We start from the raw sequence: 71,501 nt of genomic DNA, 5'->3' as shown, positions 1-71,501 counted from the left end.
AGGTGCTACTCATGACGCTCTCTGTAGTGACTGTTTTATGAGATGTTACACAAAGGACTTCCATGGTGTGAGGAAAAAACACCAGGGCAACCCAGACCACATGACCAGCCCTGGACAGAAGTAGCGGCCCCAGCTGGAAGATGTGGTATTTTATTAAACCAAAGCTTATGTGTGCTTAGATACTTGGTGGGATTCTTGCTTTTGGCTAAGATGCAATGAGTGAAAGCAGTCACTTGGCCAGAAGCATGTGACTGGATCAGCACTTCTGCTGGAATAAAAGGAAGAGAACACAAAGCACTGGACTCTGGGCCACAGAACACAGGACCTGAGAGGTGGATGGCTCCCACTGCTCTGCTTCCTGCTCAGGAGTTCCAAGGCCGTGGTAGGCCCCAGTGAGCCCACGAGATGAGGGCCCTGAGGGGAGAGGTGTGATCAGAGACCTGGAGATGAGCAAGGAGATCTCCAGGGGCCCTGAGTACTGGTCAGGGTCTGGCCTTGTGGTGAGCAAACTACCCAGCCCAGGGAAAACTGTCCAGAAGATGCAGGCAGCAGCCCTGGGAAAGCGGCTTCCCACCAGCCGGATGATAAGCCACGGCAGGGTATTGAGAAGGCCTGGCCGCAGGGGTGGAGAATCGGCCCCAATACAACACTGCTCTGGCCAAGCCACACAAATCCTGGAAGCCAGACTCAGAAAGACCAGCTTGCAAAATACTTTAACTGTGTCCAGAACAAAGGTCAAGAATATTTATAGGAATATAAAAATATCCAGCACACCAGTTAGAATTCATGTCTGCCATCCAATTGAAAATGACCAGATGTGAAAGGAAGAAAAGAAAACACTTGGTGGGGAAAACACCAGTCAGTCAACCCAGCTCAGAATTGACTGGAAGACAGGGCAGGCAGGCAGGGACAGTGAAATGGCCACCACAACTAAGCCCCACATGTCCCAGGTCGAGCAGAGATATATAGCAGATACAGGAAGGTGCACACTGAATGCAGAGAGGAAATGTGGGGTATCAGCAAAGGAGATGCTGTGGAAGACCAGGGCCCGGAAGAAAGGGGCAACAGGAGCAGCCAGGTGGACTCAGGCACCGACTATATCAAAAGTCAAGACACCTCCACCAGGGGGTCCGCTCCAGGGCCTGGGGAAGAGACGAGCATTCTGTACAAATGCCCAGAAGGCAGAGGGGAGAGAACATTTAACAGCTGAGGCCAGCATTACTCTGACACCAAAACCAGACAAAGATACAACAAGAAAATAACACATAGTATCCCTGTGAATAGAGACACAAACATTAACAAGAAGGTAGCAAAGTGAACCTTACATCATGTAAAAAAAAGAACACATCAAGACTAAGCGTGCAACCCAATTAGACAAGAATGGCTGTATATTTGGAAAAAGTTAACTAACGTAATTAGTAAATTAAGAAACAGAAATTCTACCATCCCTCAACAGATGTGGGAAAAACTTTCAGGAAACTAGGAAGAGAAGGAACCCCGTCATCTGGGAGCATGGCCCTTACAGGCACCAGGGGCAAGTTCCCCAGACCAAGAGCAAGACCAGGAGGCTGCCCCTCCCATGCCACTCGCCCGCCTCTGCAGGTTCCACCAGGGCAGTGAGGCAAGGGGAGGAGACAACAGGGACACAGAAGAGAAAAGAAAGCAAAACTGGCTCACTCAGGCCACACAAGTATGTGCACACAACAAAGGTTCAGAAAGTCCAGCAGAAGTACACTAGGCCAGCAAAGCAGCAAGACCAAATACAAACCCCAAAGGTATTTCTATATCACAGAGAATCAGAAGCCAACATTAAGAATGCTATTTGTAACACCATCAAAACTGTGAGATGATTAGGGACAAATTTCACAAAAGACGAAAGTCCTGCACTGAATCTAGGAACTTCTGAGAGAAATGAAAAAACACCTTATGAATACACAAAATGCTATCCCTATGATTGACAGTTAAGATGCCAATTCTCTTAAGATGCCACACTGATCTATAGATTACATGTTACCTCAATCAAAATCTTAGCAAACGTTTTGGTGAAAAGTTGAAAATATATAACTAAAATTCACAAAATGCAAAGACCCACAACAGCCAGTTGCATCTTGCCCAGTCTTCATGCCCACTCCCTGACAGACAAAGGCTTCTGACAAGGCACCAAAGGCAACTCAGGGGACAAGGACAAGCTTTCTACAGGCAGCGCCAGTCAAGAGCAGACACCTGCAGAACATGCCACATTTGGCTTTAGCCTCACAATACACACAAAAATTCATGCAACACAGACCGTGAGCCCAAACATCAACCCAAACACTGAAGTGTCCACAGGAGAAATCTCTATGGTCTTAGAGTAGGGCAGAGTATCCTTGGATCTAAGAGCCCAACCCAGACGAGAACAAGCTGGCATGATGGACTTCAAACGCGACAACCACTGCTCTTTTAGGGGATAAGCTAAGGGGATTGTGGGCAAGCCTCAGGCTGGGAGGAAGCTTGTGCAAGGCTGCTGTGGAACTTGTATTCTGAGAATGCTGAACCCACACTTGCAATAACAAAGAAACAACCCAGCAAAACATGACCAAGAGATCTAAAGGGACACTTTATCAAGATGATGCGTGGAATGGCAAAAAACAAAACAAAACAAAAAACTCAACAACAAAAAAACAAAAACTCCACACACACAAACACGCACACACAAAGAAGTTTAGCATCAGTAGGGAAATGCAAATCAGAAGCACAGTGAAAGGCTACTGCACCTCCGAGAAAAGCTAAGATCAAAGACAGACAGGTGTGCACCTGGAACTCCACAGGCTGCTGGGGAGAGAATTGCACAGCCACCTGAAAAGCAGGTTTATTAGAGACATAGTCTTCCGTGTTGGCCACACACAGGGAGAGAAAGCCGATCAGTTGCTAAGTTGCTACCAGTCGAGCTAAGTGCTCCAGGCTGGCCTCCAACTTGTGATCCTCCTGCCTCAGCCTCCCAAGCTGCTACGATTGCCACAGATTGGTGCCACCCTGCTCAGCTGGACCTTGTATTAACTGCAGCCTGTCAACATGAGGGCAGGTGTGGCATTTTCCATTGCTGGCAGCATGTTGCTACTCAAAACAACTTGGATTTTGGAAAACTTCAGATTTTTGGATTAGGAATGCTCAACCTATACTTTTCTTTTTGTGGTGGGACAGGTGATTAAAATGTTCTTTTTTGTACTTTCCACAATTTTTATAACGCCCTCACTTGTAGCTCAGACAAAAATGTTAAATTCAAGCCTTTCACAGAAATAACTACATGATCTACTGTCACGTAAAAAGTAAACATCGGGTTACCTGACCCTGATTTAGTCATGACGTCAGAAAAACGTGCGAGTGGAGTATCCAAACGGCAACATGTGCTTCTGCTCATTTTTTTCCCACTTAGAAATGGAACATCACTACTTTAAAAGTAACAAAACCAGTCTGCAAACCTTACTTCCAAGAATCAGGGCAAAACGCCAGGGAGCGGCTCGGAAGGCGCCCGGGCAGCCGCCAACCCGCGCGGCGCAGCGCCGGCCGCAGGGACGCGCTGCAGGACGCGGGGCGCCGCGGGCAACGCGAGCCTCCCGCCGGCGGCCGGAAGGCGCGGTACGGGTCCCCGCGCGGCCAAGACACCTGCGGCTGCGAGCGCGGCCGGCCGGCCGCCCTGCCCCACCGCCGGCGTCGGCGGCCCGTGGCACTCACCTGGTACAGCTCCTCCAGGTTGTACCTGATGGACGTGCTGCCCTGGATGGCCCTGACCGCCTCGTGCAGCTTCCGCCACGTGTCCTGGGTGTAGTTGTCCGGCAGCCGCGGCCTGTCTGTGGAAGAGGCGGGTCAGCGGGCGGCGGGCCGGGGGCCGCGGGGCCGGGCCGGCCGGGCGCCCCGCCGCCCTCGCCCGCCGCGCACCCACCTCGGAAGTTCTTGATGACCAGCATCCTGGAGTCGCCCGAGGCCCCCGGCTTGGCGGGGCCGCAGGCCAGCGCCGCCGACTTGGTGAGGCCGTTGGTGCGGCTCACGAGCGCCGAGACGCTGCCCTTCCGCGGGCCCTCGTCCGCCATGGCTGGGCCAGACGCCGCCCCGCCCCGTGCGCGCCGGCTCCTCCTCCGCCCCGGCGCTCAGTCCGTGCGCGTCGGCTCCTCCTCCGCCCCGGCGCCCCGGCCGTGCGCGCCCGACGCGTGCGCCGCGGCCCCCGCCACCTGCGCCCGCGCCGCCCGGGCCCAACCGCCACCGCGCCCGCCCCTGCTCGGGCGCGCGTACCTCCCCATTGAGGGCTCGGCCGCGCGGGACGCCGCCACACCAAGGGCCGGGCGCGCGGGGAGCGTGTTCCCAAATGGGCTGGGGACTTCCCACATCGTCTCGCGGAACGCGCGGGGACACCCCAGGCCGAGGGCTCCCGTGCGGACTGGGACCTCCCCGTGAGCCGGGAACGCGGGCACACGTTCCTGGCGGCCTGCCTTCCCTCCTGGCTCGCAGTCCTAAGGGCTCCGGCGCGCGCTAGCTCTCCGCGGTCGCGGAGTCGGGCGGAGCCAACGGCAGCTGCGTGCGGCCTACCACGCCCCGCGGGCCAGGCGCTCGAGTCCCAGGCGCCCCGCCGGTCCGCCCCGCGCCGCCCCTCCGGAACCAACGTGCGCGGCGTCTGGGCGCAGGGGCCGAGACTGGTTTTTATTCTGGAGGAGCAGGGAAGCCACGGAAAGTTTTAAGTTAAGGAGTGGCATAAACTGACATATTTTGGAAGGATCAGGATGGCTGCTGTGTTAAGAAGAAACTTCTTCCCCTCTGGCCCCTGCAGTGCTGGGGACAGAACCCAGAGCTTCACACATGCCAGGTAAGTGTTCTACCACTGAGCTACACCCTGAACCCCTAGGGAACTTTAGTTGTGCAACATAGGAACAAGGGGGATGAGTAAGGAGGCTATTAGAACAATCACATGAGATGACTGAGGCCTGGACGTGGAGTAGCTGAACTTTCACACGCAAGTCTTCCCGCTTCCAAGTTCCCCCTTACTCGCTGGGCACAAGCACATCACCTTTCTCCCCATTCTCTGGAGCTTCCCCGCTTGCTCTTAAAAGAAATTTAGTGTAGTTCATTGATGTAAAATCCAGCGTACAAGAAAATAAACTATACACAGTCACGGGGAGAGGAAAGATAAGGTGATCAGTCATAGCAGGTGGACAGCAAATACCAGAACTGCTTAGGCAATATTCAACATACTCTTTTAAACCACAGGAAGATTATGAACTATTCCAGCTTGGAATTCTAAGTATTCAAAAATCCAATGGCAAACAATAGCTAATGATATGGGGAAAAAAGTAGGTAACTAACGAACATCCAACACGATATGGTCTCAAATATGTTATACAAAAAAATACAGATAGGGGCTGGGGTTGTGGCTCAGTGGTAGAGCACTTGCCTAGTATGTGTGAGGCACTGGGTTCAATTCTCGGCACCATGTACCAATAAATACAATAAAGGTCCTTAGACAACCAAATACAAAAAGAAAAAAAAAATGTTTTTAAATACACATCAAAAGAGTCTGGAAAAGCAGTAAGCCCAAGTTACCACAGGGCTGTAATTTTATTTTTCTGTATTTACTGAAGACTATTTCCTTCAATTTTTTATTAGTATAATTCTAGTCAAGGTTTAGGAGAGTAATCAACAGTCAGCTATACCGCGTCTGCAACTTAACACTGAACAGAAAACACCCCTATTTTCAAAAGTACTCTGGGACTAGGGACAGCTCAGTTGGTAGAGTGTTTGCTTTGCATGCACACGGTCCTTGGTTCAATCCCCAACACCACAAAAAATAAATAAATAAAAAGGTACTTTGGGCATTCACATAGATTTTAATTTCTTCCTGCCTCCTTTGCCTGAAGTCCAAATCTTGCATTTTAAATATTTTTAATTCATGATAGACAATTAATACTTAAGTTTGTTGTAGTGAATTATTACAATTTTTGTTCCCTCATCCATTTTTTTAAAATTTTGTGTAGTTGTAGATGGACAACATGCCTTTATTTTATTTATTTTTATGAGGTGCTAAGGGTTGAACCTAGTGCCTCACATATGTGAGGCAAGCGCTCTGCCACTGAGCTACAGCCCCAGCCTCATTTTTAACACAGATGTAACTTTCTCTTACCGAAAAGAAGGGCTTAGTCCCCTGGACTAGTTCTCCACTTCCTTCCAGTTCCTCAATACAGACGACCCTGATCATATGCCTTATACAAGCACCACCGGTAACCAACTCGTTAATGGACAGCATCTACTTGACTCACCCTAGTGACTCCAACCCACTTGGATCCCACTGAGGGCGTCTCTGTTCCTCTCTCACACAAACATCCCGAGGGGTCACACAAGTCGCAGCCGCAACAGTAAAGCCATAGGCGCCCCACACCGGTCTCAGACCTTCAACTTCTGCACATACGGGGTTGAAACACACAAAGTTACACAGTCCCAACCACAGTCACCAGTTCTGCACATTCTCATGCGCAGTGTAGCTCGGTCAGGAAGTCACTGTCACACATCCATTCTGGGAACCCAGAGTCATCACCACACAAGGTCACAATCACGCACCACGAAGACACACAGTAACCATCATAATCTCTGCCTCTCCTTCTCTTCAGCTCGCTGCAAACACAAAAGGACCGGAGCCACACTCCTCACTCTAGGCTCTCCTTACTTCCGATCTGGTACAAACTGGCCAAGTTCACTGGATTCCAAAAGCCTTTCAGCAGCTGACACTTAAGCCAACTGTCCCGCCAAACCATAAAGAGGAACCTGAAATCCCGCAGCACGTGGGGTCGACCTTCGGGGTCTCAGGGAAATGTAGTCCAGAGCCCTACCGCAGGCCCTCCTAGTCCTCTCAGGACGAAAGCGGGGCTTGCTCCCATTTACCGCGTCTCCGCAGAGCCCGGTGACAAGCGGATCAGAGGTGGAGCGCGCCCGGCACTACGGTGCTACTCATCCCAGGCAGCTGCATTGCCATAGGACGACCCCAGGACGACGTAACGCCGGTTCAGGACGCAAGTAGCTTCGAAACTCAGGACCTATGGGAAATGTCGTCCCAGGCCGAAGACACAGCCAGCGCCAAGGGAATGATCCCTCTGCGCTTGGAGACCCGGCTTGGCCCATGTAGTCACTGACTGCGCCCAAGAGACGTCTGGCGGGCTGGGGATATAGTTGAGTAGTAGAGTGTTTGTCGTGCATGCACAAGGCCGGGGTTCATCCCCCACCACCACACACACCCCAAAAATAGTGGTTGTAAGACACTTCTGGAGTTGCTGGCTCGCCCTCACACTGCAGAAGGGATGAGGTCCAAGCCCAGACCTCTCTTCGCACAGCGCAGAGGGTGAGGGTGAAGCCCTGATCGACCTACGAAGCGATGGGGAAGAGCCCAGATTTTGGGGTGCTTGTGTGCACAAGCGAACCCCCAGGCAGGGCTGAGAAGAGTCCAAAGATAGTGAGTTGTTGATCCCATTTGTGACTGGGTGTGAATGTGGGCATTGGGATTGCATCTTTTCAAATCTTCAAACCTCATGTCAGGCATTTGTAAATTGATAATAAAAGGGCACCTTTCTAAAGCATCAATTTTATTTGAAGGTTGACCGTGGGAGGACGTAACTAATTTTATATTAAAATACGTATATTTATTATGAATTAAGGCGGGCGCGGTAGTGCGTGTCTCTCAGCCTACTTACTCGGGAGATTCAGGCAGGAGGATTCCAACTCAAGGCTTGGCTGGGCAATTTTGCACAGACCTACTCTGAAAGCAAATCTTAAAACAGGGAAAGGGATGTAGCTCCGTGGTAGATCACCTGTGGGTTTATCCTCAACACGACCACCAAAAAAGAAAAAAAAAAAAAAAAAAAGTCATCTGATAAACATCATAAACTGAATTTTATGTTAAAATAGGTGTATTTATGGATTGGAATGCAAAAGGAACATGCCTTTTAAAGCAAGAAATAACATTTCAGACTAAGTTATTGTCATGAGATGCTGCTTTTGTCCAAGTAGGGCTAGGGTTGTGGCTCAGTGGTAGTGCGCTCACCTAGTGTGCATGAGGCGCTGGGTTTGATCCTTCGCACCACATAAAAAATAAAATAAAGCTATTGTGTCCACCCACGATTTTTAAAATTCAAGTACAGGCACATACTCTTCTCTGTATATTCGCTAAATTACTAAATGATGTAGGTTTAAATCTACCACCTTATTATTTGTTTTCTGTACCACTGAGCTACATCTCCAGTCCTTTTTAGTTTTTATTTTGATACAGAGTCTCATTAAGTTGCTTAGGGTCTGGCCAAGTTGCTGAGGCCTGACTGAACTTGCCATCCTCCTGCCTCAGCCGCCCTAGTAGCAGGGATTACAGGCCTGAGCCACCACTGCAGGCTTCACCTGTTCATAATTCTGGCATGTTCAAAGTACATTCTTTTTGTACAATGTTCTTCAACTTGGGCTCATACATTTTGGGAGAAATATCACATAAATGATGTTCTTTAGCCTCTCAGGAGATACATATCAACGTGTTCCATTACTAGTGATGTTAATTTTTCTTAGTTAAAATAAGGCCTCTATGAGACCTCTCCACTATGAAGTTAATGAATGAGTATGTTAAGGTTTTCAGTAAATAAGAGCCTGAGAAATGATGTTTGTAGACTCTGAGTCCTAGCATTACAGAATTCCAGCATAAAGTAAGTTCTAGAGGGATTGAAAGATGATAAATACATAACCAGCACCTGATCATTTCGAGAATTTCCTTCAGCTCTTCCTTTTCTTGGGTCATTGGTTTCCTGTAGCTTTTTTCCCCTTTGTTTAGTCCCTGATTTTTTTGAGAGGGTGGGGGTGGGGGTGTGTGAATCCTTCTCTATCACCTTAAGATAGGTTTTAGGGAGTGGGAAAGTGACTCAGTGATAGAGCACCTGCCTAGCATGCATCAGGCCCTGGGTTGAACTCCTAACATCACAAAAAACAAATGCAATAGATAGGTTAATTTGAGGTAAAATTTAGGGACATTTACAATTGTAAAAATGTCTTTATTCTAACTCTTTTGGGTGACTAAAATTCTAGATTTAGAATTTGAGTTTAAATAGTGTTCCATTAGAATTTTAAGAGAATTCTATGTTATTGTCTTCAAGCTTGCCTTGTTTTCTTAAAATGCCATGACAGTTTAATATTTTCTTTTCTTTCTCCACGGAAGCATATAGGATCATCTCTTCATACCTGTTCATTAAACGTGACAGAGGTGTGTATTGGTGTGAGTCTTTTTAATCACTTTTGTACAGGGCACTCAGTGGATCTCTTTATTTTGAAGACTCATGAATTGTATTTCTCTTGAAATCTCATATTTGTCCACTGAATTTTCTCCCATTCACTTTTCTCACTTTTTTTTTTCTGGAACTCTTCAGCTGGATGTTAACATTCCTCATTTTATCTGCTAGTTTCCTCATCTTTTATCGCTTTTTTTCCATTGTTTTTTATATATGCCTTTTTTCCCCCAGATAGGCTCTTGCTAAATTGCCTGGGTTGTTCTCTAACTCGTGATCCGCCTGCCTGAGTCTCCCAGGTAGCTCATAATGCAGGCACGCACACCAAGCCAGGCCTTAACTTTTAAAGTCAGCCAGATAGCAGCATGCCCTATAGTCCCAGCTATGGAGGAGGCTGAGGTAGGAGGATGCTTGAGCCCAAGAATTCAAGACCAGCCAGGACAACAGCAGGACCCTGTGCCTCCAAAAATATTTTCTTAAAGAGGTATCTTATTGTTCATTTCCAAAAGAGTTTTTATGATACCTGTTGCTTCCTTGACATAATACTCAGGTCTGTGCTACTGTTGAGTGTTTTGTTTTGGTTCTTAATGTCTGTCTTTACCTTATATCCATATCTTTATAGGTTCTAAACTGTCTTTCATATTATAGTTTCCCCTAAATATTTGTGGATTAGTAGCCTTATGTTTATTTTATTCATGATGCACTAAAAAGGTGATTAATCTATGTATATAATATATTTATATATGTATATGGCCAGAAATAGAACCAGATGTTCTTTGCAGTATGAGTTTTTTGAGGGGGTGGGAAGTTGGGACCAGGGATTGAACTCAGGGGCACTCCACCACTGAGACACATTCCCAGCCCTACTTTGAATTGTACTGACACACGGGGTCTCACTGAGTTGCTTAGCCCCTCACTTTTGCTGAGGATGGCTTTGAACTCAGAATCCTCCTGCCTCAGCCCTCCCGAGCCACTAGGATTACATGTCTGCTCCACTCAGACTGGCTGCAGTATGATTTCTTGAAGCCAGAAATGCCTATCATTAAGGAAAATTCTCTCATTAAGGGTGAATAAAATTTCTTATATGCTGGAACAATTTGCTGCAACAAATGACATCTACATTAATAGAGGAAGGTCTTAAAACCATGATCTTGAACAAAAATAAATCAAGGAGAAGATGATGCATATAATGTAATGATGTATTTAATTTGAATAAAAAAACAACATTAATGTATACTAAGTTAGGAATATGGGTATGTATGTAAATGTATAAAAAGTAGGAAAAGTTGGACAAATTCATGGTGGGTGCTTGCGTATATGAATGAGGATGAATGGGATGAAATAGACGATGGCTGGAGGAGATTTTGGTTCCACATCTAAATGTCCACATGTTATTTCAAAACTACAAAGAATCATAAAATATTAGGGTACTTCCCGACAGTGGCAATACATGTGCTTACATGGTAGGGTTAGCTTGCCATAGCTTTAACAAAAAAGGTAGATTTACATTATATTTTAAAACAATGTAACAGTTGTCTCCATTTCCAGACACTGAGATTTTTTTTCCTAGTTAGAAAATACATCTGAAAGCTTGGAATGGAACCACCATTTGACCCAGCTATCCCACTCCTTGGCCTTTACCCAAAGGACTTAAAATCAGCATACTACAGAGATACAGCCACATCAATGTTCATAGCTGCTCAATCCACCATAGCCAGATTGTGGAACCAACCTAGATGCCCTTCAGTTGATGAATGGATAAAGAAACTGTGGCATATATATACAATGGAATATGAGTCCGCCATAAAAAACGATAAAATTATGCCATTTGCAGGCAAATGGATGAAATGGGAGAATATCATGCTAAGTGAGATAAGCCAATCTCAAAAATCTAAAGGACGAATGATCTCGCTGATAAGCAGATGATGACATATAATGGGGGGTGGGAGGAGTTAGCATTAGGGTTAGGGTTAGGTTTAGGGTTAGGGTTACGGAGGGGGCAAGAATGGAGGAAGGAAGAACTGTATAGAGGGAAAAGAGGGGTGGGAGAGGTGGAGGGAAGGGAAAAAAAAGAATGAATCAAACAACATTACCCTATGTAAATTTATGATTACACAAATGGTATGCCTTGACTCCATGTACAAACAAACAACATGTATCTCATTTGTTTACAATAAAAAAAATGAAAGATCACAAAAAATAAATAAATAAATATAAACCAAAATATTATCAAATAAAAATAATAGCAATGGCAAAAAAAAAAGAAAAAAGAAAATACATCTGAAAACTTCTATCTGCTTACTATGAAAAAATTATTTAAGTTATTAAAAATGAAATGGCAATATAATAATACAGTTTTAATTTGCTGTTTTGGCATGAACTGGTAATAGTATGCAAGATCTAATTTCTCATCATTTCTAGCATTGTTTACCACTGATTAGTTGGTCGTACATTTGTAATTATCCTGTCACTAAATAATGATACAAGCAGCATTTTTGTGGAGAGAAATCAATTAGAGATAATGACTTTAGGTATTAGTTTCCTGGTTTCCTCATATTAATTTCTATACTAAAGTCTTTAGAGACTTAGGTTTTTATTGCAGTGTTTTAAATAAACTCTACTTTCTAGGTCTTCTGTTAAACCTCTGAGTAACATGCAAACCCATTCATCCTAGCTTCAATCTTACCTTGCAGGGTTCCCCCACCATAATTCTGACTGGTAAGATTTTCTGAACTAACATGTGTCTCAGAATCATTCCTCTCTCTCTCATAGATTATTTATATACCAACGGGATATAATTCCTCTTCACTGTGACCTGCTGGTCCTTCATAGGCACAGCAGTTATTTCACAGCTCTGGAAAACTCCTGAGGCACAGAGATGATGATACCAACAGTTGCAAGTTGAAGTTTACTCCTGCCTGGCTTTGCTCTCCTTTAAAGCTCTTATGAACAGTAAGTTGATAGGCTATTGCCTAGGTTTACATTCTAGTCAGAGAAAAAGAGTTAAAGAACTAAAAGAGGAAAAATGGGGTGATTTCTTATTGTGATAAATAATATGAAAGATAAGGAGTTGATAAAAGTAAGTGGGGTTGGGTGAATACCCGAGGCATAATTGTTAGGGAAGGGATGAGAGTAACATTAGAGCTGGGAGGGTAAGGACCAGCAGGGCGGAAGAGTTACCAGAAGGGGTTGTAACACTAAAGACCTTGAATAACCAGACGTGGACTGTGTCATGAACAGGAGCCTAGTGTGACTGCAGCTCAGCCAGTGAAGGGGAAATGGGTTTGGATTTAGGATGCAGAGTAGACATTTCCCAAATCATATAAGGTTTACAGGCCACATAGGCAAAAGATTTGGGATCTATGTTTCTGTACCATGGAAACCTACTGATGGGTCTAACACCACAAATTTCAAATTGTGGAAAGTAGATTGGGTAGAGCATGAGTGAAATCAAATAAACCAGGTGGGCTATGTAGTAATCAAAGATAGGAATGACAGTCTTTACACTAGAAACAGCAGGCATACAGGATAAGGCAAAATGGACAGGTTTGACACACATTTTGGGGTAAAAGAGGACTTGCTAATGTGGGGGATGAGAAAAAAGTAAGTATCAATCATGACCCAATGGAATTTTGGCTTGAGCTACTGAGTACTTGGTTTTCTCATTTAGAAGCATTTGGGAAGAGGTGTGAAATCAAGAACTGTTTTGGACATGTTAACTTTGTGATTCTCTGATAGGGAAGTAGAAATGTGAAGGACACAGTTCTGTATGATTCTAGAAATGAATCTAAGAGATGAGACATTGGCAAACACTCATTTCTGCCATTTTAGACCACATTTTGGGTTAAAGTTGAGTTGGTTTTGATGCCCACATTTCACCCATTTCACATTTTCAGATTTCTATTTACATTCTTCCTTACACTTAAATCACTAACAGACTCAGCTTTGCATTTAATTGGATCAAATACCCTTGTCTCCACTTCAAAAGAAAAGAAAATCTGAAATTCAGTTATCATTTTCCATTTCCAATGAATGCAAATGATCTGAGTAATTTTTATACCCAATTTCAGGGGTTAGTGAAATTTTCATGTAAAGCGAGTGATATGAATTGGGCCAAGGACGCAGATTTCAGTCTGTGTCTTTCACTTTGCAAGAAAGCAAGGCACTGGGCACAAGCTGTGGACTGAAATACACCTCTATCTGGGAAGAAGAAAGGACTTGAGAAAAAAACGTGTATGCATGTCGTGGTGATGTTACAAAGAAAACAAAAAATATTCATTGCCCTGAAGAGCTGCCATTTCTGTAAAAAGGAAGGATATGAAAAGAGGTAGTAAAAGGAGGCATGGAGACATGTGGGCCATTCAAGGTGATAAAAAATATAGAAAGTGAACAATTCGATGGTTATTGGTGTGTTTATACATATATGCGACCGTTCAAGTCAATTGAATAATGTGTTAGCTGTTCCCCACCCTCCACACATTGCATGTCTCCAGATTTAAATAAAGAGTGATCCAGGGCTGCATGCTGGTGCACACCTGTGATCCCGGCAGTGTGGGAGGCTGAGGCAGTAGGATGTCGAGTTCAAAGCCAGCCTCAGAAACTTATCAAGGCCCTAAGCAACTCAGTGACATCCTATCTCTAAATCAAATACAAAAAAGGTCTAGGGATGTCGTTCTCTGGTCTCTATAAATTACCCTATTGTGATTTTCATATGTATGGAATCATTCATATGCAGACTCACGACTGGCTTCTTTCATTTCTCAGAATGTTTTTAAGGTTCATCCATGTGTTCATTCCTTCCTAAGGCTGAATAATATTCTGCATATAGACAGGCCACCTTGTTTACCCATTCTCCAGTGATGGCAGGTTCCAAGATTTAGCTATTATAAAAGATGTAGCTATGAATTTCATGTACGAGTTTTTGATTAAGTATTCTGTAACTTTCAGAGTATAATTTATTTTTTAAATTTTATTCCTAAGTACTTTCTTCTTTTTGATGAATGGAACTGCCCTCTTCATTTCAATTTGAAATTGTTTAATGCACGTGTACAAATGTACAACTGATATATATCATTTTGTTTTTTTGTTTTTTTTTTTTTTGGTGATGGAGATTGAACCCATGGCCCTGTGCATGAGAGGCAAGCACTCTACCAACTGACATATATATACCCAGCCCTGATCCTAACTTTTTTGTGAATTTTTTTTTTGTGAGTTTTGTTTTGTTTTGTTTTGTTTTGTTTTGGTGTTGATTCTTTTAAACTTTCTACATAGATAATTATAAAAGCTGCAAATAGAAATCATTTTACAGCTATTCAAACCTGGAAAACTTTGTTAACATACCTGCCTGAATGCCCTTGGGGAAGAAACCCCAGAGCATTGAGTGGAAGTGGCAAAATTAGACATCCTTGTCTTCTTCCTGCTCTTAGGGAGAAAAGGGCCAGTCTTTGATCATTAAGTAAGATGTTAGCTGTGGCTTTTTCCTACATGCTCTATGTCATGTTCAAGAAATTCCATTTTGTTCCTGGGTTTTTGAATGTTTTCATTGTGAAAGATTATTGACTTTTGTTCAAAAGTCCATTTTCTCCATTGAGATGATCATGTGATTTCTTTTATATTTTATTTACATGATGCATTACATTAATTGACTTTGGGATGTTGAGCCAACCTGTGTTCCTGGGATATGTTCAAATTGTATCATGTAGAACTCATTTCATATGTTATGGGGTTTGGGTTGCTAGTACTTTGTGGAGGATTTTTGCACCCTTATTCTTGTAAGATATACTTTGATGGGCCCTGGTATCTAGGTAGTATTGACCTATAAAATAAGCAGAGAGCTTGGCTGTATTCGTCAATTGCAGCAGAGAGACACTGGGTAAGTCACAGCTGAGAGCAGTTCGCCTGAACCTGCTTAGGCCTGGCAATGCAGAGGCCTGGCAATTCAAAGGGACCAATTTACAAAGAAATAATCTCAATTTGAGCAGAAAAAAAAATGTACCTTTGCCCAGGGAAAGCCAATTTCACAGGAAACTACCAGTGACATTATTCCAAGAAACTCTTCTATATGCTGAATAAATAAATAAATAAGAAACACTGTGTCTGAAGATGCTTCAAGTTTTGAAAACTGTGCCAAATTCTCATATGTACAAAGAAGACTCACTGAAAGACACCAGAGAAGAGAATAATTGTCACATGATTCCAACAGGAATAAAAAATTATTTGCAATTTGTCCAGTGCTCTAAAGTCAGACCCCCTGCACAAGTACATGATTGCAGGAAAAGGGACAAAGTGATGAATACACTAGAGATGGGAGTTAGTAGAGTTCAAAAATGAAAGAAAAATGAGCAAAACCACTTTAGAAAGAAGAATCAACTACAAGAAGCACAAAATACAACAAATACCACAGAAAGTATAGTGTGGAAAAAGAGAATATGGAACTTAGTGAATAGAACAAACTGGAAAAAACTGATGGAAATTATTGGAAGAAAAAAGGAAAGTGAGAGGTGATCCAATATACAAAAAGCAGAGCCCCTAAAGCTGAAATCCAACTTCAGATAAAATACCTAAAACTGTTTTAACATCTAAGAATGAGTCCTAGCAATAAAGCATAAATAATTATAATGAAAAGACAACATATTGTAGGAAGAAATCATCCCAATCATCAGGACCAAAAGACTGCCTAATAAACGTGAGACTAAAATCCATGAAGAATCAAGGTAAAAACACCTAATCACCTTCAAGAAAAAGGAAATTCAGTTGCCAGTAAGCTTCTGCACTGCTAAATTCAGTGTCCCAAATAGTGAGGTAACTCTTCTAATATAAAGACACATAGACGTAAACAGTAAAAACCATAGGGGAAAGAGTATAAATAATAAATGAGATTTTTTAAAGGTGATTTGTTTGCAAGAAGAGAGTGCAAGTATAAGCCATGGACTAGGAGTATCTGCATACACATAGTTGACAAAGGACTCACATTCAGATTACATAAAGTACTCCTAAGTACCAACAATAAAAAGAGAAGCTCAAAAAAAAAAAAAAAAAAAAAAAAAAGAAAGAGAGAAAGAAAGAAAGAAAGAAAGAAAAAGAAAAAAGAAAAACAGGCTAAAAACACCAAAGATGTCCAAATGCTCATTAGACATCACTTCACTTAAGTCATACATCTCTAATTGCACTGGTTGCTTCATTGCATTATGGTAGACAGACTTCCCTGGACACATGATAAACTCTAATAAAATTTACCTGGGGAGGAATACATACAAGGCAAATAAACAAAAGAAAGCAGGGGTCATGACCTTGAAGATGCTCAACACCATAACCTACAGTTCACAATGAACATGTAGCAATAATGAGCAGATGCCTATTAACAAAGCTGCAGCTTTCCCACCAGAGCTGTGGTAGAGACCTTGCCTGGCCTGCACAAGGCCCTAGGTTAGACACAGATACCCAACAGCACCGAAACAAACAACAAAAACAAATTGAAAAAGCTGCAACTCGGGCTGGGCTGTAGCTCAGTGGCACAGCGCTTGCCTCGCATGTGTGAGGCACAGGGTTCCATCCTTAGCACCACCTAAATATTTTTTTTTTTAAGAAAGGCATTCTGTTCATCTACAACTGCAGAAAAAAATAAATAAAAATTCAAAAAAACTGCCACTCTCCTAAAGCAGACGTTATAGGTTATGTAAGAAAAATTCACGCTCCACATGCGAGTTAGTAAAATTAACAAAACAATAAAGCACAGGCCTATAATCCCAGTGATTGTGGAGGCTGAGGCAGGAGGATTATTGCAAGTTTGCTGCTAGCCTGGGCAACTTAGTAAGAATCTTCCTGAAAAAAAAAGAAAGAATCCCGTGGGACACTTCCAGGGCCATTCTCCTGGTTTTCTAAATTGATAGTATGGTGGGAAACCATGGAGGAAGAATCAACTAGAGCTATTTGGGGGCAATGGGTGGTGGTTTCACTCTAGGTGGGTGGAGTCCTGTCAAGCAGAAGCCATACAGATATTCTTGGGAGCCATGGAGAAGGGCTGCCTGAATAAGCAGAAGGCAAGCAGCCTCAGAAGGACACCCTGAAGCGGTGGGAACAATGGTGTGGCCGGTGTGGGAAAAGCTGCAGCAGCGTCCAGAGGAGCGTTAGGCTGACAGCAGCAGTGCGGGTGGGGGTGGGGCGGCCTTCCTCTGCCCACCCTGCTTGGCCCGCGGTCCTTCCTCCGTCACGCGTTCCAGCCCCACGTCACAGGGGCTCAACTCAACGGTGCACACTTTGTCTCCAAGGAGCTGGTGTGTTGGCCGAGCTCCTCTGGTCGACGGACTCGCTTCGGATCCAAGTACACCAGGTGCCCAGAATGGGCACCTGCTCTAGCAAACGGGGGCGCGGGCCTCGCCGCCTGGCGTGTGCCCATCAGGCGCCCATCCGCCTCTGCCTCGAAGCTCCCTCTCGTCACAGGGAGCACCCTGCAGCTCCTGTCCCGACTGCCTGCAGGAACGTCCAGCAAGACCCCGGACGTCGGGCGCCTCCCACAGCTGGCTGCTTGAGAGGCCCAGTCCTGCAGGCAGTGGGCGCCACCATGGGGATCCTGCCGCCGCAGGCCTGGGGGGCCTCCGGCCCAAAACCAGCGCTAACATCTCGGTCTGTGCGGATCTTGGGCCCCTTCACAACCCTAAGGATCCCTCCTCCAGCTCGGAGCAGACCTGTCCTCCCGCCTTCACGTGGTCAGCCAGTCCACCAGGCTGAGGAGCCCATGACACCGGCTCCGGGCCCTGGAGCTCCTTCGGAAGAAGTAGAGCCCAGGGCCCAGGAACATCTGGAGGAAGGCGTGGAGGAGGAGCAGGAGGAGGAGGAGGGGGACGTGGAAGAGGAGGAGGACGAGGACGACGAGGAGGAGGAGGTCGACAAGGAGGACGAAGAGGAGGAGGAGGACGAGGAGGAGGAGGAGGACGAGGAGGACGAGGAGGAGGAGGTCCAGGGAGAGAGTGGTGAGCCACGAGGGAGGCCTGAGGAGCTGGATACGGGGCCCCTGAGCCAAGGGGCAGCAAGAGCAGCAAAGTCTGCGGAGGCTCAGGGAAATCTCAGTGCCCTGGAGCCCAGCCCTGGGCCCCTGGAGACCAACAGCAATCCAGACAGGGCCCAGGTGTCTCCACAGCACTCGTCTGGTGGGAGCCCTGCCACCTGCTGCTCCCAGCGCCCTGCTCAGGGCGTCCAGGTTACAGCCGAGGCCCAGGCAGCAGTGCGGCCCGAGCCACACCAGGGCTGCTGCTCACTGCCAGAGGAAGGGAGCAAGGGGAGGCGAGATGAACATCACCGGACAATCTCTCCAGGCCCTCGGGCCTCCATCAAGGGGCTTCAGAGCGAAACATCTTCCTGGGCTCCACCCCATTGCTCTCCCTCACAAGGGGCTGCTACCTGGAGGCCCAGGAAGAGAAAATTGCCCATGGTGACGGCCCTGCCACTCTTGGTGCCCTGGCCTGAGGAAGAGCTGCCCCCACCTGCCAAACGGCCACGTCTGTGCTTCCAGGAGGACTCAGGCAGCCTGAGGAGGGAAGCTCAGGCTGCAAGGAGGACAAGGGGGGAGGGTGCCCAGGCCTTGGCAGGTAGAAGGGGGGCTCTGAAGGGCCCCCGCACCACTCAGTCGCTCCACTCCTTCTTCCGAGTGGAAGTGCCTGCCCGCAAGGCACACTCAGTCAGCCCGCCCAGTCACCCCTCCCAGATGCCCCATATTCTTTCCAGCCACCAGATCCAATTCCAGCTTGCTGAACCCCTGAACCCATCTGTCCCTCTACCTTCCCCCGTGCCAAAGAAAGATGAGGGGGAAAGCCCCAGTTCAATTCCTCTGCCTCTTCCCACTCACACTCCTGCTTGGAGCAAAGTGGGAAGCAATGTGGGAGTTAACCCCAATGACTGTCACCAACCTACACACCTGCCAAGACCTGTGGAACCTCCCAATTCCCACCTCCCCACACCTCTTATCCAGGTCCCTTTCCCCTCCAACCCGACCATCTCCCCCATCCCCATGTGTATTGATTCTCCTCCTCCCACTCCTCCTCCCGCTCCTCCTCCCCCTCCTCCTCCTCTTCATCCTCCTCCCCTTCCTCCTCCTCTTCCTCCTCCTCACCCTCCTTCTCCTCCATTTCATCCACCTCTTCTTTCACATCTTTATCCTCCTCCTGCTCCTGCTCTACCTCCTCCTACCCGCTGCAGATCCATCTCCCCCATCCCCATGTGCATTGATTCCCCTTCTCCTCCTCCTCTTCCTCCTCCGCCTCCTCCTGCCCCTGTTCCTCCTCCTCCCCCACCTCCTCCTCCTCCTCTCTCTCCTCCTCCTCCTCCTCCATTTCATCCACCTCTTCCTTCTCTTTATGCTCCTCCTCCTCCTGCTCTTCCTCCTCCTAATGCCCCTTCTCACTGGGCTGCTCTTGCTCCTCCTCCTTTTCCTCCTCTTTATCCTCCTCCTCTCCCTCCTCCTTCTCCTCCTCTCCCTCCTCCTCCGCCTCCTCTTCTTTATCCTCCTCCTCCTGCTCTTCCTCCTCCTAATGCCCCTTCTCCTTGGGCTGCTCCTGCTGCTCCTCCTGCTGCTCCTCTTCCTCATCCTCTACCTCCTCCTCCTCTTCATCCTCCTCTGCCTCCTCCTCTTTATCCTCCTCCTCCTGCTCTTCCTCCTCCTAATGCCCCTTCTCCTTGGGCTGCTCCTCCTGCTGCTCCTCTTCCTTATCCTCTCCCTCCTCCTCCTCTTCATCCTCCTGTGCCTCCTCTTCCTTATCCTCCTCCTCCTGCTCTTCCTCAACCTAATCCCCCTTCTCCTTGGGCTGCTCCTCCTGCTCCTCCCGCTGCTCCTCTTCCTCCTCCTCCCCATTCCTTCCCAAGCCCTACTCTCCTCCCTTGCACCTGCAACCTCCATTGCCAGGGCCACAATGGACCTGCTACCAGCATCTCTGCCACCAGCATAGCCAAGTCACCGGCTCCCCTTGCTGGCCATGCCACTGTGCAGGCTGAGGACATTCACATGGACACAACCCCTCCTTCGATGGCACTCATTTTTGAATCTTCTGCTTCCTGGGGCAGCTCCTGCCCTCACCCCAAAGGCCATGGCCGGAGGAAGAACAGGCAGCCAGCTCACGCAGCTGTCTCCACTGGACCCCTGGTGCCTCAGGTCAACCACCCCAACTCCAATCTCTACCCTGCTGTTGTCCTACAGCCCACCCCTCAGCCTGTATCCAGGAACCCTCAGCAGAACACAGCCTCTGCCAACGCCCCCAGGCTTCTCGTGCTGCCACTTATCAACCATCCACTGGCCTCCATCCCGGCACACAGGGCCTCTGCCTCTTCAGCCTCCAAGACCTCCAGCGAAGAACCCATGGATACCACCCCTCCATCGTGGGCGGTCCTCTTCTAGTCACCTCCTGCCTGCCAAGCTCTTATACTCACTCCATTTGGTAAGCATGGCACACACGTTGACAGCTAGTTCTAGATCGCAGGCCTGGTGGCACGTGTTGGATGTTCCGATTGCTCCCAGCATGACTTTGGAGCTGAAATGAGCTTTGCCAATCTGGGCTTTTGACATAATAGCTGGACATAGAAGCACCAAGGTAGCATCGTGCATGCACACACACCCACACACACAAACACCCACCACACACACACACACACACACACACACACACACACACACACAGGAATGCCTCAGTCTTTGACTCTATATTTCAGAATTATGCAAACTTGAAAATTTTCTAAGACTATCAAGAGACTAAAGAGATGTGACAAGTGTAGGAATTTGGTGATCCTGGACTTAAACCAAGTATGGAGGATGCAAAATAACAAACCTGGGCTAGACATTGGAGGAAGGTATCTATGTTAGTTTCCTGAATTTAGAAATGTTCCAGAGTTAGGAGAGACAATGTGTTTCCTAGAAAAGTCACAGCACAGTAAAGGAATTAAAGGGTTCAGGGGTATGAGACACAAATATTCTTCTCAAAATGTTCAGAAAAATGGAATTAGGAAAAGAGTCAATGATAATCGATATGTGACAAAATGTGAAAAGTTGGTAACTCATCCTAGCAACTCAAAATAATTCTCATGAAGAGGCACTCAATCAATTTTGTCCAGCCAGCAATGAAGTTATGTAAGTCCTCAAGAGTCTGACAGCACCCTGACTTTGACCATGACACAGTGCCATGAGGTGTGACCTGGTGAGATCCCTGAGGTGCCCACTGAGATGCCCTGTACACTGTGCCTTGTTTGTCTTCACATTCTTTAATTTCAGAGGCCTGAAGCAGAGCAGCTTTGCTTTGCTCAAAAAGATGACATTGAGTCTGAATTGGAGTAAGATATTTCTATCATGTGGGAGATGAGAAGTCACACTGGGTCTGGCCTAGGGACCTCCACGTGGGGATGTTTGTCAGGAAACATACCAGGTGCCCTTAGGAAGGTAAGCAGCAGAGGCTTCAGCCCATCACACGTGAGCAGAGCATTGCAGCATCCGGGAAATGAGGGCCCTGCTCTGTTCCTTCATTTACATCCACACAGCGACACTTTTCATTTTACACAGGAATACTCAACTATGACTGATCGACTGTTCTTCCAACAGGAAAATCCAGTTTTCCTTTCTCAAGAGAATGAATACCAATTTTAGCATAAAAATCACTCTTTTGCCAAGAGTCCTTGTATTCCTTTAGCCTTTATAGTGTGTCTTATGCTCTGTGCAAATCATCACATCATTTTCTGCAAGTTTCACAATTCTCTGAATCACATATTATGAGCCCCATTTTAGGTTTGTAAAATGAGCTGAATGGACGCTGATTCCTTTTCCAAGATCCCAGTGATAAGAGTGAGCAGAGGTGATTGCATAGGATTTTAAATCTCATTCGAGTCCATAATAATGAACCTGTATACTAAACAGACTCTACAATATGGACTTGGAGAACAGAAGCTTACAACCTGCTATACAAAGAGTCTGTTATAGGAAACATCACTAATTAGGCACCATCCATGTGGTGATCCCTTGAGCCATCTGTATTATAGTACTGTGACCATAAAACAACTAGTTGGAATAAATCAACCAATCTATTGAGAGGATAAAATGCAAAGCAGGGATATTTTCACAGATTATTGAAAATTACTCAGGAAAGAAAATTTTAAAAGAAAATATTCTTTAGTAATCCATTTTGAAGATTTAAAACTCTTGGCAGGGTGCATACTTCTTAAGACCTTAAAGGGAAATTCATTTCCAAATTGGGATCAATTTTAAAAATGCAAGCTGTAAGTCCTGTTTGCACTTAGCAATGCCGAAACATTAAAACAAGGTTTTCTTTCCAAATACAACAATTTTGATGAGGAAAAATTTTTAACTTCTTGTTCTTAATGTTAGTAGGATCCTAGCTTCATTTGGGGCCAGAAATTTCAAATTAGTTGGTTGCATCTTAAATCTTGCCCCTATCCCTTCCTTTCCTGATTGCATTTTAAGCAGTAACACTGTCTCTTCATTTAAGGGGTGTTCAATTTCCCTAAATTCTTGAAAAATATCAAGTTTCATTCATGGAGTTTGGAAAGGCCTGAAAGAACATTACTTTAAGTACATGCTGACCTTGGTTTCTGTTTCACTCATCCTGTCCATAAAGGTTCTTCACACAGCTAACTGTTGTTGCTTAGGCTCCGACTGGTTGAACCTCTGTTGATGCTTGCCCTCAACGAGCTTAGACTTTAGCATGAGACACACATGAGTGGCTAACTCTGAGTGAGGGCAAGATGAAAGCACCCAACAGACCTGACAAGGAACCAAATGTACTGTTCCTGGAAGTGCCTTTCTGACTCTAAATTAGTTTTGCTTTTTTTCCCTTCTCATTAGGTGGCCCCACTTCCTATGCCTTAGGAGTCAGCTTACCATGTAGACTGGCCATGCAAATAACTCAGACTTCTGCAAGGGAACACCGGTCTCAAGGTGGAGACATACTTCCTATGGACATTATACAACTGGCTGACTGCTGCAAATGACAATTTGTCTCTCTCTGACTCAACGACTATACACACGGTGAAATTCTGGGGTTGCAGAGAACTGCTTTTCCACCATACTTCGGTGGAGGGTTTCCTTGAGACTGTGATGAACACAAAGGACATGAGAGCAGACATCAAATGGAACAGAGATCCTTAAGGACAGTTACCCCAGCACTGTGTTCAACAGCTCAAATATTGACTTTTCAGTTACAAGAGCTAATTCTTTTACTTTAAAAAATTCTCCTTTTCTTAATAACATAACTCCAGGTTACTATAGCATATTTACTTTCAAAGTTTTTTGACATTTTGATTCTGTTAAAATAACCCTTAGTTTAAAATATAAATACATGTATTGTTGTAAAAAAAAAAAAATTTTTCTCATTATACTCTCTTAGTTGATAGTTTTATTGGTTTGTTTTAATTTATATTTGATTTTTATTCTTTAAAAAGTTAAAAACTTTAAAAAGCACACGAATCAATAAATATTTATTTTCTTTGCCCTCATTTGTTTGCTTTATTGAATCCTAAATTACCTCTAACATCAACATGATCCTGAAATGGATTTGGATTGGAGGGTTAACCTTTTTCCATGTCTCATCTATGAATTTTCTCCATTTGAAGGGTAGAAGAAAGGAGAATTACCTTTAGCTGGGAACACATCCAAGGTGTCATGAAGGAAGCTGAGTTCGTACTGTGCTTGGGTTTCCAAACCTGTGAAGGAATAAGGACTTCCCAGAGGAGGAAAGAGAAGAGAGACAAATGTGATAGAATCTGGTGCATCCCTACAGCCCATTGAGACAGAAATACAACACACAGGGAGTGTGGAGAAGAAGCTGAGGGTGGTTTGGGAGGGACAGTTGGAAGAGGTCAAAGGTTTGCCAGCTGGCCTAGAGAAGTATTATGCAAGGAAATTTCAATCATCAAAGATTTTGAAAGAAAAAAGTCAAGATGTCTCAGTTAGTTCTTAGATAATCCTGTTAATCCTGTTAATTAAGGAAATAATTAATTAGGAAAGATGGGGATCGAAAGTAATGTAGAATCTTCTAGTACGTCTGGTGAGAAGTGTACACAATGTAAATACAGTAAGAGCTTCAGAGAAGGGATAAAGCTCTAACACCCACCTTGGAAATCAGGGTAGATTCCTCGTTCCACCTGTTTGAACATTAACACCTGAGTATTGGTGAGGCAAGCTGTTGTAGTCACCCTTTTCCCTGCTGTGATTAAAAGTTCCTACAAGAACTTGTAGAGGAGGAAAAGTTTATTTAGGGGCTCCCAGGTTCAGAGGTCTAGCCTATAGGCAGCTGCTTCCACATCCCAGGGCTGCAGGTGAGGCAGATCATCATGGCACAAGAGTATGGCAGAAGGAAGCAGCTCACATTGATGACCAGGAAGCAGACGCTCCTTTCTCCAGATACCAAATATATACCCATGGCACACCCCCAATGACCCCCCTCCACCATCAGACCCTGCCCACTCTCAGTTAGCTCTCAGCCAGGGATCCGCTGCTTGGATTAAGGCTCTTATCACCCCATCACGTCTGCTGTGAACCTTCTTTTATTGTCTCACACATGCTTTTGGGGAATACCTCATATCCAAACCATAGCACAAGAATAGAAAACAACTTTTTTTCTTTTTTTTTTTTTTTTTTTTTTTAATGGAAGAGAACAGATGTGGCAGACGTATCCAGAGGGAAATAGGAGACCACAGCTGGGTGCCCATGCAGGTGGTGTGTCTTACATTTTTATAGATCCCAGGTTTCCTCTCCCTCCCCACCTTCCTTTTCTTCCCTGTGTACAGGATGATGTCAGGAAGGAGCAGCCCAGGGTGCGATCATTTGTGTTGGAAAGTGCAGATCTGGGAGGTGTGAGCAAGTGGTTCAGTGAGAATTGCAACTGGAGTGGCCCATTTCTTACTCTTTTATAACCCTCCTCATCTTTCCCACCTGATTATTTACTCTCTGTCTTTTTTTCCTGTCTCGTTCCCCTTCTGAGTAAGGGCGCCCTTAGTGCTGAAAGGTGAAATGGGCAAGGACTGCTCTAGCTGCTTCAGGCTGAGATGGGGTGACATGGGACAAGCACTTTGGTTTCCCTTTTAGAAATGTCATGGGTGTGTTGGTGAGTCTGAGGGATGAGTCTAGTTTGGAGAAAACAGGTTGTAAGTCACCTGGGAGGAAGGTGCTGTAGAAGAGAAAAAAGAAAATATGAGTTCTGGAAAGAGGTTAATACAACAATAAATGTCCCAGCATCTGAACATGTCAATGAACATCATGATGATAATGATGATGATGATGATGATGGTGGTAGTGATGGTAGAGACCAGTATATTTTTCACCAGGAAATGCCGGATGACCAAGTGCTAAGAAGTTGTTACCATGACAAGGCCTGTGAGGACATTGCCTCTAATGGGAATGGGAATCTTTAAGGATATTAGTTACATTGCCAGAGCTGTCAGGAATGTAACTGCAGCATTTAGTTTGTATAATGTCCCAGATGCTCCCATAAGTTGTACTTAAGATATCTAATGCCACCTGAATTTTGTAAAATACCTTCTTATTGGCATAACCTCTGTGTTTATTTAATAGACGTCCCTTTATTTCTGGCACTTAGCGTGGGTAATCATATTAGCAAAGACAGATCAAGCGTGCCTCTGTAGGAGGGTAGGAAATTTAGAGGTCTCGAGTTCCCTACTGTCATGTATATCTAAGAGAAACAAAAAGATTTGAAAATTAAGTTTAAAGAAGGCTTATGTGAGAAGTAGTGGAATGCAAATGGCAGCCTCTCCCAGAGGCAGTTTCCAATTTAATTCACCAAGGGATCTGAGTTTACTCTTCTGTCAACCCCAGGTTCTCTTTCTATCTAGAAACTTAGTAGGTGTATTGCACAACTGGTCTGAGTATCTGCTTTAGAAAACAACTAGAAGAACACAGACAAAATGTACCAGTAGCAAGATTGCAAAGGCAGAATCAGCCTGAATTCACAATCCTCTCTTTGGGATACACACCTTGATAAACAATGATCTTTGCATAACTCCCTTGACCTTTAGGCCACTGTCTCAGATTTTAAACCGATATACAATTTGGAAACTGCTTGTTGACGGGAAAATTAATTAGAAGCTGTACAGTGGTTCCAAGGCTAATTACAAACATGAATTTGCATGTGACCCTACGGAATCCCGCTTTCTTGCAGCAACAGTTTCCTATTTGTCCTAAGGGAACCTTAGGGCCTGTACTCAGTACAAGAGCATGTGTGCTCCCTGGAGCAGGAATGAGGTGCAAGTGGAAGGCGGCCTCCAGCAGCAGCTTCACACCGATTTCATGAAGGGCTTCTGTTGATTTAAGCATTGCTTCAACCACAGGTTCACTCTCTGCCCAGGGGCTTCGTGGGTGTAGGACACAGCAGGGCTAACAGAGGTGAAATGATGCGAGTAGAAAGGTTCCACAAACAGGATCAAATGAATTCTCAACTATTATTGGGAGTTATCTCTTGATAATACATAATTTTCCGTTTGATTCAGCTCTTTTGCCAATGTGACCAAAAGACCTGACAAGAACAATCTAAGGAGGAACATTTTATTTGTGGGCTTATAAAACACAAGAGGTGTCAGTCCATTGACAGTCAGCTCCATTCCTTGGGGCCTGAGAGGAGGGAGAACATCATGGCAGATGTGTGTGGTGGAGAAAAGTGCCCCAGGACTGGGCTCAATTCACAAAATAGACTCCCCAAAGTCTACCCCAATGACCTTCCTCCTCCAGCCACACCCTACCTTGCCTAAACTCCCATTCATTCATCCCAACCAGGGTGTTAATTCACTGATCGGGTTAAGGCCCTCATGACCCAATCATTTCACCTCTCAACCTTCTTGCATTCTCTCACACGAGCTTTTGGGGGACAACTAACATCTAAGCCATAACACTCCCAAATCTCGCTTGTGCCCTTCACTCCAAGGTCATAATTTTAATGCCCATGTGCAATTTGGAAACTGCTTTTGTAGGAGATAGGAAATGGTACAGAGTAAATCCTGATTCACAGGACGGAAATGAGTTTTAAAATTCACAAATTCTCTGCAGTCTGAACAAAAGGGCCAGAAAGAAGTCAAGCTTTTTAAGTGGTAATAAAAATTCAGGCAGGTGATGAGAGAACATCTTTTGTTTTGGTCATCTTCATCTCAGGAGTTTGATCAACAATGATTGTCTGCATACCACTTCAAAAACAGCATAAGAAACTAAAGACCTAAGACTGTGTTTCAGATAGTATGCTCATGAATATTTAGCACATGTGTGTCATTAGAATATAATTATAGAATAAACACACTACAAGAAAGAGCAGTGTGAATGGTACACAGGATGGAGTAGAGGATGCCATTACAAAACTAGGGACCAAGTCCACCAATGGAGTAGTCTCATCATGTGACCTGTCTCACCATTTCACCCCTTCCATCTCTATGGAAACTGTTACACATGGTGCTCCCCCAAGCCTTGTGTAAACAGGAGACAAAGGCACACCCAGGCCATAAGTAGTCACAGATAAATGTGAAGGAATGTGATCAGGCCTTCTCATTCTCCTTTTGTCATTCTACATGTAAATACTGAACCTTACTCATTTCTTCCACTTGCGTAGCCAAACCACTTTTTGTCATATAATCCCACCCAGAGTGCTTTATTTATTCTTTAAATCATAGTATTGCTCATCCATTTGATAGAAAATGTGGCTGTTGTATGCTTTCAAAGCCCTCCCCACATCTTCTTTTTCCCTTCTAGACAAGGCCAAGGAAAGTATTTCATAAAATACCTACAAATCTGCAAGTAACGTGTAAGACACTATGATGAACATCTTATATAATTCTCAGCTAAAATACAGGAAGGTTGGAAACAACAGAGCATCAGTCTGATACATGGAAAGCAATGTAGTCCAGAATCACCACTATACGAGGAACTCCACGACACGGGGTATGTTCTATTTACAGTCATGGAGTTAGTTATGGGTGATATTTCAGACAGGAAAATAATTTGAGAATTCTGAGGAAGCAACATGAATCTGGCATGAGCTAGAAATAAAGTAAAAGTCTTAACTCTTTAGAGACTAATTTTTCATATGTAACTAGGATTCAGTAAAAATGGCATTTGTTTGTGCTATCAATTTTTCTTCTGAACTTGGGAGTTTTTCTTGGGACAAAATTTCTTAGGAGCTGAGCATGGACTCAAGCAACAAGCAACCGAGTTCAAAGGCAGTACAGTCACAAGGTATGAGCAGTGAACCACAGCAGAAAGACAACAGACCATGGTTTCAGATTATTTTATTTTACTGATACCATCTTTTGGTGTTGGGAGAATCAGTGAGCTTGGCAGCGCTTTTCTTCATTTATTCTATATGATGAATGAAGATAAAATATCTCTTCTCAGAGTTACCTTTGAGGGAATAGGGAATCATACACTATTTCCAGGTAGCACCCGGCACAGAAGAAGTCCTCAACAACTAGTAAGAAATCATCATCGTCATTAGAGGAGTAAATGGAGAATCCAGGGACCTGGGACCTGGACAAACCAGCTGTCTCTTCTGCACTGTGCTCCCTTGGTTGTCCTCCATCAGCTTTAACCTCGCTTGTGTCCCTTCCTCCTTACTGGCCAGAATTGTTTTCACTGTTTTATCCTGATTTCAAACCACAGGCTATTGGGTCTTTTCTTACTATAGAATCGATTATGCAGATTTGTGGCCATGTTCTTGTCATAGGAAAGCATAAAAGGTTTTTAATACATCTTACACTCTTTGTTAACTCTTCTAAACCAAAACAAAATTTAAAAATCAGATAAAAGAATGTCAGCTAAAAGCATGAGTTAATGAGTGCAGGAAAAACACAGCAAGGAAAAAGTTGGTAATCTAGGAAGACCTCAAGAGGTTGAGATAAAATAAAAAGCAAAAAGCACAATTCGTTTTATAGAGAATGAAGAAATTAACAAATACATACATGAGAAAGGTAGAGAAAGGAGCTTACCCACACCATCCATAAAATAAGTACCACTAGAAAAATAGAAGGGCATTTTCCATTTTGTAACACAAGGGGATAATGAGAGCATAGAAATGGAGAGTCGTCTGGAATGAAGAGAAAGTTCTCTTGCAAAAGGCTGTGTGTGTGTTTTGCAGGCCTTCAGTAGAGATTTTTGGCCAGTGAAGTGATATTCCAGCTGGATATTCCAGGGGTGCTGCTGCCTCACCAAGCAGCCAAGCTATCATGTGTGACGATGCCTGGCTGGTGCCTCTTCAGCCCATGCTCACCTGGGTAAGGTCCTCTTACTTCATCCTTCAAAACCATCCAGGGCTCTTGGCCTTTTTCTAATAAGAGCACATCTGGCTGAGATATGCACAGCCCTGCCCAGAAGTCAAAATATTAAAACATGATCACATGAATAAAATTTCCCTCTGGAACCTTGGTTGTTAAGGAAGAGAAACAGTGACAGGACAAGAAAAAGGCACACAAGATCCCTGAAGGATGGAGAAGTTGGGTCACCGAGGATGATGTGGGCTGCCAGTAAAACACAAACCAGGGCTGAGCTTGTGGCTCAGGGGCAGAGCACTAGCCTAGTACGTGTGAGGCATTGAGTTCCATCCTCTGCACCACATAAAAATAAATGAAATAAAATTATGTGTCTATCTATGACTCAAAGATTGTTTTAAAAAGAAATACCTCTAGTTATTTAAAGACAATCCAAAAGTTGAGAGGACCAGCAAGCAGGAATTCCTAAGTTCAAATTGTGATGCTCACCCAGGGAGATGAGGTGGCTCTGGCTCTCCAGCACCAGGGCTGTATGAATCCCGCTGTCCACGGGCCAGGCTCTCCCACTCCCGAGAGGAATCCACGGCCGCATTCCTGAGCATCAGCAAGTGCTGAAGCACACACACGTGAGGAATGAAATCTGAGGAGGCATTTTCGATGGAAAAGGTGCAAAAGGGCACTCCAGGGAAGTGGTCATCAGGGAACGAGAAAGCTGAGCTGGCAGCCTGAGGATGGGAGGAAATGTGTTAGGAAGTGTGACTGAGGCCGAGTGCTTTCAGGCTCTCCACACTCCTCGGGCTCAGTCACCACATTCTATGACCTTCCTGTAACACAAGGCACTAGGATGGCAGCCCAGAGCGTTTCACATCACAGCAGTCCTTTGTGAGGTCACTGAGAGGCTGCGGCAGGCTGCAGTGACTCCCTCCATGTTGGGAGAAATCCTCTTCCTGGCTGGCAGCAGTGTAGGAAAGTGTGTAGGAAAACCTTCGCACATTCTCGCCTGTCAGGGAAACCTGCGGAGAGGAGCATTCTGCTCTGGCCATCTGGGAAAGTAAGCAACTGCCCTAAATGGACCTAGTGTTACCAAGGGAACCCGTATAGGAGCCTGGTGGTCAGATCCCCCTTGGCACATTATGATTGGGCAGAAGCCTATAAAATGTGTATCGGTTCTCAAAACAAATGAGTGTGTAGGCTGTTCTCCACAAGTCTGCTTCCTCCCAACTCCCGGAGTCTAGGTTCTTGACTCCATGCCCTTACCTGCGTCTAAGCTAGCCTGGCACAACTACACATTGGGTAATGCCATCCCCTTGAGGGAATGTGAGACTCATTCACTGCTTCTAACCAATGAAATATGGCAAAAGTTGTGGAATATCACTCTTGTTTTTATGTTGTTTCATAGCAAAGTTGACAAAGATGACTCCAAGCAGCAAAGTCAGATGCTCCAAGCAACAAAGATCCTCCCTCTGTTTCTCTGTTCATTGCTTTGAAACATTCAAGAAACAAACTGCCATGAATTCTATAGCCACAAAGAAATTATTTAATGCCAACCACCTGAATGCTGGAAGCAAATCCTTTCCTCCATGAGAACGGCTAACACCTTCACTTTGTAAGACTCTGGGGAGAGGACGCAGCACACTGTCCCCAGAGAGCAGGCTCTCTGCACCCTAAGAATCTGCCTCCTGTCCTTGGCACTGATGGATGCTGCCTCTTACCCTAGAGCCTGCCCACCACCCAGGGAGGACAGTGACAGGTCAAATACTGTGACCTCCAGGACAGCACAGTTCTCCTTTCTCTTCCCACCCAGGCTCTACTCATTCTACCACGGCCTGAGTGGGACGTGGAATCCAGGACAACTGGTGAAATGTTCCTAGTGGAGATGTGGAGTATCCTGTGAACAGGTGACCTTGGAGCAGCTCAGGCCTACGGCCACCTCGACAGCAATGAGCCTGTGGACAAGGTGTTCTCCCAGCCTGCAGCCCTCAGCCAGTTGCTCTCCGAGGCCCTGTCCCTGGTGACTGTCAGTCTTCCTGGGTGAGGAGGTCCTGGAGATGCTGACTGAGGTAGAAGGAGGAACTTCTCCCTTCTTGTAATTTCTGGCTTAACTGAGCTAGTTCTTCAGACCAGGAAATAATATTTCCTAGGACAGGACAGAAGAAGTTTTCAGAGTGGGAATGGTGTAATGATAGGTGATGAGGACTTTGAGAGATTTCTGTGAGAATATCGCCCAAAGCCTTCCAAATGTAATTCTGGCTCATTTTTGGCTGAACTCTGACTTTTTCTTGTTACATTTTGCTAGCAGTGGCCCAGTGAAAACATGCTCCTGAGGCATTTATAGAACTCCAGAGGCCTTCTGACTCTTAATGTTAGGATGGGATATGAAAAGCACAAACAAAAAGACTGCCCAGAGAAACTATGAAATACTAAATGATTTGTGATAAACTGTTACATTGCAATAGAAAATCAATGTACTTGTTAAGCCAGGTGTGGTGGCACAAGCCTATAATCCCAGTGACTCAGGAGGCTGAGGCCGAGAATCTCAAGGTGAAAGCCAGTCCCAGCAAGTTAGTAAAGGCCCTAAGCAACTTACCAAAACCATTTCAAAATAAAAAAACAAGAAGTGCTGGGGATGTGGCTCGGTGGTTAAATGTCCCTGGGTTCAATCTCTGATACCAAAAAAAGTATGTGTATATATATTTAACATATATATACATATTCATATACATATATAAATATACACACGCATATGTATATATGTTAATTTCATGTATCTATTTTTCAGTATGTAAAACATATTTCTATGGGTCAAAACTACACAAAATGGTACATCCAGAAGTTTTCCCCTCTTTTTTTCAAACAGATTCTTTTTTTTGGTCTTTATTTTTTAATAGGTGCTGAGGATCAAACCAGTGCCTCACACATGCTTGGCAAGTGCTCTACCACTGAGCCACACCCCAGCCCTGCAGGTTAAAATTTCAACTAAGGAAGGAAGTTGTAAAAAGTTTGAAACTCATTGTGGCTAAGCAAAGCTCACAACTAGGTGTTCACTGCTAATCTTCCTTCCTCTGGACCCATTGTTAGCTAGAACTTCACCATTTGCTTTTCTCCTTGCAGGACTCATCTGCAATGGGGGAAGGGTAAAGTCCAGGCCAAGCATTGCAGAATTTGCCTCCTCCCTTTTGAACACATTGTGGTTGGGAAGGGGTGAATGTTTTTGGCAGAGATGCTGGGCATGAACCTGAGAAGGGAGGGAAGTTTGTTTGCCCCCTCCGGGCCCACTGTTACTGGGAAAGGATGTACTGGGAGAGATTTAATGTTTGGCCAACTCTCCTTCCCTCCTCCCAAGTCACACAGTCCCTCCATTTTTCCCTGGGTGCTGTCTTGTAGGAGTATTATTTTCCATAACCCCTCACTTGTGATTCTCATACTTTTGCTTAATGAATATCCTCAGGCTATATATTGTTTGGGAACAAAGGTCGAACTCATATGTTCCCAGTCTCACCTTCTAGGGGCACTGGGTTAGTTGTCTCCTTTCAGCAAAGAATCAAAGAACAGGACAAAGAAGTAGCACACAATAAGTAGGTTTGTTGCAAGAATGAGGGAGAGACTTCTCTGAAGAGAAAGGGTCCCACAGCTGGGAATCCGGTGGGGGGAGGTTTGGCCTGTTCTTTTTATGGTCTCTGGAATTTCCTCCTTTCCTATCAACCCCTCCCTTCATAGGCTCCTCACTATTATCGATTGGTGCCCACTCTGTCCACACCTGCTTTTTTCATAAGATCCCCTACTTAGTAGCACAAGTTCAGAAGTGCCTGATTCGGTCAAGGCATGTGTTGGAGAACTCTTTCATCAAGCAGGGTCAGAAGACATTTGCCATGTTCCTTTGTTCTGGTCCTGCCCCTGACCTCACTCAACATCTTGCCCTGGCTGCCTAAGTCTCCCTCACTAGCAAACTGAAATTTTACATCTCTAAATGAGTTTGGTCTCTAATTTTAAGTGTTTGCCTTAAAAGTCTATTTTAAGTTGAGCCTGTTTATATTTATTAGGAGTAACAATCTAAGGTTTTTTCTACTATTCCATTTTACTTTTTTTGGTGTGGCTTGTTTCCTAGGGTTGGTAAATTCTTTCTCTAGCTGCCTCTCCATCTTAGTGTCTACCTTGCCCCCTCACCCCAAGTTGAGAATTGAACTCAACAGCGCTCTCCCTGAGCCACATCTCCAGCCCTTTATTTTTTTGGAAATGGTCTCCCTAAGTTCTAAGGCCTAAGTGACTGAGGCTGGACACCACCAGGGCTGTATTTTGATATTCATTTTGTACATTTTGCATGTAATTAGCAGGCAAATATTGGCCAGTGAGATCATTGCTCACTCATCTATTGCACTTAACAGGACATAACTTGCGTTAATGTTAACAATAGCACCAGGTAGATGTGAAGTTTTATTTGTATTTTTCACTTTTTTGTATTGAAGATTGAACCCAGGGCCTTACCACTGAGCTACATCCCCAGCCCTTGTTCAGACAGGATCCAAATTGCTGAGGTTGGCCTTGAACTTGAGATCCTCCTACCTTAAGCCTCCCATCCCTCTTCATGCTCAGTCTTTCCACATCTGAATATTGCATGTGCACAGCTAGGTTCACAATTTTGAGTGCACTTGAATCCCCATCACACCTGAGGGAGCACATACTGTCAGGTCCAAGATGTCTGCCAGCCAAGAACTGGATATGCAGGGCAGTGCTGGGACTACAGGCATGTGCCACCACACCCAGCTAACTTTTTTCTGGATGTAAAATGGGTACAATTGGGTATGTACTACCAAGAAATTTGTCCTAAAGATAGTATGACTACATTGGTTGGTTCCTTTCAAAATTTGGTCCCTAGAACATCAAAATCCCTTGGGGACTTGTTTGAAATGCAAATCTTCAGTTCCCATCCCCAAACTAACTGAATCAAAAACTGGAGGTAGTGCACAAGCCCTCTAGGTGATTGTAAGGTGCACTGACATTTAGGTACCATTAAATAAGAACTGTTGCACCGAAGTGAGATTGTATTCATTGCTTTGTGGGACTAAATCATGATCATCTATGCCAATATCAGTGGTTAACTGCCAAATTCCAAAGACAGGTTTCTTAATCCTGTAGAAAAAGAACACCTTGGGGGGGGGGGCATGAAAGACAGTGGAGACAGACATCATTACCCAACCAACATGTGTGATTACATGAATGGTGTGAATCTACACTGTGTACAACCACAGAAACAAAAAGCTGTACCCCATTTGTGTACAATGCCTCATAACCCGGGTCTCCACAGTGCCTCAGCCCCCTAACGATCAGGGAAGGGCAGGGAGAGCAGACCTCCCAGACCAGAAGGAAGTGCTGCAGGGTGTCACACACACCCGTCCCTTTACCCTTGCAGGCCACCCACCCAGAGCCACCCCCTCTCCCTCTCACAGCCAAACTCCCCCACAGGACCCGGGGGTGGGGAGGGGGAAGGTCACAAAAAAAGAGAACACCTGAAAATGTGGAATATATATGTAGTCAAGCAGGGAAAGCAGAGAAAAGGCATCAGACTTCACATTACAAAGGACAAGGATTAGCTATTTATGTAACTCATGATCATTCCTCAAAATAGGCTAATAAGATACACATTAATGCAGTCACATCAACTGAATTTTAAAGGAAATGAAATCATCAATGACTCTTAATGCATATGCTTCTGAAAGTAACTTAAATGACAGGAAACCTGACACTCCAAAACCAATTTATCTGAAAAAGACAAAATAATATACAGCCTATGTATGCATGTATCCTTATTTAATACGTTCTTAATGTTCCTAGTCTCAAGTGATATGCTGCAAAATGTTAGGAAAAAGAACACACTATAAAGTATACAGTATAACATGTTAAAATAAACAGGTCTGTAGTATGCTGTTATTTTAATTTTAATAAAATAGATAATTTCATATTACATAGAGAGCAAGTCCATCCACACTCATTGTTGATAAAATTTTAGAAATATCTTCTATAAAAAGTTTAGTATTTGATTGGGAATTAGTTCATTATAACATTTCTACACATACAGAGTTCCCATCCTCACCCCCATTCTTAACTTTTGAGAAATCTTAAAAATACAGAAAAGTACAAAAAATAAGACAAGATATCCATATACCACATCCAGAATTAGCCAGTATCTTCATATATTTGCTTGCAGTCTTCAAGAGAAATGGATGTTTATATATAAAAGCTGAAGCCCCCTCCCCACCCTGCCACCCCTACTCATTCCCTTCCCCTCTCACTCTTCACAGGCCATAGCTATCAAGGGTTTGCTCTGTATTTCTCCATTTCAAAAACATTTACATATGCAGAAGTATTCATTACCAATATAAAGAACTGAATTTCATGAATTTTAACTCAAATTTACAAAAAGTCACTATACTAATATGCATAATTCTGCAAATCCTTTTTCCCCCTCAATGCAATTGTTTTTAGATCCTTCTATTCTTCCATTAACATGTGAATCTCATTTGTTGCATTTTACAGATGTAAAGTATCCCGCCATGAGAACTTTTCTTTTTGTTCCTGATGGACATTTGTTTCCAATATCTGGTTACTACAAATCAAGCTACAGTAAATTTCCTGGTACTTATCTCCTGAGCATACACACTCACAAGTAAAACTGTTAAATATTTTTAAATTCGTTAAGATGAAGAAATGTTTCCCTACTCCCAAGGTCACAGCCATTTTTTAGTACGTGGCTTTTTTGTATATCTATCTTCAATACCCATGAATTTTGCTTGTGTGTTCATGGTCTATTTCCTTTCCCCTTCAGAGAACAATCACTTTCAAAAAAAATTTTTAAATAGTTCCGTATTTCCTCATCTGATGGATTTCTTTAATGCTGCATGTTCTACTAAATGCATAGGTCTCTTTCTAAAATCTCTTTCCCTCTGCTGAATGAAACCAACAGTTTTATTACTTATAGATGATCATACCATGTTTTCTCTTCCTTTTTAACACAACTTATTCTTTTATTAAACTGGTGAACAACTTCACATCTATGTTGATGGAGTAACAGGCCTGTTTTTTGTTCAATTTTAGTGGAAATTCGTTTATAGTTTCAGCATTACCCTTATGGTTGACTGCAGGATTTTTGTTTTTGACAGTCTTTTCCTCAATGGTTTCCTCTTCTATATGAATTTTCAGTGTCCTGAAAATCGTGAGCACTTGTGTTCACCTCATTTGTGGTGCATGGTTTCAGAATGACTTTCCAATGCACTGTGAGATATAATTTCTGATGTATGCATTCCCATTTTGAATATATTCATATTCATAGGGTCTTTAATGAGTATGAATTTTCTGGTGTCTAATATGGTGTGACTTCTGGCTGAAAGCTTTCCCACATTCACTGCACTGATAAGGCTTCTTACCTGTATGTATTCTCAAATGCAGAGCTAGGGTTGAGAATTGAGAGAAAGCTTTTCCACATTCATTACATCCATAGGGTTTCTCACCTGTATGGCTTCTCACATGGACAGTGAGAGATGAACTCTGAGAGAAGGCTTTTCCACATACATTGCATTCATAAGGTTTATCACCTGAATGAATTCTCACATGCACAATAAGTGATGTTCGTTGAGAGAAGGCTTTTCCACATTCATTACATTCATAGGGTTTCTCTCCAGTGTGAATGTTTTGATGCTTTATGAGGTACTTCTTCTGGCCAAAAGCTGTTCCACACTCATTACATTTAAAAGGTTTCTCTCCAATATGAATTTTCTCATGCTCAGTAAGATTTGATTTCCCACTAAAGGTTTTCCCACACTCCTTACATATAAAGGGCTTCTCTCCTGTGTGAGTTCTCTGGTGTCTAATAAGGTTGGACTTCTGAATGAAAGCTTTCCCACAATCTTTGCACTCAAAAGGTTTCTCTCCAGTATGGATTTTCTGATGGGTAAGAAGATTTTCCTTCTGACTAAAGGATTTTCCACAATCATTACATTCAAAAAGCTTCTCTCCAGTATGAGTGTTCTGATGTTTAATGACATACTGCTTTTGGCTGAAGGCCTTCCCACATTCATTACATTCAAAAGGTTTCTCTCTATTATGAAAATGTTCATGCTCAGTAAGATTGGATTTGTGGCTGAAGACTTTCCCACATACCTTACAGGCAAAGGGGCTTTGCCCACTATAAATTCTCTGCTGGCTGAGGTGTGACATCTGAATGGAAGCTTTTCCACATTCACAAGGTTTCTTTTCCACTATGAAGTTTTTGACAGATGAGAATTTACTTTTGCCTGAAGATATTTCCACATTTCTTATATTTACAAGGCTTCTCTGTATGACCTCTCAAATGCAGAGGAAGGGATAAAGTTTGTGAGAAAATTTTATTGTACTCAGTTCATTCAGTTTTCTCGCCAATACAAATTTTCTAATATTCAAAGATATTCTGCTATATTCACTGGATTTGCTCCAGCATGAATTTGCTGCTTGATGAGATCTGTCATCTAGCTAAAGGCTTTTCAATATTCTTTAGAAGCACAATGTTTCCCTTCAGCATGACTTCTACATTCAGTGAAATGGGATGTGTGGGTAAAAGTTTTCCCACATTCAATAAATTCATAGGGTTTTTCTCCAGTATGACTCCTCTACTATCAGATGAGACACACTTTTTATACTGAAGGCATTTCCACACTGATTTACACTTATGGGGGATATTACCATAAGAAATAAGCAGTGGTAGAAGACTTAGAGCTAGTAAAAATCAGTGACTGTACTACACACCTTCCCTCATGGTTAAGTTTAAATGTTTTCAAACTCAAAACTTCAAAAATGTGTTTCCTTAAAAGAAACAAGGTCTGTGAACAAATGAAGGATTTTTCCAGTTTTCTTATATTCACGTCCTTTTTTTCCTCGGTCTGTACTTCAATGGATACAACTTGCCTCCCAAGTCTTGTTGGTTCTCTATCTGCTCATCATCTTCTGTCTTCTTCTAAAATGGAATACAAAGAATGATAATTTAAAGAAGTTAATATATAAAAGGCTTGGAACCATGAGTAACCATGGGTGACCATGGGTGACCATGGATGGTGTACAGTAAGCATTCATATATATTACCTTTACATTATCATCACTATAATTTATGAATGTTCCCAAAAAATACTTTTTGCTGGTAGGCCATCTCCCAGAAGAAAGGAATCCATACAAGCAATGTCTCTAACTGAATTTTCAGAAGAGAATCCTTAAAGAGGGCATGTGGGTGCTCTTGAAGAAAAAAATTTCCACTTCCAAATTCAGCAAAATGCCCCAAAATGGGGACCTGACAAACATGATAAAAAAATGACCATATAAAATGAGAAAGTTGTGGTTCCCTGACTAGCGCAGTCCAACCATAAGACTTAAATGGGATGCCTAAGAAAGGAAAAAGATAACACAACTGATCCCCACCCAAACAGAATTAAAATAACAAGGAAAAATATGGTACAAACTCACAAGAATAACCATATGTACGAGACACAGGACACAATAGCCATTAATGAATTTTTCAATAATAGAAAGGATATGAAAGATTTTTCTAGTGAACAACAAAATGTTATTTGAGGAAGCTCATGTAATATAAAGATCCTGTATAAGAGGATGCCAATCTTAAGCTGATTTGTATTACAAAATATCAAAAAACTCAGGAAATGAAGGGAAACAAATATTCATAAACAGGAATAAAGGATAGTGGCTAAATAAAAGTATGAGTGCCAGTGATTTGGGAGGCTTAGGAGAGAGAAAACTGAGGCAAAAATCCAAGGATAGCCTTGGCAACTTAGGAAAACCCTTAGGAACTCAGACCCTGTCTCAAAAATAAAAGGACTGAAGATATAGCTCAATGGTAAAAGCATCCCTGGGTTTAAATGCCAATACTACCAAAAAGGAAAAAAAAAAGGAAACCACCTTTTCATAATCAAATGGCTTATTCTCTGTAAAAACTGAATCAAATAAGATGCATACTCATGGGCACCCAGCAAATGCGTATTCTTTTCTATACCTGGTACTGGGGTTGGACTCCGGGGCCTTGCGTATGCTTGTACCACCAAGCTACATTTTCAGCCTGTATCTTACAAATGAGATGAAAGAGGAAAGCCACACTATACTGAAACTACTAGGTTTAAACCTAAATGTATTATGGTAAGACTTTCAGCACCATTTGGCAGCAGAAGCTAAAAAAATGTTGGCACTAAGGCATGCATACCCATGAGCAAGATATGAGAGGATCTTTCTCTGAAGAAACCAAAAGGCCCATGATAAACATTATTATACGATGCTCCTCCGATATAACTGTCATTTGTATTCAAATTTCATCAACCCAAACAGACAGGACCTGATCCTGGTTGAGTTCACTAGAGTAACACAGTATAGCCCCTATGCATTTTTTAACGTAATTTGCATTTTTACAAAAAGTATCACCATTTAAACCAAAGATCTTGGAGGTACTCAATTTTTAAAAATATAAAGGTAACCTGGGCATGGTGGCACATGCCTATAATCCCAGCAGCTCAGGAAGCTGTGGCAGGAGCATCCCAAGTTCAAATCATGGGCTGGGGAGATAGCTCAGCTGGTAGAGTGCTTGCCTTGCAAGCACAAGGCCCTGAGTTCGATCCCCAGTACCACAAAAAAAAAAAAAAAAAAAGTGTTTTTGGAGACCCAGGTTCGAGTCCCCAGCCCTCTGTGATTGTGCAAATACCAAACAAACAAGTGAACCAAGTTCAAATCAAACCCCAGAAAAGGTGAGGTGCTAAGCAACTCAGTGAGACCCTGTCGCTAAATAAAATATAAAATATAAAATAGGGCAGGGGATACAAAATAGGCTCAGAGGTCAAGTGCCCCTGAATTCAATCCCCGGTACCCAAAAACAAAACAACAAAAATATATAAAGGTGACTGGTAATGGGTATAGCATTTTTATGGTGATGAAAATGTAGAATTAGATAGCTTTTTGTAGCCTTACTAGTGCACAGTACCAGTGTAGGCTCTAGAGAAACAGTACTAAACACAACTTCTGCCTTCAAGTTTATATTCTAATAGAAAAAAGACAAATGAGATGATGCTGTAAAGGTACTAAATGCTATGGAACACGTTTAGAGAAGGGGTAGAGTTTCAATCTCAAATGAGAATTCCATCAAGACCTGAAAGAGAATGTTCTTGTAGCCAACTGGAGGAAATGCATTCTCAGTATTCACAGGCAACATGGTAAGTGTATAATCAGTGAGTCCCAATTCTGCATATCATGTTCTTCATGTCCTTCTTTGGCTAAGACTAGCCTGACCCCTTCCATCTTTTAACCTTTTTAGAATCTTCCTGGAAGGAGTTCCAAGAACATACTCTTAAATGACCTAATTTTGTCTCTTGTAAAACCCTTTCTCTGAACTTCTAATCACAACCATGCTCACTTTTTCTAAAATAGTGTTTTACATGAGATATACATACCTACCACACGTACACATACACTGAGACTCAAGCCTGTGTTGGAGAACTCTAAGGAAAAAAAAAAAATACTGCACACACAATAAAATATGTAACACCATTTATATGAAAAGGAAAAATGAGAACCTATGTATATATGTTTGTGGCAGAGATATATAACATGTTGGTTTTTCATACACTACCTCAAAGAGGAGTATGTGTGGCTCTTAATAATGAGTGTATTGGGCTAGTGGTGTAGTTCAGTGGAAGAGTGCTTGCCTAGCATGTGTGAGACACTGGATTCAATTCTCAGCACCACATATAAATAAATAAAATAAAGGTCCATCAACCACTAAAAAATTTTTTTTAAGTATCTAAATTAAAAAAAAAAAAAAAAATGATGGGGCTGGGTTTGTGGTTCAGTGGTAGAGAACTCGCCTAGCACGCGTGAGGTCCTGGGTTCGATCCTCAGCACCACATCAAAAAAATAAAATAAAATAAAGGTATTATGTCCACCTACAACCAAAACAAATTTTTTTTTAAAACAATGACTGTATCTTTGAAAAGAAACTTTAGGACTAAGGGTCAGAGGTGAGAAGGCTTTTCTTTTCTTTCTTTTTTTTTTTTTTGGGGGGGGGGGGGTATCAGGGATTGAACACAGGGGAACTTAACCACTGAACCACTCCCAGCCTTTTTCTGGACTTTATTATTTAGAGACAGGGTCTTGCTGAGTTGCTAAATGCCTCGCTAAGTTGCTGAGGCTGCCTTTTTGTTTTCAGTATTTTACTTGTTATTAGATCTTTTATTTATTTATATGTGGTGCTGAGTATCAATCCCAGGGACTCACACATGCCAGACAAGCACTCTACCACTGAGACACAACTCTAGCCCCAAGGCTGGCTTTGAACTCATGATCCTCCTGCCTCAGCCTCCTGAGCTGCTGGGATTACAAGTGTGCATCACTGCACCCAGCAAGACTTTTCTTTTTCTTTTTTGCTATACACCTTGATATTTGAAATGTTTATACCTGTGTCAAAAGAACAGAAAAAAAACCTAACCAATTGACTTAATCATAGTTTTATGTGACCTGAAAATGTTCATCAATAATGATGGAAGGGAGATTTTCATGAGTTCAAATGATATATTACAAAGAAAATACTCATGTATGTGCGTGTGCGCACACATGCACACCAAGTAATAGAAAGGCAGCAACGATTTCTAATTTGGCAACATATGCATGAGGGATATAGAAGTAAAGAGAGGGAAGTAGAGAAGTGTGTTAGTCCATGATGAGGAAGGTGCTAAGAAGACAAAATTAATAAGACTACAGATATAAAATATAATTCTGAAGCACTTAACTACTGAAAGAATTAGACAAGGTGGTAAGGAGTAAGGAGGAACCTGATCACTAGATGATATGAAAAGACTTATGACCTTATAAAGGAAACACATACAGGGTTATGAAACTGGATATGACACTAACAGAAAACAATAACAGAGGCAGTAAAAGTGAAGTATGAAGTGTTGACATCAGAACAGAGACAAGAGGGTGTGTGGCCCTCTAGAATCTGATGAATGAAACAGAATACTGAAATAGCAAAACACTGACTGAAAACATCCAGCAGGTGCCTAAGGAATTGATAATAAGTGGGACTGCCAGGCTGGGACCAGTAGAAAATGTCTTCAAAAGCACTTCAGAGCTGGGCGCAGTGGCGCACACCTATAATCCCAGAGGCTTAGGAGGTTGAGGCAGGAGGATAGCAAGTTCAAAACCAGCCTCAGCAAAAGTGAGGCCCTATGCAATTCAGTGAGACCCTGACTCTTTATTAAAAAAAGAAAAAAAAAAAAAATATATATATATATAAAAATAGGGCTAGGGGCTGGGGATGTAGCTCAGTGGTTGAGTGCCCAATCCCTGGTACCAAGAAAGAGAGAGGAAAAAAGAAATAAAAAACAAACTCCAGATATGTCAATGTTGATAAAACAAACAGCTATGCCAGCCTGTCATTCACTTACCTGACAAGACTTCCACTTTTTTCTCCACCATCCAGTGGATCTTCTTGCTTCAATGGAGGATCATATAGTTTGGTCTCTTTATCACCTGCTTTCAAGGAAAATGACAGGACCAGAATGTTAATGCTGAGGCCAAAGTACCATTCTAGAATTCAGGAGCCTCAGGGCTTCCGGGCCTATGGCCTTCTAAAGGCTGAGGAAGATGTAGTTTGCACAAGGAAGCAGCTCTGTGAAACAGAGCAAAGTAACGACTTTTTGCCTTGGTGACTAAAGAACACAAGTATGCGGGCATAGGGAATAAAACATTTTGAATCCTAAATTTAAAAGTCATACCAAATTACTTAAAGTCTCTACACTACCAGAAAGGAAGAATTAGCTTTCAGAACTTTAGTCACATAGGAAAACTGTTCATTTCCTTGCATGACTAGTTGCTACTGTTCTCTAGCACCACATTTCCACCCACGCTCCTGAATGGATTTTCGCTATGGCCCTTATTCCTGCATGAATTCAATTCTCATTATCTCTGTATCAACAAATGCCTACTGGAACTAAACCATATGAGTACAATGTGTAGGAAGTTATTCTAATAGTATTCAGGAATAAAAACTCAAAAAAGTTTACCTGGAGTCTTCATATTTACTTCATACGGTATCAGAAACGTCCTACAAATGTTTACGCATTTGTTCAAAAAACATTTTTTCGCCTTTTATTTTTTTGGTACCAGGGATTGAACCCAGGGTGCTTAACCACTGAGCCACATCCCCAGTCCATTCCATTTTATAAGACAGGGTCTCACCAAGTTGCTGAAACTGGCTTTGAACTCTCGATCCTCCTGCCTCAGCCTCCCAATTTGCTGGGATTAAAAGCATGCACCACCACCCAGGAAAAGATCTTTTAATAAACAGTGCTGGAAGATGTGGGAAGCAATTGGAAAAAGATAAACCTGGATACATACCCGACAGTACATACCATGATGAACTCTAAATGGATTATAGTTTAAAATTCATATAAACTACAGTACTGTTAAGAATATGAAAACAGGGTTGGGGCTGTAGCTCAGTGGTAGAATACTTGCCTCACATGTGCAAGACACTGAGTTCAATCCTCAGCACAATATAAAAATAAATATATTGTGTCCATCTACAACTAAAAAAAATATTTAAAAAAATAAAAATAATCTGAAAATGGGACACACCTGTAATTCCAGCAGCTCAAGAGGCTGAGATAGGAGGCTCATGAGTTCAAAGCCAGCCTCAGCCATAGAAAAGCACTAGGCAACTCACTGAGACCCTGTCTTTAAATAAAATAGAAAATAGGGATTGGGATGTGGCTCAGGGTTCAGTGTTTCTGCGAGTTCAATCCCTGGTGCCCAAAAAGATAAAAAAAGGAGAAAAAAAAAAAAAAAAAAAGAATCTGAAAACATAAATAAAACTTAGAATGGGAAAGACTGACTGATCATTAATGAAAAGACTGCTAAATCTACATAAAAACAAAAACTTCCTGATTCTGCAGTTTTAAAAAAGAAAATCACTGTGAACAATGTTAAAACAGATGAAAAAACCTGAGGGTGGGGGGATCTTCAAACTCATTTCACATAGGCCTAACCTTTCTAATGTATTAACAATTTCTAGAAGACACTCCATAGAAAAGTGGGGGAAAGAATATGAACAGACAATTATGAAAAGACAACCAACACCTCACTTGTAATAAGCAATATAAATTAAGTTTCATTTATGCCTTTGGCAAAATATCAACTATTTAGCACTACAGTCTTATGCTGAGGTTCCAGGGAAAAGACGCTAATGCATACTGTTAGGGGAATGTAAATACTTACCCACTAGGCAATTCCACTTGGAGAAATCTACTTTAGTGATAGTCCTGCCTAAATACAAAATGACACATATTATTCATTACTACATTGTTAGTAACAGCAGAAACCCAAATGTCCCAACAATAGGGGATTAACGGAACCAACTATGTTACACCCACACAGTGGTACCTTACTCACACAATAGTTAAGAAGGGGGGAAAGACAATAAGAAAGGACAAGGCTGGGGTTATGGCTCAGTGGTAGAAGTGCTTGCCTAGCATGTGTGAGGCACTGGGTTTGATCCTCAGAACCACATAAAAATGAATAAATAAAATAAAGGTATTATGTTATGTTCATCTACAACTAAAAAAATAAATAAATATCTTGCCCCAGATCGTAGCCCATGCCAGTAATTTCAGCTACTGAGAAGGCTAAGGTAAGAGTACTGTTGGGGTGGAGGGGCGCTGGGGAAGATAGCTCAGTCGGTAAAATGCTTGCCTTGCAAGCACAAGGCCATGGTGCTGATTCCCAGCACCACCAAAAAAAAAAAAGAGTACTGCAAGTTTGAGGCCATCCTGGGCAACTTAGGAAGACCCCTGCCTCAAACTAAAAATGAAATAAAAAGAGTTGGGGATGCAGCTCAGTAGTAGAGCAGCCCTGCCTTCAATCCCCATTACTATGGGGGTTGAGGAAGTGAGTGGACTCTTCAGGACATAATTTTAAGTGAAAAAAGTAAGGTATGAAGAGGTGAATAATGACACACTACCTTATATGTAAAGAGGGTGGGGAATAAGGGTGAAGAATAAATATGTGACCAAACAACAACAAAAAAACCCACTTGGAGGGTAAACAAGAAACAAACAACAAAAAAGTCAATAAACTGTACTTACATAGGACAAAGAAGAATGTGATAAGAAGAGCAGAATATTTCTGTGAAATGCATTTTTGTTGAATCACAGAAATGTATTACTTGCTTTTTAAGTAATTAAATTGTTTTAAAAAGCATCAGTTTGAAAACAAATGCAAATGAATGAAGTTAACTGTATACTAACTTAGTTACATAACTCCTCAGAGAAAGGACTAATTTCAAATTGCTTTAGAAAAATTAACTTGCGAACTACATATTTCTAAAGTGATATACTGGAAGGACAAAAAAAAGGTCATATATACTATTAAATATATTACAGAAATTTTAACAAGATATAGTATGTTTATGGTTACTACTATAGGTATTGTTATTTTGAAATCATTCTCTTCATACTGCAGGAATAAATACTTACAACCTGTTTCAAATTTTAAATTTCAAAATACAATTAGGATCTAAGATACCAGGAAAAAACACTATACCGTTTAAGCCTAATCAGATATATATGGACTCATGGCTTAAAATGGCCTTGAAGGGCAGATGTAGCTTGATGGAGAGCAGAATGTGGCTTCCATTCCCAGCATCAAAAACACACGAAATAATAGCCTTGAACCATTGCCCTAGATTTTGGTTTCTTATGCCATTCTCTAATAAAAGAACCAGAACTCCTTGGAGAAAGTGGCCAATTCCAGTGCGGGACAGAAAACAAACAAGGTGAGCCTGGATTTCAATTATTTAAAACTTTCAAAGAAAAGACTAAAGTTGAAAAAAAAAAAGACTAGAGTTGACTTGAAGCAGCAGTCACTGGTTTCAACTGTGATGACACAAGCACAAAACACTTCACCCCCACAATATGCACACACAAAAACACACTAAATCAATATAACTTTAATCTATTAAATCCTAAGTTTTCAATTCTGCAATATTTCAACAAAAGTGAATCAGATTTGCTAAAACAGTTGATAGTCATAACCTAGAGTTTATTTTAAAGATACACTATAATCCCAGCAACTGGCTCTGAAGCAGAAGGTTCACAAGTTCAAGGCCAGATTTAGCAATTTAGCAAGACCCTGTCTCAAAATAAAAAATAAAGAGATAAAAAGGGCTGGGGATGTATCTCAGTGGTAAGGAAGTAAATGATATACCCTGGACTAGACAGTCAAAAAAATGCCATACACATCATTAAATATCTTAAATTTTTTTTTTTTTTTGTGGTACTGGGGATCCAACTCAGGGCCTTGTCCCCAGCGCCTCTTAAAAAAATTTTAACGTTACTTTAGTACATTTATGAAATGCTCTAATCATTCACCTATTACTTTTCTCAAAAGAACTCTAAAAACAATGTTTATTTCAAAGTGATCATAAGTGGTACAACTGTTGCTCAACATAAGTGTTTATATAGGATGATGGAATATAATGGGTTAAAATCATGCTTAGGGCTGGGTATAAGTGGTAGAGCACATGCCAAGAATGTGTGAGGTCCTACGTTCACTCTCCACCTCTGCAAATAATAATACTGCTTAAAAAAGAAAATGACAGGAAAAATTTGAGGTAACAATCAAATAAATATAAAAGGTCTAGAAAAAATACTGTAAAACCATCACTTTATAAGCTGTATAGAAATTACTGACTCAGCTAAGGATCACTAACTGGTGTTAAAACCATTGATTAGATGATTTACCAAAGTAAAACCACAAACATTTTGGTCATAAAGGGAAAAATACAGTCATCAATAGACCAGCCACAATAGTACACCTCTCCTGATGCAATGCTATATGAAGCATTTTAAGATCATCTCCTATGTATTATGGCCAAAAATGAGCCACCATTGGAATTTTTTAAAAACACCAAAGATTGAGGATTACAAACATGAAGATAACTCTCTTAAGTGATCAAATAAACTTCATGAAGGAGGTAGTGATGAATTTTTAAAGATGAATACTTGAATACAACTTATTTTTTCATCCCAGTTTGGGAACTTCCTAATGCCCAAAAACAACAAAAAAGGTAAAAAGTCTAAGATACAGAAATCAGAAAACTGCTTCTATATATCCCATTCTTTCAGAAATTTCTACCATAAACAGTGCAAATGACTACACTATTTCTGAGAAAATTCTTATTTTTTTCCCGCAACAACAAATAATAACACGGGGGCTAGGGATATAGCTCAGTGGTAGAGTGTTTGCTTTGTATGAGCAAGGCCCTGGGTTTAACCCTCACAACCACATATACACACACAAAAAAATTAATTAAGAAATACTATTACTAGGGCTCGGTAGTACAGCACTTGCCTCACCCGTGCGAGGTACTGGGTTCAATACTTAGAACCACATAAAAAAATGAAATAAAGGTACTGTGTCCATCTACAACTAAAAATTAAAAAAAAAAAAAAGAAAGAAATACTATTACTAAATGCCCGGACTATTTTTAGAATTTTATATGTATTAACTTTTTGATTTGCACAACCACTGTGAACCGGATTATTTTGTCTCATTATTACCAGACAAGAAAGTGAGTCACAAGATTTAAGTAACTGCCTAAAGTCACAAAAATACAAAGTGGCAGTGGACGGCGTTAACACAGGAAATTTGATGTCCTTCTTTAAAAAACAAACAAACAAACAAACAAACAAAAAAAAAAACGGATATAGTTACGGCTACGGCTACGGATATAGCTCAGTTGGTTGAGTGCTTGCCTCGCATGCACAAGGCCCTGGGGTTCAATTTCCAGCACCACAAAAAAACAAAACAAAACAAAAAAACCCACAAAAAAACTTAAAGTATTCTACATTACACAGAAAAGAAACAGACATAAAGAGGTATTGTTGCCTTTGCATTATCTATTACAGTACCCCTACACTCACAACACAAACACCCACGACAATAGATTCTTAGGTATCTTTTGAGTTTGGTTTGGTTTGTTTCTGGTTTTTTTGGTATTGGGAATTGAACCCAGAGAGCTTTACCACTGAACTCCATCCCTGTCCATTTTATTTATTTTGAGACAGGGTCTCACTAAATTGCTAAGACTCCAAATTGCTGAGGCTGGCCTTGAACTTGCAGTCCTACTGCCTCACAGCCTCCCAAATCTCGGGATGACAAGCATGCAACACCACACCCAGCTCCTTTTTAAAAATAGAAATGCATGATACTGGGTTTTCTTACTGCAAATAAAGCACACGCTACATTCTGTACTTTTTCATTTAAATTTTGTGATTTCAGTATAAATATACAGAAAGCTTCCTCCCCATTTGTTTGTACAACAGCATGTTTTGTTGTGTAATCCATTTAAAAGCATGAATTGTTTCTAATCTTTTTAAATGCCAAATACTGCCACCATAAGAACCTTGTACCTGTTTTCCTGCAAATGTAGATACATTTGTAGCATTCATTTCCAACTTGAAAAAATTGGGTCAAAAGAATTGTTATTGCAAATATTCCCAAACTGTCCTTTATAGGCTGTACTCATACCAATACCATTTTAATATCTGAAGGTTTTTCTTCCTTCCTTCCTTTTTTAAATTATTGTTGTTTTCCTTTTTTTGTAGTGTTGGAGCTGAAACCCAGGAATTCAGGCACGCTAAGCAAGTGCTCTACCACTGAGCCACAAAACCAGCCCTGAAACTTTGAAGTTTGACAGTTGAATCCCCACCCCTCCCACACCTTTTCATCAGATTTTCACTGGTCTATTGCTGCTTGTCTATTTTTCCAAATGAAGTATAAAATCAGCTTAACGTTGTTTAAAAAAAGCCTGAGGATGTGCTAGGGTTGTGGCTCAGTGGTAGAGTGCTTGCTGGCCATGTGCGAGGCACTGGGTTTGATTCTCAGCACCACATAAAAATAAGGTCCACTGACAACTTAAAAAAAAAAAAAAAGTTAAAAAAGAAGCCTATGGATACTTTCGTATTACATTATGTTAATAAATTTACTTAAGTATGCACATTTCTTATGGGGGAGGTACTGGGAATTGAATGCAAGGCCTTGCACATGCTAGGCAAACACTCTATACACTGAGCTGAGTCCCTGGCCCTCCACACTACTTTATGTAACATGGATTTCTATATTTTGTTCACATCTTATGTAACACCCCTTGGTTGTATTTTCAAGTTATTTTCTACTAGTTTGTATGTTTCTTAAATTTATTTTTGAATATTGTATTGTTTTGTTGCTATTGTAAAAAAGTAACTTTCTTCAATTATATCTCTAACTGGCAGCTGTTTGTAAATTTGTAGTCTATTGATTTCTAGATCTTAATTTGTACCAAATTATTTAACTCATTATTTAAAGCTATGTGAAGGACTACTGCGAAGGAAGTCTTTAGGAAAAACATCTTGCGGGGGGGGGGGATCTAGCACAGCGGCAGAGCACTTGCCTAGTGTGAACTAGGCCCTGGGTTTTATCACCAGCACCGCGGGGGGGGGGATTACTAGACAGAATTTGTTTTTCTCCATTATGACACAAAATTTATACATCCTACGAGCACGTCAATATGGACTCACGGATAAACACTGCAACAACTGAGTTTCTTCAATAAAGTAAGACAACTGTAGTTCACCTACAACCTTTGACTCCCTATTGCTGAGCCTTCTGCCCACTTCTACCCAAAGTGAAACGCTAGTCTAGGAATTTGCCTAGCGGCCCCATTAAAATACCCCAAAGATGAGGAGTTTTGAGAGTCTGAAGTCAGAACCCCGTAACAAGGACAAACATTTTTTTGAAATAGTCTTGATTTTAAAATATTTAATAAGTCACGGCACCTTCCAATCGAAAAGAAATGCGTTTTCAGATAAAAATTCTTCTAAAATTATTCACTACTTAGCTCTCCCCCTTCCAACCTTCAAGTAAAATAGGGGTTCCAGGAAGACGGCAACGTTGTAGTCGTCAGCACTTTCGACACGGGAAGTTCGGCTCCGACATTACACCTCAGTGCTGGTCTCCACATATCCTCCTGAGGCGCAACCACACACAATTGCACACCCAGTTTCACATTCACTCAACGATTCCCAACAACGGGTCAAACTTTGCGGTCAAACTCAGGGTCACACACGCTCGAACCCTCCCAGAGGGCCCCACCTCCGCCTAACACGTAGGCCAAAAGCTCTTAAACCCATTCTCAAATCCCGCGCCGCGCCCCGAAAGATCGAGAATCCTACCCTTCAACCTCCCCAACCCGACCGACCCAAAACGCCCAAATCCCACCTCCTATTTTGGCGCCACGTGGATCAAGACACCGTACTGACCCGCGGACAAAGACCAAAATGTCCACTCGGAGGGCCGCGCCTGCGCACTCCGAAGGCGAGCGAACAGTCCCAGAAGTCTTCGCGACTCCGCCCGGAGAATGCGCGAACCAGGCCCTGACTACGTGATTATCTTGTATTACCAGCAACGCCGCTTTTCCGACCATGGACTACATTTCCCTTAAGGCATTGCTGTTCGATTTTCTCTCTCTCTCTCCCCCTCTCTCCCTCTCTCTCTCTCTCCCCCCTCCCCCCACCCCCACACAACCTTGGCAGCCTTCTCCTGTAAATTCGGGGTTCTTCTGGTGAGTGGTCCTTTGTTGGACTCCTATGAACTCAAACTTACTGGGATGTCAGGAGTAGAGACTCCCTCCTTAATGCTTCCCGAGTGCAGTCTCAAAACGGGCCAAGCTGAAGCTCAAAAGTAAGAGGACTCCATCTTGTCCGTGGCTGGTCTGGCGCTGGACCACGTTTCCCAGAGTCCACAGCGGCCTGACGTTACGTCTTTCTTGACGTCGTGACGAGATCGTTAGCTCCATAAGGACCCGGACGCGACCAGAGGAGACCGAAGGTGAGGGGTCTGGTAGTCCGGGGCGGGGACGGGGCGTGTCCGGAGCCTTGGGTCTGTGCGCGCAGGCGGGAGCGGGCCGAGAATGCGCGTTTTTGATTGTCTTTGTGGCTAGGTGACCGGGTGTGGCTGCTCCTGAGTTTGCAGTTGTCTTCGCCTGCCTCTAAGGTGTATGTTTGGTTGTTTTTGTATAACCATGTGTGATACTACGTGTTGTGGTGCTGGATCCTTGTGACTGGGGGTGGTGATGTGTGTGACCCTGTTGCGTGTATGTGCGTGTCTGCCTTGTTCATGGGTGCTTGTGAATGACCGGCGAGGGTGTCGGGTTGTATGACACTGTGGCCATGTGTGGTAAAGTGTCCAATTGTGTGCCAGTGACTTGGGTGACACTGTGTGTGTATCCCTGTTGTGTCCCTTAAAGGGGGTTGGGAGAGAGAGAAATGGTGACTGTGACAGTGTGTGCTACTGTGTATGTGGGTGTGGAGTGCCTTTGCTGGTGTGTGACTGTCTCCAGAGTGAATGTTCACTTATGACTGGGTGATGTAGAGTGCCATTGTTTGCACCCCCTGGAGTGGGTGTGTGATTTTTGACTATGTAGGGTATTTTGGGGTGTTGGTGTGGAGAGCCTGTGACTATAAGGGAGTGACTGTGTGTCACTATTGTGTGACTCTTTGTGTCCTCTTTGTGTATGATTGTGATTGTGTATAAGGGTGTGTAAGTGTCTGGTTGTATACTTGTATGTCTTAAGAATAAACGGTTGTTGTAACACAGGTCTGTAATCCCAGCGATTCCTGAGGCTGAGGCAGGAAGATCACAAGTTTAAAGCCAGCCTCAGCAATTTAGCAAGACCCTTTCTGAAAATAAAAAATTTTTTAAAAGGGCGGAGATGTGGCTCAGTGGTTAAGCGCCCCTAGTTCAATCCTTGGTATCAAAAAAAAAAAAAAGAACGTGATGTATTGCTAGGTTGGTGGCACATGCCTGTAATCCCAGTGGTTTAGGGGGCTGAAGCAGGAGGATGGCAAATTCAAGACCAGCCTTAGCAACTAAGGGAGGCCCTAAGCAACTTAGGGAAACCTTGTATCAAAATTTTTAAAAAGGTCTGGAGATATAGCTCAGTGATAAAGCAACTCTGGGTTCAATCCCAGACAAAAAGTGGATATATGGTTATGCTCTGACCCCCCCGCGGAACCTGTGAAGTTAAAATATTCTGGCCCTGAAGCTGGGCACAGTAATGATTGCTTGTAATCCCAGAGACTCTGTTGGGATGCTGAAGCAGGAGAATGGTAAGTTCAAAGCCAGCCTCAACAACTAAGCGAGGCCCTAAGCAATTGAGACCATGTCTCAAAATTAAAAAATAAAAAGATTATGATTCTGAAAAAGCACTTCTGGACCCAATCCCTACTACAAAGAGAGAGAGAGAGACATTGTGACTCTGTAATGAATTCAGCTTTTAGGGTGACATTGGAATTGGTCTTCTTTGATCTCCTTCCCTGTGTAGTAGGGTGACCCTTCAAAATTATCCTGGTTGCTCAAGATTCCTTTTTCTTAACCCTTTTCCATGAAAGGTGCTTTTAGAAAAGGAGGGAACATGCTATTGAACATACAAAAACCAAGCTCAAAGTGTATCAGGTTATTCTCCTTTCCCTGAAACTCTTGTTTTTCAGGGCATGCCTTTCCTTCTTCTGAAACTTCTTGGACAGAACCACCCTATCATACCCACTACCAACAAAGTGGCCTGCTTTCCAGTGTTCGCCCTAGGAGTAATTTATTTGGTGCTCTGAAGATGGACTTAAAGGATTTCCCTGTTTCCTGCATATCTAATATTTATTTAAATTTTGTTCTTTTTATTTTGAATTAGTTTTAGACTTAAACATGTTACAAAAAAGAGAATTCCCATATACTCTTAAGCCAACTTCTCCACATGCTACCATTTTATATAGTTTCAGGGCATATCCCTGCCTTTTAAATTTTTCTCTACTGCATTATTTCCATCAGTATGAAACAAGCTATAATTTCCACCAAATTCAAAAGAAACAATCCCATCTGGATCCCATATCCACCTTTAGCTCCATTTCTATGTGTGTTTCAACAAAATTCTTTCAAAGGGTTTATTGTTCTATCATCACTTCCTTTCCTTTCATTTTCTTGAACCCATTCCAGCCAAGCTTTTGTGTCACTGCAAAGAATCACTTTTGTCTAATTACAGAGACCAAGATTTCTAATGTTCTCTCTAATGTCAAACCCAATGAACAATTCTCATTCCTCATCTTACTTAGCCTATGAGTAGCAATTTACTATTGTTCTCACCTTCCTTCTTGGTATACTTGCTTCACTGGGCTTCCTTACAAGTTTCTGTACTTTTCCTGCGACTCCACTAGTACTTCCTTTTCACATTTCTTAAAAAATATTTTTAGTTGTAGCTGGACATAATAACTTCATTTTATTTATTTATTTTTCTTTGTGGTGCTGAAAATTGAACCCAGTGCCTCACACATGCTAGGCAAGCACTCTACCACTGAACCACAAACCCAGCCCCTTTTCATACTTCTTTATTCTCTTCATCTCTCTGCTCTGTAATCATTGGAGCCCCCAGGTTCTGGTCTTGGTTTTTTCACTTACCTTTAATTATTCTGTAGGTGATCTTATCTAGTCTCAGAACTTTAAATGCCATTTGTACAACAGTAATTCTCAGTTTTGTATTTCCAGTTTGGGACTTTCTCTTGAAGTCCAGAATCAAATGTCTCATGCGTATTTGACATTTTTCCACATTGAGTGTATAATAACCATCTCAAGTGCTGAGGTATAAAACAACCCATAATTGGTCCATACAAAGCTACTCTTCCCACATCCTTCTCCATGTTAAAAAGTGAGACCCTCATACTTTAATTTGCTCAAGCCATAAATCTTGGAATCATCTTGGCATCTTTGTTGTTTTTTTCTTTTCTACATAAAAATAAGCAAATCCTGTCATCTCTGCCTTTAGAATCCTAACAGTCTCATCACCTCCCCCATCACCACCCTAATGCAGCCCCTTGCCTGGATTACTGTAGTTTTCTTCTCACTGGTCTCCCTACTGGACCCCTTGTCCCCTGTGGCCCATGTTCCATGAATGAGCTTTTAAATTTTAAAACAAATTATGCCATTCATTGGCTTTAGAAGTTTCAGTGACTTCCTATCTTAAAAATAAAACCAGAGTTCTAACAGTTGCCTCCAAATAATAGCCTCCAAATTCTATGTGATCAGGTCAGCTTCTGACCCTGTCTCTCTCAGACACTTCATTCTGGCCACTCCTGTCCCCTTCCTCTTTATTGATCAAAAAAAAAGCCTGCTTCTGCCTTAAGAATTTTGAAAATGTTCTCCTGGGAATGCATTGCCCCAAGTCCCCAATAATCTGCATTCTTTACTCACTTCATGTGAGCTGTACATACATATAACTTTCCCAGTAAAAAGCCTGAGATCATCCTCCATTCTTCCGAAACTCCCTATCACCTTGTTCTTTGTTTTTCTCCAGAGAAATTCTGCCACTTGGCATACAAATAGGAATATCAATATCAGTATATCAATATTTATTGATTTTCTTTTCCCATTAGATTGCAAGATTTTCCAGGACAGGACTTGATTTATTATCTTTCTCATTCTACAACCATGCTACTTGAGGGTAGGAGCTCAGTACATAAGAAAAAATAGTTGACTCCTCTTTCTTTGCCTCTATATCTAATCAGATCTCAAAGCCTGTTGATTTTGCCTCCTGTTTACACTTTGAATTCCACCTCCTCCTTCTTGTTTCTACTGCCATTGTCCTAGGTCAGACCCTCTTTGCTTGAAAAAGTATTAGCACCTCTCAGTTGGTCTTTCCATTCCCAATTTTATTCCTTTCCAATGAAATAATGTAGCCATATTGATCCTGTCACTTCCCTTTTTAGAGTCTTCAGCTGCCTTCCATTTCATTAGTGAGTGTACACCTAACCTTTACATATGCAAACCATATTGGTCATCTGTAGCCTCTAAATGCTGTAGAAACTGCTAATTGCAATGGTGAAACTCACTGGTCCTTGCCCTCATATCTAGTTCATTCATGCACCTTTGTTTACCCCACCCATGTCATCTCCAGTATTATCTGCCTCTAGATTCTAGAGCTAATTAAATAAAGCAAAATGTTGAGTTCCTCAGTCATAGTGACTGCATTTCAAATACTCAGTAACACAGTGGTTTGTGTCTACTGTATTTACAACTCTGACATAAACATTTACACCATCACAGGAAGTGCTGTTGGATAGTCCTGGCTTTTCCCCAAACTACAGAAGCCATTGTGCATTATTTTATGCTCTACAAACATACCTTGTACTTTTGGTCCACTGTTTTCACCACAGTCCCTTACTAAGAACACAATGTTTTCTGTCCCTTTTCTATTTAACTTCTGGTATTTTTAGAACCTGATTCATATCCTCATCTTACAGGATATTTTCCCTGACACTCCCCCCCACACATGGATTAAAGTAGACATCTTATGAGCAGCCCCAGCCATGGGAAGTTTCTTGTTGCCCTAATTAGAATCACTCTTAATACCTTAAAATACTCTCATTACTTTCCATTCACAGGCTCCAGACTTAGCCACCGTCAGCCCTCACAGTCAGTGAGGAATTAATGTTCTACAGGAAGGCAATAGAGAGGACTTAGCAGAAATAAGTGCTTGACCAAGTAGCTTCTAAAAATAGAGTTTCCACTGAGTTCAGTACTCTGGATGTGTAGGTATGTGTTGTAAGATCCCTGTATTGCTGTCATTTTCTTTCTCCTTGTCTGATGAATGCAGCTGAGACTGGAAACCCTGACAGAGCCTATGATGGGTGAAGTAGCCCCATTTTTTCTTGGAAGGAGGAAGTAGAGTCATTAATATACCAAAAGGTTTTGCCTTTTAGCCTAGAGAAGCTTGGAATACCTTATTTAGGGAAGTCTTTTACTCAAGGTTTATCTTACACTGATGTTTTATGCTCCTAGTCTAATGGTGCTGTGCTCATCCTTAGAGGGTAAAATGGGTAAGTCTGAGTTATTATCTTCCTGGCTGCAGGTGAAAACATCTAGGCCCTATCCATAGTTCAGGTTAGCATTAACTAGATGGGAACTATCTCAGCTAGAATCTCTCCTATGGATGTGCTTGGGTTCTGTGGAATACATCTGCCTGAAAACTATCTTGCTGCTTTTGGGTTTCCTAGTGTTTAAAAGGGAATTGGTTTTATTAACTCTATAGCTCTTGATGTTCTTGTTTGTGTGGTGGGAGGGCAGGGGAAGTAGAGCAGGGACAGTGGAAGTACCATCATTTTAAGCTTATCTGTTTGTCAATGCTGAGGCGAGCTCCGTTTATCACAGATTTACTCCTTCTCTTCCTGCTGCGCCTTTTCAAGACTCTAATTGTCCAGGAGAAAACTCCAGATAACCAAAGATCAAACAGTTCTAAAAGCCATGGCCCAGGTAAGTTGAAATTTGTTTTATCCTTGGGGTAGTTTCTTCCCTCCAGATCATATGAACATTTGTATTCTTATCCTGAAACATCTCTGTAACTTGTTCACAGTTCTTCCATCCCAGGGAACAAGTAATGGTACTCCATTTCCCTTTGTGGCCCTCTCTTCTCCAGTAATGCTTTCACCAGAGCACCATGGAATAGAAATGTCTTCTCTTGAGAGAAAGATGACAGAGTCTCCTTATCATACCACTGTTCAGGGGGGCCAAAGAGGATGAGTTTGATCTTTTCCCTTGACATGGGTGGTTTCCTTCTTATATTTTGAATGTAACTCCACCTTAAAAAAAAAATCATAAAATACTTCATACTATCAAAGAATAATACAGCTGGGCACAGTGGTGCACATCTGTAATCCCAGTGGCTTGGGAGGCTGAGGCAGGAGGATTGCAAGTTCAAAGCCAGCCTCAGCAACTTAGAGAGACCCTGGGCAACTTAGCATGACTCTGTCTCAAAAGAAAAAACAAAAATGGTTAGGGATGTGGCTCAGTGGTAGGCACCCCTGGTTCAATCCCCAGTACCAAAAATCAAACAAACCAAAAAGAATACAGGACTGGGGTTTGTGGCCCAGTGGTAGAGTGCTTGCCTAGCACTTGTGAGGCACTGGGTTCCATCCTCCTCAGCACCACATAAAAATAAATAAGTAGAAAAAGGTATTGTGTCCATGTACAACTAAAAATATTTTTTAAAAAAATGCATACACAAACATGTCTATAGCATATATAGGGCATAAAGAATAATGAAATGAGGAACTGGGGTTGTAGCTCAGTGATAGAGCATTTGCCTCGCATGTGTGAGGCACTGGGTTTGATCGTCAGCACCACATAAAAATAAATAAGTAAATAAAATGAAGATATTTTTAAAAGAATAATGAAATGAGTCCTGATATAGTCATCACTAAGATTAATACACCATCTAAGTGACCTACATACCTTTCCCTAAGCCCATTACCATTCCTGCGAATGGTAATGACTACCTTTTTTTTTTTTTTTTTTTTTTTGTGGTGCTGGGGATTGAACCCAGGATTTTCTGCATGCAAGGCAAACACTACCAACCAAGCCATATCCCCTACCCGGTAATGACAATTTTTAATTTTATGCTAATCAGTCCTTTGATTTCTCTAATAGTTTTTCTATATGTTTACAAACTAATCAATATACTATTGGGTTTTCTGTTTTTACATTTGATGTAAAGTTGTCATACTCTCTGTATTTTTATGACTAGATTTTTTTCACTCAACACAGTATGTTTTCAAATCATTCATGTTAAATTGTGTAGCCCTAAATCAATGGTACTCAAAGTGTAGTCCAGGAAGGACTTGAGACCCTTTCAGGAAGTCTTCAGGGTCAAAATAATTTTTCGTAATAATAATAGCACATTATTTGCCTTTATCACTGACATTCTCTAATGGATGTATAGAGGAGTTTCCCAGAGGCTACATAATCAGTGTTATCCCAGCAGACTAAATGCAGAAGCAGATATAAAAATCCAGCTGTCAGATTAGTGACTAGCTGAGCAGTGGTGCTTACCTACCTTGGGTAAGGCCTGGGTTCCATCCCTAGCACTTGGGGGGGAAGGGGGCAAAAAAAAGAAAGAAAATGCAGCTCTCATTTATTCAGCCAGTCATTAAAGAGAGTCACAAAAATAAATAAATAAATAAATACTAGGGAGGATGTGGAGAAAAAGGAACCTTATATACGGTTGTTAGAAATGTAAATTAGGGTGGGCTGGGGATATAACTCAGTTGGTAGAGTGTTTGCCTCACAAGCACAAGGCCCTGGGTTCAATCCCCAGTACTGCAAAAAAAAGGAAAAAAAAAAAGAAATGTGAATTAGGGGGCTGGGGTTGTGGCTCAGTGGTAGAGTGCTTGCCTAACATGTGTGAGGCACTGGGTTCGATCCTCAGCACCACATATAAATAAATGAATAAAATAAAGGTCTATCAAAATCTAAAAAAAAAAAAAAATTAAAAAAAAGAAATGTAATTAGTACAACCACTATGAAAAACAGTAGTTCCTCAAAAAACTAAAAATAGAATTACTGTATGATCCAGATATACCACACCTGGGTATGTATACCACAGGAAATAAAGTCAGCATACAAAATAAATACCTGTATACCCATGTTTATTGTGGCACTGTTCACATTAGCTGAGATATGGAATCTGCCTAGTGCCCATCAACAGATAATTGAACTAATATATGGTGTATATACACAATGGACTATTATTTAGCCATAAAGAAAAAAGAAATCATGTCATTTGCAGGAAAAGGGATGGAACTAGAAGATATTATGCTAAACAAAATAAACCAGACACAGAAAGACATTATTGCATGTTTTCTCTCTTATGTGGAAAATATCAAAACAAAACAAAAAAAATAAAAATTACCTGAAAATAGAAGAGGGATGGGAACCCCATGGGAGAGAGGGGAGGTTAAGAAAGGGTAGTAGGAAAGCAGACATGTTGTAAAATAAATATAGTTTCCTAAAGTAATTTCACTTAGTAAAGTGTTTCTTTTAGTCCTTTTCTAAATACAAGTAAGAGCACTTTTGAAATAAATCCAATATTTTTCTCATTCCTCTGTTTGGAAATTTTACATAAAAATTTCTGACATGTTCGTAAGTTCTAAATTGAAAAATAATAAATATTTTTATACCAAAAAATAAGAGTAGTGGGGAAGGTGAATATGATCAAAGTATAATATATTCATGTATGCAATCTGTCAATTTGTACAGTTAATGTGTGCTTATAATTAAAATAAGTAATTTTTAAAAATATTTTTCTTTAGTTGTCAGTGGATCTTTTATTTTATTTATATGTGGTGCTGAGAATCAAACCCAGGGCCTCACACATGCCAGGCAAGCACTCTACCACTGAACCACAACTCCAGCCCCATATAAGTAACTTTTTTAAGTTACAAAAGTGTTAAACAGCCAGGTACAGTGGCACACACCTGTAATCCCACTGACTTGGGAGGCTGAGGCAGGAAGATTGAGAGTTCAAAGCTAGCCTCAGCAATTTAATGACACCCTAAGCAACTTAGCAAGACCCTGTCTCTAAAAGCAAGAAGAGAGGGCTTGGAATGTGGCTCATACAGTTGTGTGCCACTGTGCCCGGCCTACAGTACTAAAGTATTTGTGGATTAAGTAGTATAATGTTTGATATGTGGGATTTACCTCAAACCAGGGATAAAAGATGGAAGGAAGGGCAAAGGGTATAGTTCAGTGGTAGAATGCTTGCCAGGCATGTGTTAGGCCCTGGGTGTGATTCCCAGCACTGCAAAAAATAAAAATAAAAAAGAAAGATAGAAGAGAAGAGAGAAAGATAAGGTAGAGCACCTCTGGGTTCAATTCCCAGTACTGCCAAAATTTCTTGTTATTGTCAAAGCAATGCATTTTGAAATTTTTCTTAATAAAAATGGAAAAGAATCCTTTAATTTACTAGTAAGGCATGGGTTTATTGTTTCAGGAGTTGGTGACATTCAGGGATGTGATCATAGAGTTCTCTCAGGAAGAATGGAAATGCCTCGAACCTGCCCAGAGAGACTTGTACAGGGATGTGACTTTGGAGAACTTCAGTCATTTGGTCTCACTAGGTAAGGCTAATGTATCACACAGGGACAGACAGGAAATAACTCCCAGAGACTACAGCAGTGGGACTTGACTGTTTCCACTTCTGGCCCAAAGAAGTGAAAGGAGGAAACAGCGCCACTGGAGATGGTAAGAACTAGAACCACAAGAGGAAGGCCCAGCCAGCAGCAACTGTAACTGTCTCCAGAACTCCCAGGTCAGAGGAGGGAGGGAGAGAGCTAAGAAGTATCTTGTACTCAGCCTTCTGTCCACTGACCTGTTGATGCTTTCCATCTGCCAGCCCCATGGGAAATCACAGGGTAGGGGAGAGATAGTCCTTACAAGCAGGCCGTGTGGGGCACAGGGCCTGGTACAGAGCAGGGGATGGATGGGTGGGGAAGGAGAGGATTAATGGAGTATAATGACCATGGACATCTAGTCCAAATAATGCAAAACTAGCCTTCTGGAATTTCTGGTCTTCTCATTGTGAATTTTTACAAGTTTCTGACTGAATTTCTGTTCCATTTTCCCAAGATAATTATTTGTGCTTTGTGGAATTGGAAATGTGTCCACTATTCTCCCATCCTTTGGACAACCTTCACACCTTCCGCCTGACAGCTTCCTCGATTCCGTAGTAACAGAGGCACTGGTTTTGAATTTTGGAACAGAATCATCTTGGCCTCTTTTTTTTTTTTTTTTTTTTTTTTTTTTTTCTGTAAACAGGACTTTCCATTTCTAAACCTGATGTCATATCCTTATTGGAGCAAGGGAAAGAGCCATGGTTACTTGCAAATGATGTGACAGGACCATGGTACCCAGGTGAGCAAGGGCTAATCTAGTGGCAGAGGTCATAGGGATTATAGCCCAGTGGGTGAGGCGACCCATGACTGTGACTTGAGTTATTGTTAGAAAACTCTCAAAGCCCTGCTGCAGAATAAAGTCCTTGGATATGAAGATGTGAAGAGCAAAGACCTTGTCAGCCTCAGCTAAAGGAACTTTTCCCTCTCTGTTCAGTTCCTCTGTTCTTTCTTCTCCCATTTCCTTCCATTCCAAAAAGGAATGTGCACTTTTCTTCCCTCGTGGCTGCCTTTTTACCTGTACTTTAGATCCTTTTTTCTGCAAGTGTCTTTATGTCTTAGAAAAACTTGTTTTCTTAAAACTGCTTCTCGGGCTGGGGAGATAGCTCAGCTGGTAGAATGCTTGCCTTGCAAGTACAAGGCCCTGAGTTCGATCCCCAGTACCGCAAAAAAAAAAAAAAAAAAAAACTGCTTCTCATTGCAGGGCATAGTGGCACATACCTGTGATCCCCAGCAACTAGGGAGGCTGAGGCAAGAGAATTTCAAATTTGACGGAAGCCTGGGCAATGTAATGGACCCTACCGTCTCAAAAACAAACAAAAAACCACAAACAATAAAATAGAGCTGCCTTTTCTATTTAAAATGTCCGTGATTGGCAAATTCTCAGAGTGATTTCCCAGGGCTGAAGAGAATAGAATGAGGAGTGACTGCTTAATGGGCTTGGGGTTTGTACTTGAGGTGATGAAATGTTCTCAAACCACTGTTGTGCATTTCAAGAACATTTAAATGGGGGCTGGGGCTATAGCTCAATGGTAGAGCACTTGCCTAGTATGCATAAGACCGAGGGTTCAATTCCCAGCACCAGAAGAAACAAATGTTTAAATGGGAGACTTTATGTTATGTGAATTTTACCTCAGTTGAAAATATAGAAAGATGCCAGATGCGGTAATGCATACCTATAATCTCAGCAAATGGAGAGGCTTGGGCAGGAGGATCACAAATTCCAGGCCAGCCTCAGCAATTTAGCAAGATGCTGTCTCAAAATAAAAAATAAAAAGAGCTGAGAATGTAACTCAGTGGTAAAGCACCATGGGTTCAATCTCCAGTCCTGGAAAAAATATATGTATAAATAATATGTATAGATAGAAGCCAGGCATGATGGCACACACTGATCCCAACAGCTCAGTGCTGAAACAAGAGATCACAAGTTCTAGACCAACCTCAGTGACTTAAAAAGTACTGTGGATTTGGCTCAGTGGTAAAGCACCCCTGGATTCAATTTCCAGTACCAATAAATCAATAAGTAAATAGATAAATACGCACATACACATGCACACACCTTGGCCCTACTCCTGCAGATTTTAATTCAATTCTGGGATGATGCTTGAACATTTATATTATAAATGGACTTCCTGAATGAGTCTGATCCATATCAGAATTGAGAAGCCTGGCTTAGTGGTTTTTTGCTCCCTTCTGGCACCATATGAGCTTTTATCAAGTTTGTGCTTTCCTTTGCTTTTTAGAAATTGCTTAATAAGGGCTGGGGATGTGGCTCAAAGGTAGAGTGCTTGCCTAACATGTGCAAGGCCCCAAGTTCAATCCCAGCACTACAAAAAGAAAGAAAGTAAGAAAGACATTGCTTAATAATTGACTCTTATAAATCATTTACTTTTTTACAGTTATTATTTTCATTTTGTCTTCCTATTTTACTATAGAATCTTATTTCCCATAGAAGAGAGAAGTTTACATTTACTTTTCTCTTATTTTTCAGACTTGAAATCCAGGTGTGAGACATTTCCACAAAAAGATATTTTTGAAATAAAGTCATTCAATTGGGAGATCATGGAAAGCCTTAAATATTGTGATCTTCAGGGCTCCGGTTTTAAAGATGACTGGGAATGCAAAGGGCAGTTTGAGAGAGAACAAGTAAATCAGGAATGTTGTTATTTCAAGCAAGTAGAAATCGCCTATGAAAACATCCCCACTTTGGAGCATCCCACATCTCTCACTCTACCTCAGCGCAGTGGGACCAGTAAGAAACTGATTGAATGTAAGGAATGTGGGAAGGCATTTGGCCGGGGCTCACACCTTATTCAACATCAGAAAACTCATACTGGCGAAAAACCCTTTGAATGTAAGGAATGTGGGAAGGCCTTTAGTCGGGCCTCACACCTTGTTCAGCATCAGAGAATTCACACAGGTGAGAAACCTTATGACTGCAAGGAATGTGGGAAAGCCTTTGGTCGTACTTCAGAACTTATTCTACATCAGAGACTTCATACTGGTGTGAAACCCTATGAATGTAACCAATGTGGAAAAACCTTTAGGCAACATTCACAACTTATTCTTCATCAAAGAACTCATACAGGTGAGAAACCCTATGTATGTAAAGACTGCGGGAAGGCTTTTATTCGTGGCTCACAACTAACTGTTCATCGGAGAATCCATACAGGTGCTAGACCCTATCAGTGTAAAGAATGTGGGAAGGCATTTAGACAGCATTCACAACTGACCGTTCATCAGCGTATCCACACTGGGGAGAAACCCTATGAGTGTAAGGAATGTGGAAAGGGCTTTATCCATAGCTCAGAAGTTACTCGACATCAAAGAATTCATTCTGGGGAGAAACCCTATGAATGTAAGGAATGCGGGAAGGCCTTCAGACAGCATGCACAGCTTACTCGACATCAGAGAGTTCATACTGGAGACAGACCCTATGAATGTAAGGACTGCGGCAAGGCTTTTAGTCGCAGTTCTTACCTTATTCAACATCAAAGAATTCATACAGGTGACAAGCCCTATGAATGTAAGGAGTGTGGGAAAGCTTTTATTCGTGTTTCACAGCTGACTCACCATCAGCGAATTCACACTTGTGAGAAACCCTATGAATGCAGGGAATGTGGAATGGCCTTCATTCGCAGTTCACAACTTACTGAACACCAGAGAATTCATCCTGGCATCAAGCCTTACGAATGTAGAGAATGTGGGCAGGCCTTTGTTCTTGGCTCACAGCTCATTGAACACTACCGAATTCATACTGGTTAGAGTGTTAGGGATGTAGAAAGATTTTGTGTAGAATTCACACCTGGCTCAGTATTAGATCATTTTTAATGTAATTAAAGACTTTGATTTGTCACTTTCATTATGGAATATCAGAGAACTCATACCAGAAGAAAATTCAATAAATGTGGGAATTCTTTTTGCCTCACTCACTGTTTATTAACTATCAGAGAAGCTGTGCTTAAAAAGAAAAGGTTAATATGAATGTAGAAAAGCCTTCTATTACTACTCAAAACTCTGTTAAACTTCTGAGATTTCCAAATAGAAAGTGACTGAATTAGAATATTTTGTGGCTGGGCACAGTGGAGCAAGCCTATAGTCTCAGCTACTCACAAGGATAAGGCAGAAGGATCTCTTGAATCCAAGAGTTGGAGACCAACCTCGGCAACATAGCAAGACCACACCTCCAAAAAAAAAAAAAAAAAAAAAGATTTTTGTGAATGTGCCTTTTGTCTTTTGTCATGGCACAGATCTTACTTGACATGGTCATAATTCCACTGATTACTGACAGTGTGTGTAGCATTGGGGAAATTGTGAAATCTCTCTGTCCCTTATTTTTTTTTTAATTTAAATGGTGATAATTATACCTACCTAATAGAGCTTTCATGGGGACTAAATCAGATATTTTATATAAGGTCTTGAAAGGAATATCTGGCATATTTATGTGCTCAATAAATATTAGCTATTGTTATTAATTTTTATTATCAGCTAGTCACAGTGGCACACACCTGTAATCCCAGAGATGCAGGAGGCTGAGATAGGAGGATCACAAGTTCGAGACCAACCTATCTCAGCAACTTGGCGTGGGAGGCCCTAAGCAACTTCGTGAGACCTTATCTCAAAAAATAAATAAATAAATAAATAAAGGACTGGGAATGTGGCTTAGTGCTTAAGTGCCCCTGGGTTCAATCCCCAGTACCAAAAAAAAAAAAAAAAAATTATTTTCATGTTATTGTTAAGGAGTTCACCAAAGGAGGTCTTTATCAATTTATCAAAAGCATTTATAATCACTTATTATGATAATTCTGAAAAAGATTAACAAAATCATAATTGTCACAAGAAGGTCTTCATTCAAAAGGTTAGAAAGTCAGATTAGCCAGGCCAGTGGCTCACCTTTGTAATTCCAAGGACTCCAAAGGCTGAGGCAGAAGGATGCAAATTCAAAGTCAGCCTGGGCAATTTACCAAGATCCTGGCTTAAAAAGGGCTGGAGATGTAGCTAAGTGGTAGTGTGCTTGCCTGTACATGCCGCAGGTTCAATCCCTAGTACTGCAAAATTAATTAATTTTTTAAAACTAGAAAAAAACATCTGAAGGTTGTTTATTTTACAGAGTAATAAGAGACTATTTACAAGTGTGATCTAGGAAAAATAATGAATAGGCAGGGATTGAAGTCTTTTAAAATACTAAAAATATTAAGTATGAATATTCTAAGTATTTGATAATGTATTTGAAAATCCTGAGAGAATCAATTTTTACAATATCAAGTTGGTTCAAGAAGATGTGCAATGCCAGAATAAACAAATGATTCTAAACAGGGGGCAGACAGATGTGGGTGTTGGGAACATGAGGCTAAGGGAATAATTCTATAAAATGGGCCCACTGTGTTGACCCCCACATGCTCTTTTTCCAAGAAGCAATTTACCTGTAGCCTGCCTGGCTTAAATGGACAGGATATGTCACATTCCTCAGCAAACTACCTGTTATCTGCAGGAGAAATGCAGGCCAGAAATAATGTCAAGAGGAACTTAAGTTATCCTGAAGGAGGAGACTTTTGTGACTTTTCACACACCAGATTAGAAACTCGGGGAGATAAGGATAATTCCTCCTAACCATAAAATCTGTAAGAATTATGGTTAAGAATCCAATTAGAGGGGCTGTGGCTGTGGCTCAGTGGCAGAGCACTTACCTGGCATGTGTGAGGCCCTGGGTTCGAACCTCAGCACCACATAAAAATAAAGTTAAAAAAAAAAAAAGAATCCAATTAGTCCAATCCAATCAGTCCACATGGGCCAAGGTGACTGAGAGTTGTCATGGCAGTGAGAAGTTGGAAGTCTGATTTCATCCAGCTGTCAGTCAAAAGTCAAGAGGTAGACGTGGGCAGGATTCTAGAAATTTAAGATCTCCAATAAAACTGGACTACAGGTGAGGCACACTGTTCCTCTCCTTTTTCAGAAAACCAACTCTGACAAGTGTCCCCTTTCCCTTTTCCTATCCTGTCAATAAACTCATGCCTGTTACTGATCCAGAAACTCAGGGAGATAAGGATAATTCCTCCTACCCATAAAATCTGTAACAATTTATGGTTAAGAATCCAATTAGAGGGCTGGGGATATAGCTCAGTTGGTAGAGTGCTTTCCTCACATGTCCCAGGCCCTGGGTTTAATCCCCAGCACCACTAAAAAAAAAAAAAAAAAAAAAAAAAAAAAAAAAATCAGAACTGTCAGCATGGGCCAAGATGATCTAGAGTTGTAATGGCAATGGGGAAAAAGTCTGCTCAGAATAACATCTGAAATCCTTCTGACTTCACTATAAGAATCTGATTGTGGTGGCAAGGCTGTGGGTTATAGGGGATGTCTTCAAACTACCTCTTCTCAGAAGTCCCAAAACCCTGTAACAAAAGGACATAAACATTATTCAAGACCCCTTCCCTTTAAACAAAATGTTTTAGGAGCTAGGGATATAGTTCAGTGGTAGAGTGCTTGACTAGCATGTGGCCCAGGCTTCAATTTTTTTTTTTACCTACAAAATGTTCAAGAAGCTGGGCACAGTCATGCACACCTGCAATCCCAGCAACTGGGAGCTGAGACAGGAGCATCACAAGTTCAAGGATAGCCCCAGCAATTTAGCAGGATCCTCAGCAACTCACTAAAACCCTGTCTCAAAATTAAAAAATAGAGGGCTGGGGAGATAGCTCAGCTGGTGGAGTGCTTGCCTCACAAGCACAAGGTCCTGAGTTCGATCCCCAGTACCACAAAAAAAAAAAAAAAAAGAAAAGAAAAAAGAAAAGGACTAGGGGGTGCAGGTCAGTGGTAAAGTGCCACTGGGTTTGTTGCGGCCAGCCAGGTTCAATCCCTGGTACCAAAAGAAAAGGAACCTTCGAGAAACAGATAATCCCTAAGAAAAACCTCCCAGTTCATTTTCAAAACTGAAAAAAGTTCCAGTTAAGGGCCAGGGAGAACAACTCCATATACTACAGTTCCCAAAAACCAAATTATTGATCATTTGTCATTTGTGAAAATAAATAAATTCCTACTTATTTAATCTCATACTCTTAAAAATAAGGAGCTAGAGCCTGGCATGGTGACCCATGCCTATAATTCCAGCGGCTCTAGAGGCTAAGGCAGGAGGATCATGAGTTCAAAGCCATCCTCAGCAATTTAGTGAGGCCCTAAGCAACTCAGTGAGACCCCGTCTCTAAATAAAATATACAAAAGGGTGTTAAGCACCCTTGAGTTCAATTCTCAGTACCAAAAAAACAAAACAAAAAAAAGAAAATCTAATCTTGAATGTCTAGAATTTCACCTGCTTCTGTGTTATGTTTTCAGAATTTTGACATTATAACTCCAGAAAAATCACAATAATGAGGAATGCTGCGCATGGTGGTGCACACCTATAATCCCAGCGACTTGGGAGGCTGAGGCAGGAGGATCGTGAGTTCAAAGCCAACCTCAGTAAAAGTGAGGCGCTAAGCAACTCAGTGAGATCCTGTCTCTAAATAAAATACAAAATAGGACTGGGAATGTGACTCAGTGGTCAAGTGCCCCCGAGTTCAGTCCCCTGTACCAAAAATAATAAGGAAAAGATCCTTGATTTAACCCCAGTGACATTTGGATCAAGGTGTATGAGTGAACCTTAGTATACCAGCCATCTTGTCAGTCACCCTGCTTGTTCAGTAAAACACCTGCATTGTATGCACATGCTACTGAATACAAAGGATTAGGAAGCAGTGTTCTATATGTCGTGTGTGTGTGTGTGTGTGTGTGTGTGTGTGTGTGTGTGTATCATGGATCCATGGATCAAACCCAGGGATGCTTAACCACTGAGCCACATCCCCAGCTCTTTTTATATTTTATTTTGAGAGAGAGTCTCACTAAGTTGCTGAAACTGGCTTTGTACTCATGATCCTCCCGCCTCAGCCTTCTGAACCACTGGGATTACACTATGCCCAGCATAAGTGAATCTTGATATTCTCTTTACCCCTTTCCCACTCAGTTACCCTTTATTTTATTTTTTTTTAAATTTATTTATTTTTTTTTTGTGGTGCTGGGGATTGAACCCAGGGCCTTGTGCTTGCAAGGCAAGCACTCTACCAACTGAGCTATATCCACAGCCCCAGTTACCCTTTATTGAACAATCACTGAGAGGACTCGTATGTATGCCCTGATTTTTAAATCTCATAAACATAGACATACACATAACATGCTCTATTAAAAAAATTTTTATACAATGGTAGCAAATTTTTATACATTATTATATCTACTGAAAAATTAGTTTTGCTTGGATTTTTTGGTTTTGTTTGGTTTGGTACTGAGGATGGAACCCAGGGGTGTGTTACCACTGAGCTACAACCCCAGTCTTTTTCATTTTTTATTGAGACAGCAGGGTCTCACTAAATTGCTGAGGCTGGACTAGAACTTACCATCCGCTGCTTTAGCCTCCCATATAGCTGGGATTATAGGCATGAGTCACCATGCCCAGCTCCTTATCCATCCATCTTCAAGTGTGTATCATATTAATACATACATAGCTGTTGCTTCATTCTTTTTTTGGCAGGTGTGGGGTGGTGCTGGGAATGGAACACAGGGTCTTGTGCATGCCAAGTGCACACTGTCACACTGAGCTACATCCCCTGCCCCACTTCATTCCTTATAACAACTGCTTAGTATTCCACTATGTGTTTTATAATTTATTTAACTCTATTAACTTAGGCTTTTTTCATGTGTTGCTCTTCCAAACAATCTTAAACATTTTCCTTGCACATAAAGGATTTGTTCTAGTGGTATATCTTTAAGATAAATTTCTAGAACCTGCTATTTCCCACAAAATATTCTAAATTCACCTTGTTCATTTCCTGCCTCCCACATTGATGTAACCATTTTCCAAGGAATTCTCTTTCCTTTTGGTACTTTTCCAAATGGTATTTGGAAACCACAAACAGGTTGGAAGGGATGCTTCATGCTCCTGGTTGACCTTTTATAAATTTCCTATTTCCTTGGTTTTGAATATATATAAAATTTTCCTGGAAGGTTACCTAAGAAACAACATAGAGTGCTTCTCTGGAAACAAACTCAAAGGTTCCCATGGGGAAGAAGGCCCTGTTTTCCTTTATGAATTTTAATCATATGAATTTGTGGTCCATTCAGCAACTGGATGATTAAAAGTTTAAAATTTGGGCTGGAGAGATAGCTCAGTTGGTAGAGTGCTTGCCTCACAAGTACAAGGCCCTGGGTTCAATCCCCAGCACCGCAAAAAAAAAAAAAAAAAAAAAAAAAAGAAGTTTAAAAATTTGTCAAACGCAGTGGTGCTCATCAGTAATCCCAGAGACTTGGAAGTCAGGCAGGAGAATCACAAATTCAAGGCCAGCCTCAGCACTTAGAGTGCCTTAAAATAAAAATAAGTAAAACTAAAAGGAATGGGGTTGTAACTCAGTGGTAAGGCACTCTGGATTCAATCTCCCGTACCACAAACACAGAAAATTTAAAGAATTCAAAAAGCAAATCTTCAGACATAATTGAAAAGGATTAGTTATGGTAAGGTCCAGTGGGCCAGGCAGTTGTTCTACACTGTACCACAAGATGGCAGAAGAGAGACACCAAAGCTAGGTTCTGGGCTCTGGAAGGCTGCGTGACTTTCTGCTAGTTTCTCACGCATGATCTTCTGTGACTGTGGCAGATCTAAACCATCTCTAGATTCCTGACCTACAGAAACTGTGAGATAATAAATATTGTTTTGAGCTGCTACATTTTGTGTTAATTTGTAACTGGGTATACTATACATCATAACATAGGATCAAAAATTTTTTGAATGCACATATTTATAAAATATAACACAGTGGCATACGCCTGTAATCCTAGCAACTAGGGAGGCTGAGGCAGGAGAATCACAAGTTTAAACCAACCTCAGCAATATAGTGATGCCCTAAGCAACTGAGCAAGATCCTGTCTCAAAAAATAATGTTGACATTTGGTCTTTATGGTGATAGTGTTGTGAGATCAAGTCTTAAGGGTTAAGAGGGATTAGTAGCCTGGCGTGGGAGTACACATGGTAATCCTAACTTCTCAGAGCCTCAGGCACGAGGTTCGCAAGCTCAAGGCCATCTTAGGCATTTTAATGAGACCCTGTTTCAAAATAAAAATAAAAAGGGCTGAGGATATAGCTTAGTGGTAGAGCACTTCTCTAGCAGGCAGGTCCTGAGTTCCATCCCCAGCACCACAAAAAAAAAAAAAAAAAAAAAAAAAAGAAAGAAAGAAAGAAAAAAGGAATTAATGTCTTTGTCCCAGGAGTGGATTGGTCATCTTGAGAAAGGACTGAAATAAAGCAAGACTGCCCCTTGTGCCTTTTCTCTCCCATGTGCTCACCTCCCCTTCTACCCTTCTGCCATGTTATGACACAGCACAGGCCTCCCCAGAAGTAAAGCAGTTGGGTGGCACCCTGTTCTTGAACTTCCCACCCTCTAGGACCATTAACAAATATTTATCAAGTTCACCCATATGCCAGGTGCTGAGGGCACAATGGAGTCTAAAGTCACCATATAGATAGGGGCCATTCATAGAGCATAGTGGTAAAGTGTGTGCTTAGCATGCTCAATCCCCAGCACTTAAATAACAAAATAAAGTAATGTAGATATGTAGAGCAACCACACTACCTTCCAGGGTGAACTTAGTTCTTGGGGGTGGAGGCTAGGTAGGTGGAAGGTGTCACTCGGCAGGGCTTATTTGTTCAGATTCTTGCCTCTACTTATAGGGCAGGACAACTCTGAAATGAGGATTGTGACCTACTTTCAGGCATGATTAGTCAGAGAATTCTTTATGACAAAAAAGGGCTAGGGATGTGGCTTATTGGTTAAGCATTCCTGAGTTCAATCCCTGGCACAAACAAATAAAAAGAAAAGAAAAAAAA

The 71,501-nt window shown here is 42.0% G+C and overlaps 3 protein-coding genes and 1 long non-coding RNA gene across 35 annotated transcripts in view; 1 reads left to right on the top strand and 3 right to left on the bottom strand.

Annotated features, from left to right (window-relative positions):
- LOC306648647 overlaps window positions 1–7,090 on the bottom strand; it is a 392,598-nt gene extending 385,508 nt beyond the window's left edge. Inside the window, exon 1 of one of the 2 annotated variants that reach the window (XR_013760427.1) lies at window positions 6,784–7,090. This is a non-coding gene — a long non-coding RNA (uncharacterized lncRNA). The remainder of the gene's footprint in view (window positions 1–6,783) is intronic. The other variant, XR_013760428.1, reaches the window with a different exon arrangement.
- Window positions 140–4,067, bottom strand: LOC306647577 (cullin-4A-like; the record flags this gene model as incomplete). Of its 3 annotated transcripts, none has more annotated exons than XM_079117057.1 (3): window positions 140–414; window positions 3,712–3,827; window positions 3,920–4,067. In XM_079117057.1, the coding sequence occupies 3 exons, from the start codon at window positions 4,065–4,067 to the stop codon at window positions 166–168; spliced, it is 513 nt and encodes a 170-aa protein (XP_078973183.1). In that variant the 3' UTR covers window positions 140–165. The 3 variants fall into 3 exon arrangements, with proteins under 3 accessions (XP_078973183.1, XP_078973184.1, XP_078973185.1); XM_079117058.1 differs by having other exon boundaries at window positions 168–268; XM_079117059.1 differs by having other exon boundaries at window positions 168–265.
- A 22,132-nt stretch (window positions 7,091–29,222) lies between the features above and the next one.
- On the bottom strand, window positions 29,223–53,963 carry LOC306648643 (uncharacterized protein). 28 transcript variants are annotated; one of them, XR_013760400.1, is made up of 5 exons: window positions 51,144–53,963; window positions 44,799–44,846; window positions 44,160–44,258; window positions 42,968–43,626; window positions 35,249–38,490 (listed from the first exon to the last, which is right to left on the bottom strand). XR_013760400.1 is itself a non-coding variant. In XM_079118849.1 (4 exons), the coding sequence occupies exons 1-4, from the start codon at window positions 51,040–51,042 to the stop codon at window positions 30,115–30,117; spliced, it is 465 nt and encodes a 154-aa protein (XP_078974975.1). In that variant the 5' UTR covers window positions 51,043–51,130; the 3' UTR covers window positions 29,223–30,114. The 28 variants fall into 28 exon arrangements, 8 of the variants coding, with proteins under 8 accessions (XP_078974975.1, XP_078974976.1, XP_078974981.1 ...); XR_013760401.1 differs by having other exon boundaries at window positions 51,222–53,963; XR_013760406.1 differs by lacking the exon at window positions 51,144–53,963 and adding an exon at window positions 50,879–51,097.
- Window positions 53,964–54,027: 64 nt separating this feature from the next.
- ZNF565 (zinc finger protein 565) lies at window positions 54,028–64,860 on the top strand. Of its 2 annotated transcripts, XM_079118829.1 has the most exons (4): window positions 56,841–56,909; window positions 60,424–60,550; window positions 61,248–61,343; window positions 63,093–64,860. In XM_079118829.1, exons 1-4 carry the CDS (start codon window positions 56,901–56,903, stop codon window positions 64,364–64,366), a joined length of 1,506 nt encoding a protein of 501 aa, XP_078974955.1. In that variant the 5' UTR covers window positions 56,841–56,900; the 3' UTR covers window positions 64,367–64,860. The 2 variants fall into 2 exon arrangements, with proteins under 2 accessions (XP_078974956.1, XP_078974955.1); XM_079118830.1 differs by lacking the exon at window positions 60,424–60,550 and having other exon boundaries at window positions 54,028–56,909.
- Window positions 64,861–71,501: the final 6,641 nt, after the last annotated feature.

The sequence above is a fragment of the Sciurus vulgaris genome, assembly GCF_902686455.1.
Source record: "Sciurus vulgaris genome assembly, chromosome: 17".
Lineage (NCBI taxonomy): Eukaryota > Metazoa > Chordata > Mammalia > Rodentia > Sciuridae > Sciurus > Sciurus vulgaris.
Note: the sequence above shows the minus strand (reverse complement) of the source record. Positions and strands in the feature narration are given on the sequence as shown.

Bases quoted from the DNA above. Each gene is read 5' to 3' on its own strand.
- LOC306648643 (XM_079118849.1), bottom strand. From the start codon at position 51,042: ATGGTCGGAAAAGCGGCGTTGCTGGTAATACAAGATAATCACGTAGTC. The intron at 44,847-50,837 runs GTGGGATTTGGG...TTTTGTATTTAG, and splicing joins ACGTGGCGCCAAAATAGGAG to GCAGGACTATCACTAAAGTA. The intron at 30,239-42,967 runs GTAAGTGAATGA...TCCCATCCTCAG, and splicing joins AAAAGTGGAAGTCTTGTCAG to GCTGCCAGCTCAGCTTTCTC.
- ZNF565 (XM_079118829.1), top strand. The intron at 60,551-61,247 runs GTAAGGCTAATG...TTCTGTAAACAG, and splicing joins CAGTCATTTGGTCTCACTAG to GACTTTCCATTTCTAAACCT. The intron at 61,344-63,092 runs GTGAGCAAGGGC...CTTATTTTTCAG, and splicing joins GACAGGACCATGGTACCCAG to ACTTGAAATCCAGGTGTGAG.